The sequence below is a fragment of the Euphorbia lathyris genome, chromosome 9 (assembly GCF_963576675.1).
Source record: "Euphorbia lathyris chromosome 9, ddEupLath1.1, whole genome shotgun sequence".
Lineage (NCBI taxonomy): Eukaryota > Viridiplantae > Streptophyta > Magnoliopsida > Malpighiales > Euphorbiaceae > Euphorbia > Euphorbia lathyris.
In genome coordinates, this window is record NC_088918.1 from 44198775 (window position 1) to 44270863 (window position 72089).

The window sequence follows — 72089 nt, forward strand, 5'->3', positions numbered from 1 at the left end:
GTTTTTGAGTTTCGGCAGTGTTTGGAGAGGAAATATCTTAGACAGAGTTTAGCGACGAATTGAACGGGTTTGTGGTTTTCAATTAATAGCCAAGGTAAGTAACTATCAACTATATTTTGAGTTTTATGTATACAGATATATATATATATAATCAAATAAGTTTCAGAATTTGATATTTCAGGGTATTTCGTAAAATTGGGGTTTTTCATGATTTTGCTTTTTTATTGTGAAATTACGGTTCAAATGAAGCTATTGATTATGCTTCTATATGAATTTCAGATTTTACTTGATTATGTTGATTCAAGGCTTAATTTGGTTGATTTATTTTGGTTTCAATCTATATTGAACAAAATGAATTTGATGATTTCTTACGAATTGTTTTTGGATTGAGAAATCTGTTGCGGTTATTGTTGTTATTATTTTGGATTGAAGTCCAAATATGATTTTTATGATACAAAAGGGCTCATTGAAGCCAAATGATTTATGGTTATGAAATAGTTTGCATTTGATTGTGAAAGGAAATTTGAGCACATTATTATTTTATGATTTTATATCCATCGAGAGTTATCCGGATCGGTGGTTTTATATTTGAAGACCATGTTCAGTGAAGGACATGGCCTGTGTACACAGTTTGAAGACCTATTGGGTATGGCAGCGAAGTGTTGGGTAAGACCATATGGGATAGGCAATGTTAAGAGACGTCTCGACTATATATGTGGTTATGGATTGATACTTAAGGGGAGAAACTCGAGGATGGATACAATGTTTTAAGTTCATTTGGATTACATTTTCGGTTATGATTGATTTTGATATAATATTTTACGTTTGATTGAATACGAGTTGGTTTGATAAAACACTTATTTGATTACAATATTTTATAAGGTTTTGAACTCAAGAATGGATACAAGATTATATATTTTTGGTTTTTGGTTTACTACTTTGATAATATTATGAACTTAAGTTTTGAGTATATTTTATAAGGTTTTGATTAAATCTCTTTATAAATGTATATATGTAGCTATATTAAGTAAAGTTGGTTTTTATAGCTGATAGTTTCTTACTAAGATTTTTGTCTCACGTTTTTAAATGTTTTAATGTTTTTAGGTGAGAAAGTGTACAGGATATAGAGAAGGTTATCGACCGTTTAGGTGGGGTTTGGACGTTGGCTGCTTATTGTTAGAATTATGGTTAGAACTTTGGTATTTCAATTATAATATAATATGATATTATGATATTGAGATAAATTGGAGACTCCTAAGTGTTGATTATGATCTTTCTATTTCACGCCCGATGCCGATTGAGGTCGTCTAGGGTCGGGTGTGACACCCTACATATCCTCTTGAGGTCCCTAGTTCGTGATTCCCTTATAAGGCCGAAACTAGCTCTAAGGCTCAGCAATTTGGGCTTAATCTTCTATAGGGTCGTCAATCCTATAGGCACTGACTAGGCAGATTCAGCTCGCAATATGTGCCAACTTAATTTTGGGATTATCGAATGAGTTAAACCAATCAGACAAAGCGTAAGACAAAGATTAAAGCAATAAAACAATTGAATAAACAAAACTATAATATATATCAAAGATGAAAGTATTGTCACGAAGATACAATAAGCCTAGGATTCATAACATGGATCAGAGGCTAGACAGAATATAAAAGAAGAAAAATCCTTTTCAGGGAACCTGTCTACCAATGCAGGCGTCTTCCTAGGACTTAAGGATGGAGCTTGAGCAATCCTCGGTGAGCGGAGCTTCGGAGGTGTCTTCAATGGAGGTTTGAAGGATATGGAGGAGGTGGAGAGGATTTCTCAAGGTGAAAAGCTAAGAAAATTACAAAGATAAAAGATGTTTAATTTACATTGGAAAAATCCTATTTATAGATGCGGTTCGGGCCCTTTTCTTGACCTATTTCGTGTCCTTATGCAGGTAGGAAGTCGTGGAGCCGGTCGTGGAGTCGTGCGAGCAGAATTGGTCTTTTTGACCAATTCCCGCAGGTCTGCTCGCCAAGCAGGGCGAGCTGCTCGGCGAGCAGGCGCGCTGCTCGCCCGAGCAGGCCTTTGAGGGCCTGCTCGGCGAGAAGGCACAGCCTGCTCGACGAGCTGGCCTAAATAGGCCAGTTCGTCGTACAGTCTTGCCCGGCACGCCTCTGCGCGGTCGCTGAATGCCAAAAGTGTGTTTTTCGCCCGAACTTATCCATGCGCATGCACAAAAACTCCAGATAGCATTAGTCCAAAGGCTAAATTGACCCGCCAATCGCTTATTTTGAGCAAACGCTTCGTTTGGTGCGACTTTTGACGGATCAATTAGCTTCAAAAGATAACGGAATTATAATATGCATGCCATTTTGGCCGTATTTGCCTAAATTGATCATAAAACGAGCCTAAACAACGAAAAGTAAATAAAACATTTCCAATTTCTAACTAACTCACACAAAAGCATTTAAATGCGAGAATTGCTCGCTTATTAACTAAATAACGCTAAAAACCGTCCTAAAACCGTACCCAAAGATAGGGGTTTTTGACCCCTATCAGTAGGTCAGGAAGACCTATATGTATATGAATACTATGATGCTAGCTTCTAGTTTGACCCCTTGAATGGAGATCGTAGATTGGATGCATGTTCTTATTGAACGGATGTGTTATCAGTTGGAAGAGCTCAAAGCAGAGTACCATTGCAAATTCTACGATAGAGGCTGAGTATCTTGCTACATCAGATGTAGCAAAGGAAGCAGTTTGGTAAAAGAAGTTTGTCACTAAGTTAGGAGTTGTTCCATCTATCCTAGATCCAATTGACATCTTCTGTGACCACACGGGGGCTATCGCACATGCCAAAGAGCCTCGATCACACTAGAGAACCAAACATGTACTCAAGAAGTTCCATCTCTTTTGAGAGATTATTGATAGAAGAGATGTGAAGCTTATTTGGGTTGCTTGAGAGGACAACATCGTAGATCCATTGACCAACCAGTTACCTCAAGTTCATCACGACGGCTATATTAGATCTATGAGGATTAGAACTATGCCTAGTCCCTAGATGTTGTAAAATTGATTATTATTAATAAAAGGCAATGATATATTAAGTTCATTTTATCTTGTGCAAAATTTACTTAATAGAGTATCTTAATATAATGATCTACATATGTATGGAGGGTCGAGGACCCGGACAAGTGAAACTTATAGTGCATTAGATACTATATTAAAACATCTTTAGTCTGTTGTTATCGTGGGAACACTGATGAACTAAACACTAGCATGTGCCTTGGTAGTGATGGTATTTCACCAATCACAGATATGAGATGTCAGACCAATTGCATATGGGCTTATAAAATAGTAAGCACCGGATCGATCCGCTTATGAGAACACCATATAGTCGTCTCATGTAACCTTATAATGGTCTTAGACCCAAAGTCACTATGGGACCTAGAAGGGAAACAATGTACTTTTATTATCGCTTAATAGGTTTGTAACTGGGTGCCAAGTATGAGTTAGTAAGGTATGTTTTGAATCATGCTGAGGAACCATGTGTGTAGTGAGGGGATTGATACTCTCCAATGTGAGAGAGGATATCATCGGCCACTTGATTGGTGAAGCTGAAAAGTCTACAATTGTACCCAAATGAGGCAGTATGGTTAATGCACATTTGAAGCTCTTATCAGTTTACTATAGAATCAAGAAATGATTTATTAAAGGGTGACATGACCGTGACTCATTCTAAACATCAATATCCGTTAGCAAAGGAACACATAAGGTTTTCTATTAGGTTCTAGTTACATTAGTATGTGATATTCATTTGGTTTGGTAAGCATAGTATTTTGTTAGAGTTCACTTATGATTTGTGAGGAGAAGGATGAATTCAACCCACTACCAGGTCTGAATGAACCTACAGGATTATACACATAAAAAGTTTGACCAAATCAAGTTAGAGTAAGCTCAGAATAAGTATATGGTTATATAAATTCTGGAGGTATTGATAGTAATGAGGTATGTGCTAAATGGTGATTTAATTGGATTAATGTCATGCTCGGAAGAAAACCCAAATCAGTGGGATTCGATTAAATCAAAGATTATACTTTATTGAATAAAATACAGATGTATTTTTTTTTGGTAGGAAATGAAAGGAAAAGCAAAAACAAAAAACAAAAAACTAGCCTGGGATTAGCCTAAGGAGACTAACCCCCACCCTATCTTCAAAAAGAAGAGAAGAAAGATAAGCAGAAGGGGAAGCAAGGATCGAGACGCCCAACATCCCATCATGACCAGCAGCTGTCAGACGATTAGTTTATAATAATTATATATTTGTATAACAATTATATATATATATATAGGAGAGAGCTCTTGTGAGAACCCTTTCTTAGGTGAGAACCACTCAAAACTACGTAGTTTTGAGTGTAAAAATTAATTAAAAAACGCTGATGTTGCTGCTGGGGTTCAAACCTTGGCCTCCTCACTTACACTCAACACTCCTTACTACTAAGCCATTTGCTTTTCTTGTGTATTATGTTGTGCACTGCTTAATATACCAATGCCCTTGTAGCTTCTATTGTTTAATATTTGATGCATGCACTTATTAATATTGATTAAATTTGCATAATAATAAATTATTAATAGAAAAAAAAAATTTGCATAATAATGAATTATTAATAGAAAGAAAATGTCCATAATAATGAATTATTAATAGAAAAAAATCCAAAAACATGAGCCAATTTATTATTTATTTAATTCCTTTATATTTTTGTAATTTATGTTATATAAGAAAATATATTTTTTAAAACATACGTTAGAACATATATTTTAACTTTTAAAACACGAACTATGAAGTTTAGAACGTACGACATATTTTTTAGAACATTATACTTAATTTTTAGAACACAAACTATATATTTTTTAAAACATACGTTATAACATATATTTTAACTTTTAAAACACGAACTATGAAGTTAGAACGTACGACATATTTTTTAGAACATACGTTATGTTTTTTAGAACACGTGTTATGTTTTTTCGAACATGAGTTATAAATTATATTATAGAACAAGTGAAAAAACGATCCAGATATCTACTGTTTTTTTTAGAAAATTATACTTAATTTTTGGGACACAAACTATAAACTTTAGAACATATGTTATGTTTTTTAGAACATACGTTATGTTATTTAGAATGTGAGTTTTTTTTAACAAAAAAAATGGCCCATATATTTACTATTTTTTCAAAACATTATCTTAATTTTTAGAACACAAATTATAAAGTTTAGAACATATGTAACAATATTTAGAACATCGTCCTTAACAATTTAAAACATAAATTACAAAAATATAGAGGAATTAAATAAATAAGAAATTAGAGCATGTTCTTGGTTTTTTTCTATTAATAATTAATTATTATGCACATTTGTTTTTTTCTATTAATAATTATTATGTGAATTTAATCAATATTAATAAGTGCATGCATCAAATATTAAACAATAGAAGCTACAAGGGCATTGGTATATTAATCAGCGCGCGGCAGAATATACAAGAGAAACAAATAGCTCAGTGGTAAGCAGTGTGGAGTGTAAGTGAGGAGGTTAGGGTTCGAACCTCAGCAGCAACATTAGTGTTTTTTAATTAATTTTTACACTCAAAACTACGTAGTTTCTCACCTAAGGGAGGGTTCTCACTTGATCTCTCCCATACATATATATATATATATATATATATATATATTAACTATATGGATATATTTCTTAAAAAAAACTATATTAATATATAACATATTAATTGGATTAATATTTAATAAAAAATCTATATAATATATAATATATATATATATATATATAATTTTGGGAAAAGTATAAAAATAAACCTTGTAGTTACACCTGTTTTCGAACAACGTCCATATGGTTTAAAAGTTTGTAAAATGGTACCTTGAGGTTCATTCCGTTAGCAAACACATACCAAATTGACTATCGATGTTAAAAGTCAAAGGGAAAAGAGTCAATTTGATCCTTGTATTTATTTATTTTATAAATTAACACCTATTATTATTTAATTATCACAAACAAACCCTAAAATTAAAAATAAAAATCAAATACACTTTTTCTCTATCTCTCTCTAATTTTTTTTACTTTTCTTCTTTTTTCTAAAAATACAAAATCAACTTTGATTTATATCATAGGTAACATAATCACCCACTATATGAATTTTGAACGGAATCAGCGCCTCCACAAGTGGTTGCGCCAAATCATTAGCTTTAGTAGAAGTGAATAGGTCGAAATCTTCCTCAAGTTTTTTCTGGGATTGTTCAATTTGATTCTTCTCTGAATCATTGTTTGTAATTAACATGTCAATTGATTCATCAAATTATGTATTGAATTTGAGTTGGATTCTAGATTTTTATGTAAAAATATTTAAAAATTTAAATATGGTGCTCAACGTCCTGTTTCTCCACCATTGCATTGCATCCAACTAGAACAACAACACCTTTGATTTCCCTCCTCCGCCGCCTCCTCATCCTCTGTCTCTGCTGGATAATCCCTTCGGACGCTTCCAAACAAGCATAAATTCGTCTTCTTCCCCCACCTTAATGTCTCTATGGAGAATCTTCAGTTGCCTTTCTTCTTCCCCTCATCCGAAACTCCCGCCCCGGCACCAGCTCCAGCTCCAGCTCCGGCTCAACCGTTCAACTTTGGCGGCATGAATTGGATTGGCGGATCAGACGATGGCGGTGGAAGGATGACGACAGAGCTGGACTGTATGTGGACCTAATGATGAGTAATTACTGTATTATATGTGTCGGTGTTTTAAATTTAGGTAATATTAATCTCAAGTAATGTAATGTTTTCATTTCAATGTTCAATTTGATGAATTTAAAAATGTTCAATTGATTTTAGAGGGAGAAAAATTAACAAAGATGAGAGAGAAGAGAGAGAAAGAAAAAAAAATTAGAGAGATGGAGAAGAAAGTGTATTTGATTTTTATTTTTAATTTTGGGGTTTGTTTGTAATAATTAGATAATAAAAGGTGTTAATTTATAAAATAAATAAATATAAGAACCAAATTAACTCTTTTCCCTTTTATTTTTAACACTGTTAGTCAATTTGGTATGTGTTTGCTAAGGAATGAATTTCAAAGTACCATTTTGTAAATTTTTAAACCACAAGGCTGCAATCGAAAACATGTGTAACCACAAGGTTTATTTTTGTACTTTTCCATATAATTTTTATATATTTTAATCTGATTATGTTAAGGTTTAATTAGATTTAATTAAATTAAATATCTAAGTAATCTGTTTCAAATTAGGAAGAAACATAATGAATTTAGGGGGCGTTTGGTTCAAACTTCGGAATTGAAATTGGAATCGAAATCGGAATGTTACGGAACCAGATTCAGAATGGCTATTTATTTATTTTGTTTGGTTTAATGTGGAATCAGAATCTTATCACTTTTAAGAGTGTTTGGTTCAAATTCCGAAATTGAAATCATAATTTTCACAAAATCAAAAATTTAATAGATCAATAAAATATAAAAACCATTACCCATAAACTAACCTACAAAATTAATTATAAAAATATTTATAAATTAAATTAAAATATAAATAAATATAATATAATAACCAATGTATAAAAATATATTACTAATTTTTCAAAAAAAATATATTACTGATATTAACTTACATTAAAACATAGGAATATAAAATTCAAAAAATAAAAACAAAGTAAACGTGGAAATATTATAATAAAATTAGTTATATTATTTGCTATATATAAAAAATAGGTTAAAAAACATAAAAACTCCATCAATAAACATGGTGGATAACATGATGGAGCGTAGAAAATGAATAAGAGGGCAAAATATGCAGGAATCAAATTTTTTTTTTTTTTTTTTTTTTTTTATGAAAACGCTCATATCTTTAATAGATGAACAAGCAAGTACAACAATAAAGACCATAAAGAATAAAACCTTACAAAAACCATAAAGACATTAAAACGACTATAAAGAGCAAAAATAACCATAAAAGGTATTAAAAACATAAAAGAACAGAAGAGGAAATCCAATTTAGAAGAAGAAGCTATTTGTATGGAAAACAAGAAAAAGAACAGACTTAATGCTTACGAATTTGAACGATTAAGAAGAAAATCAAGAAGAAGAACACTCAAAGTTGATTTCAGATGTATTAGAGTTTAAAGGAAAGGAAAATAAAGGAAAAGAAGAATGCAAATCCAAATTGACTAACAAAATCTTCACGAGGGTCTAACGACAGGGACTAAACAGTTCATCGAGAAAAAGGTTAGGGACTTAAAAATATAGGGACTGTTGAAAATATAGGGACTAAACAGTGTGTTTTGTCAAAATATAGGGCCTAGTAAATTAATTACCCAAAATGAAATGACGTTAGGTTGCTGCTGCTGAGGAATTGCCAGTAGAGCGCGGCCCGGCGACGATATCGACGGCGGGTCTATCCAAGAAGGAAAAGAACAGCGGTTGATTCTTGGCATTGCGGTTGTTATTGCCTCTTTTGATGGCCTGGCCTTTTCTATAATCTTCATATTCATTCCCCCCAAACCCTAATCAGGATTAGCAATGAAATGTTTTTTTTAGTAAGAATCAGCTGTATGTGCTTTGTGATATTCTGGGCAGAATTAGTGCCTTTTAGTTTAATCCAAAGTTGTATCAAGTTTGCATATTTGATGGTTGTTCTGCTCAATTTTTTTTTTTTGCACAGTATTAGATATAAGTTTTATATTTTATAATTAGATGTTCTTACTGAAGCTTTTGGTCAAGTATAATTTGGTCATGAATCTCGTTGCTATGATATTGAGCACACAGATGAAGAGGATTGATGTAGGTGAAAACGGTGCTGTCTGTTATTTATTTTCCCCGAAACAAATCTTTCATGTGATGAAATTCTCACCTTAGCTCTGTTTTGGGCTTGTGAATTTACACTGGAGTGTGTTTGCTTTCCTTTTATTTAACTTCAGTTTTACATGTATCTAGTTTTTTAGTTGTCATTTTTTTTGGCTTCCATTTTGTGCATTCTCATTCTTCTTGACATAATCTGTTTTTCTATAGAAGAAAATAGCATTAATGATTATGGCAGGTAATGGAAGGAAATCTGAATAACTTCCGAGTAGGGAACATACCAACTGTGATATGCAAGCCTGACTTTATCACAGAGAATGAAGAAAAGTATCTCCTGGAGAAGGTGGTTACTCATCTTTCAAGAAAAATAAACATTTTGTCTTTTTTGTCATTAAACTGGGTAGTTCTTTGTTACAGATTTATGAAGCACCTTTATCAAAGTGGAAGTCTTTGAAGAATAGGCGACTTCAGAATTGGGGTATGCAGTGGTCTATCTGATAGCTACACAACATACCTGTACAATATATATAGAGGGAAAGGGCAGATCCTTCCCTTCTTCACTTCATGTCTTTGTTAACTTTTTCTTTTTGTTCCTTCAACTGGCATTTGATCATCTGCAGGTGGTGTGGTCCATGAAAAAGGTCTTCTACCACAAGATTGTAAGTAGGAATTCAGGTCCATCTGCTTATAGCTCTCCCGTGAAAATGTTCTGTTCTTTCAGATGTGTTCATTCAATGTTTTGTTCTTATTACCAAAAAAAATGTTTTGTTCAGATTTTGTTTGCTTTGGTTCAAGAGAATGCTTCAATGTGTTAAATTTGCACGCAAAGTTCATTTAATCCAAATATGTGCGTGGTCCAAAGTTGAAGTTGTTGCATAACTTTTGGCTTGTCTGGAATTGTAGAATGTAGATTGACATATTAGAAGTTAATAAATCATTAGATGATCTAATATGGTGGTTTGGTTTCATTTTGAAGTTTTCTATTTTAAGTTTAGTTTTTACTTCTATTGGTCTTTGAGGTGCAAAATGTCACTGGCTCAGCAACCCCCGACCATGTGCTACTTATGTGGATCATGTTCAAGTTGAATGCATGCAAAGTTAATATAGGGTCTCGTAGATGAATATTTCCTGGTTTGTAAGCATAGGCACAATCAAGGTAAAATAGAGACACAGTAATTAATGAATGTTTAGCTATTATCATATTGATGTAGTAAATAATAAAAACATATGGCAACAGAAGAAAGTCATTGTGCATCCTGTCTCTGTAGGAAAGGAAACCTACAAGGAATATGGATAGAGACTATATAATTATAGTAATTAGAGATCTTGTTGAATAATCTTAATTACTAGTTATAAAACCTTCATAAAGAAATGAAGGAGCAAGTTGAACTGTGGCAATGGGAGACATTAGAAACTTTCCATCCATCACAGTTACACACGCTTAAAAAAATGAAATCTTTAAGTTGCTCTTGAAGTACAAAAGATTGCAACCCCCTGGCATATGGCTGCTACCTATGAAGCACCAACACTTCCAGGAGGTCGGAGTATCCGTGTCGGACACTCCGGACACAGGGAGACGGTGAGACACGCACCTGGACATGGAAAAAAAGTGTCCCCTGTTTGTTTGTTTTTTTTTTTTAAATGGGGACACTTCGGGGACACTTTTTACAAAAAGAAAACAGATCTAAACCTACTACTATCAGTTTTGTGATAACCCAACCAAACCCAAATAAAACAAAATAAAAGTTAAAAGACATAAAATTAAAAATTAGAAAAACAGAAACTTAAACTAACTTTCTTCTTGTTTTCTTTTTTCTGTAATCAGTTTGTTGCTCTCTTCTTTAATCAATTATTTTCTTTCCTCTCTTCTTTTCTCTTTCAATTCCAGAGTTATTTTCTCTTTCAATTTCAGTGGGTTTCGTTCTCCTCTTTTCTGAGTTGTTTTTGTTTTAATTTCAGTTAGTGTGACTCAGTGGGTTTCTGAGTTGTTATTATGGATGTTTTTTTGTGGTTTGTAATGACTTATGAATGATATTTATCATAACTTTTGAATGTTATTTATGATTTTTATATATTTTTGTATGTAATATATATGATCAATTTATTATATATAAAATTGCCGTGTCCTGCCGCACCCATGTCTCATATTTTTTTTTTAAAATGCTGTATGCTGCACGCACCCGCACCCGTGTCAGTGCTTCATAGGCTGCTACCCTATGCACATCTAAAATATTAGAGTTTGTTTAAATATTTTGATATTACTGTTTCCAGTGATGACGGATATTTAAAACATTTTGATATTTTTCTCTTCCTGCTAGGCACTTTCGTTGACCATTAATTGGCTTTAAGATCATGAATATTTCTACTAATCAGGTTTTAGTTTTATTACTCTTGTCGGGTAGCAGTTAGATTTTTGCATCTAAATCCCTTGGTGAGTCATTGCATTATGGAGATTGCTAGATGTGGGGTTTAAATTGTAGAAGGTATGAAAATTGTCATCTTCATATTAATTCCTTAGATGATTGCTATTACAGTGCCTCCTTGGTTAACAAAGATTACCCAAAGAATATATGAAGAATCAGGACTCTTCCCTGCAGCAATGAACCACGTCCTCATCAATGAGTACCTTCCTCACCAGGGAATAATGGTTTGTAGTTGTACTGAAATCTTGTGCATTTTGGATTGAAGTTTCTCCTGTGTTGTGAAAGCCTTGGCTGGTTCTGTTTTATTCTTATGTCCTTGCTTGTTACAGCCGCACCAGGATGGCCCTGCTTATTTTCCTGTAGTGTCTATTCTCTCTCTTGGATCACCTGTTGTTATGGATTTTATTCCCCATTCAAGGTTAAGGACCAGCATGGATGCATTGAGAAATAGTGTTGAGAGTGAAGGATCTGGCGCTGCGGGTATAGAAGTAAATATTGAGACGGATGAATGGATGGATAACCACCATCCTTTTTCTGTCCTGCTGAATTCCCGTAGTCTACTTATATTCAAGGATAATGCTTATTCAGGTGGGTGTTTTGTATTGTTTGTATATGTATTGATTTCACTAAAAAACGAGATAATTTTTCTGTGGTTTCCAGATTACTTGCATGGTATAAAAGACAGTGAAGTGCATAAATACGATGAGGTAATAATAATGATTTTGGTGGATAACTTAGTTTAATAGTCTTCCTCACAAGGCATTCATACGTTTGTCTATATTTCAGGCAGTTGGTGATGAAGGAGCTAATGATGATTTTGATCAACCATTAGCATCAGAAAAAGCTGTTGAAATAGAGGGAGATAGCGAGTACAAAATCATTCATCGGTCAAATAATAGAGTTTCGTTGACATGTCGATTGGTGCAGAAGGTTCACAAGAATTTGTTCAAGTTTTAGTGTTTTCAGTTTGTTTTTGCGGGTATTGTGTTCTTGCTGGAATTGTGCTTGTTTTCTAGCTTTAGGCACGGTCCTTTATTTTAAGAAATTGTCCTAACCTGATGGCTAGTGCCAGTGACCGAAAGAAATTAGTGCATTAGAGAGGAAGTAAGGTTTAATACATAATCTCACACTTCAACTTCACTTATTAAATTTTGTGGTTCAGCACCGTACTAAAATATATTTTTGGGCTGGCTGGGTGGTTAAGGCCTCCCTAAGCCATAGTGTCGGTCCACCCTTGTGTAACAAACTGCTCATGGCATTAAATTTTGAGCAGTGCAACATGTTCCCATTCATTAAAGGAATTCCAAATCATTCCGGAGGAGCTCTTAGGCTTATTGAACATGAACATGTTAGCTATCAAATGGAAGAAATCCTCTGGGTTCTGCCACATCTTCAACGTAGAAAGAATGGTTGATCATCACTAAATGGGTTGGCTCATCTAACATTCAGGGTAGCTATGACATCATTATCATCATATGTAGCAGAAGAGGATTTTTGCTAAATGCAGCATCAGATTCATGCGACCTTCTAATGGAAACGGCCCCATACCCATCGTTAATTACAGTTGCAGAAGAGACCAAGAAGATGAATCCGTTCCTACTTATTGCCAGTCATTGTTCTTGTCCATGACATTCATGAACACAATTCAAAGAGTTGATACTTGAATTGAATTGATATTTCTTATTGGTCGTAAGCATTATTACATGGCTTTATATGGCTACAAAAACCGTTTAGGATTAACGGGCTATGCACCCCATATTAGCATGATCATGAATTGTTTAATAAGGGAATAATAGAATCCTATCTAAATAATTCTTTCCTTCCTTTTCTCCTCCTCTTCTACTTATCCAATGCCTGATATTTGAAAACTTAAGAGGGATCTCATGTAAGGTGGTTCAAGATTGAGGTATCCTCCAATAAGAGAAGGTTGGAGTTAGAGTTCGACGAACTCACTCTCATGTCTAAGTTAGAGGTGAGATACCTTAACTGCGTAGCTTCATTTTTTATTTATAAGGTTTTCGGGGTATTTCTGGAGAATACTGGTTTTTATACCCTAGTCGAGGCTTTGTACACGTGTGGGGATGGTATGAGGAGTATGTCATCTAGCGAGACCACCTTGATTTGGTTGAGTTAATTGTAAGCTGTGCAAATTGGGATGATGGCTTTTGGAGATCAGTGTGCCTAATCCATTGGTCCACGTATTCGAGTGTTTATCATCCAATCGTTGTTTTTAGCCTGAACGTGTGATTGGTCCATATGGCGCATTCAGTTATTTGGTATGACTACACATCCCCTTTCGGTTTGTTAAAGTTCTTTAGGGCTTTAGTTATGCGCCCTTCCTTTTATGTCGAAGATTCATTATCATGCCTTTGTTATATTATTTTTTTAGGCCAGATTTTATGGCCGTGTGTTGTAGGGGATGCCTCGATTGTTGAGAGATCCACTTCCTTTAGCACATCAATTTCATTACCTTGAAATGGTGTGTTGGGGTTAGAAAAAAAGTGTGAGAAGGTGAAAAGTGAGGGTGGCAATGGGGCGGGGATCCGAGGGATGGGGAATCACTATCTAAGTTGGGTAGTTATAATGGTTTGCTAGAGCACATCTATGATTTGTGAGACGAAATTCAATTTTGATAAAACTGCCAATATTAGATAAACCTACATGATCGTACGTTTTGAAAAAAAGACTATTTATAACTAGGCTAATCAGGAGAGCTTAAGATACGTATAATGATTATATATATTTCACCATGTGAGAATGAGTGTATATGGACCCAGGTGAGTAAGGATTTCAATAGGATTTAAATCAAGATTCAATCTGAACCCAATCGATATATAAATATGGACATAACTGCCTGAATATAGAATTATGTTTTAATGGTTAAAATATGGGTTCAATTTCATATATATATTAATTTGGATATTATTTAATATGTATATAATTATATTAATGAAATTAGGATTTGATTACACCTTTAATTTTAGGAGAACATTGAAATTAAATTAGAATTGAGTTTCTATTCAGCTAAAATTGAATAATCCACTCTAATTTAGTTATAGGCGTGCCGGGCCGAAATAGATTTCAGGTCTTTTGAAGACTTCAATAGAGAAGCCTAATGTATTTCTCTAACCTCTAAGGGATGGGTAATGAACCTGGATCTAATCAATAAGTAAATCAACAGATTTAGACTTACCTCTTGTAGCGCAGATCAGTTGAATAGCAGCGGAAGTAATTGACCTTGGCTCCGTATCACCGACCTATGAGGTTACCACACCAAAGGAGTAATCACCATTGATTCACGAACTAAGAACGAAACTCAAAGACAAAGGGAGAGAGAGGGGGTGCGTAGGAGGGAGAGAGAGAGTCTCTATTATATGTTTCTTGTCTTAGGGTTTTAGGCTCCCTGGCTATCTATTTATAGCTAGGTTAAACCCTAACCTGAACCCTAATCCTATTTGGATTAGGTTACGGGCGGTCCATAAATGGATCAGTAAATGGGCCAAGGGTCGTTTACTCCATTTATCCCTATATCTCCCACTCGCACGTAACGAAAACATATTCCATCACTTTGTCTTGTTCATACTCGCAAATAGTTCGTGCGACCGACATACAATCGATAACTCAAACGTTGTATACTCGTTGGAGATATATAACCTCTCGAATTATGTGTGTAATTAAGAAATGGTATGCTTTATCCTAGACTTTATTTCACATCCACTGTAATTGTCATTATCTCAACAGTTCATCTATATTCACAAGCGTGCAAATATGCACAACTATCCGGATTTGCGAAATATAGAACTACTAGATGTGAACTTGATAAAGTATTTCCCTCTTACTACTTTCTTTCCATAATAATCCATTTTACTTACCCAGTTGACCCATATCCGAGCTGAATTAGTACCTAGCTCTTGAGGGCATCCTTCCAAAGTAGCCAAAATGAATTACACTTCTTGAACTAGTTAAGGGTATCAAGGATAATGTTTCGAGAAAAAACTTGTTTTTCACGTAGAGAGTCTCACACTAGGGAAGAGTGAGATTGTCCTTTTTCCATCTCTTGGTCACAAAGCACACATGGTATGAAAAACATGTGTTATAGTGTTCTAATCATTCCATCTGAAGAAATCGCATGTCAATGCTCAAAACAACACCATACGAAGATTTCAGTTTCGATGTGCCATACCATTTAACCTTAGTCTATCTCATTATAGGACTACCTTCGACTATCTAAGACAGAAGATTTCATTCAAGAAACTCTGATTGAAATCTGAGATTATAAATAATCTTTTATATACATACATTATCCACTCATATGTATAGTTCTATCATGCATACTAATGAACCTAGATTCATTGTTACTGCAAGACGGCGTCAATTATTGAGCAAGTTCTCATTTACTCAAAAATTCACCTCATCCTTATCTTTGTCACCACAATTAACAAAATAAGGGTAAGCACTCGTGTGAGTGAGCTGCTACTCTGTCTGACATGCTCAATTTCAAACATTAACATACAATATTTACATATACATGTATTATAGGTGATTCAAAAAGACACTTTATATATTGAATTTAAAACACATATCACAAAAGTTACATGTAATAGAAATATGTTTAGATCCTAAGTAATCCCTGGGACCTAATATGTTTCACAAAAACATATCTCTTGACAGGTTTCGTTAGAGTGTTAACAACCATGCCATGAGTCGAAACATATTTCATACAAACTTTTTTGTGTGCAACTAATTCTCTAACAAAATGATACTTGATTTCAATATGCTTTGCTTTACTATGAAATCTTTGATCCTTAGAAAAAGCAATAACAGATTGACTATCACTACTGATTATTACTGGAGAGCTTGTTGTAACAACGTTTATGTGATCCCTGAATCTATTCAACCAAACGGCCTCCTGGGCCGTGGATAAGTAAGACATATACTCAGCTTCCATGGTGGATAATGCTACACATGTCTGTTTCTTGCTACTCTAGGAAATTGCCCCATTTTCGAGTAAAAATACGTAGCTGGAACTGGATTTTCTTTCATCCAAATCTCTTGCCCAGTCTTTCTGTGTATCCTTTGAGTGGAAGATTCTTCCCTTGGTAACACATAGAATAGTCCGCTTTTCCTTTGAGATGTTGGGGTTTAGTGTCCTATAGTCAATTGTTCTAGGATATAAACCAGCTGTAAATGAATTGTTCTTTTATGTCATTTGTTTTAACAAGATATGGTTTTTCAAACTGTATAAAGGCAATTACTTTTAAGAACTAAATAAGTCTAATAAAAGGAAATCCCCGAGTTTATTTAAAGTGATTATAAAGTGTTCATACAAGTATGAAGTGAGACAAAACATTATAATAAACTAATAAACTTAAAACCACCCCAAGTCTAGTAATATGTTTTGAATATGGATTGACATAATACTGTGGAGACTTGCATGTAACAATGTTTCTATCGAAACGGAGAGCTGATCTCACAAGCTTCAGATATGTAGATATCTGGACAGTTATATGGATCCAGTGAAGGAGTTCATTAGGATTGGGGGACCCGCCTTGAGATAACAGGATGGATGGATTTATCCTATGTCACCTGTTCATCACATTGGTATTAATAGGTATAAGTAATCCTCAGACTCAAACGAATGTTAATTAGTGATTCTGGATAATCGAATGTGATACTTTGACTCTGTTCAAACACGATCAATAACAGAGATGACTCTAGGGTGTGTGCAGGCAGGCGTTGGGTATCACAAGAAGTAATTGCAGAATAGTTAACATTGGATTGAGCATTTGTCACTCTTGATAAATGGGAGATATGTCCAAGGATCGCTTGTGGAAGACTTGACTCTAAATCCTTGCAAGGTGATAACTTAAGACTTGAAATAGAGATTTCACTTAACCTATCTATTCAGAGTTAACTCGGTCTGTACAAGTAAAACGAACGTCTCGCTATATGTGACTTGACATAATCCGTAGTCATAAGATTCAGTTCAAGGATGTAGTTGATAAAGGATCAAATTATACTGTAACTAATAAAGGTCAACGACGGAATCAACTTATCTTCTTATAGCTCTGGGGGAATGTTTACGGTTCTGCTAATCACAGTCCACGCACTCATTCCGTTATACAAGGATTAAATGTAATTTTGGGAAATTAATTTAATGGTTGTATACGGCTAGTAGTAATAAGAACCTAATGAGTCACAAATAATACTTGGAACCAAAAAGAGGAATGGATAGTAATTAATGAATGGAAACCCAACTTAGTCCACTAAGGCCCATATAGAGAGGGGGGTGAAATTTCATGTGTCTAGACACATGTGGAAATTAATTTAATTTTGACAATTGTAATTAGATTATGACTGTGGATTAAATTAATTATAGGATAATTAAGTTAGAAGGTTTAATGTGATTAAATTGCTTCTAATTATTATCCTATCAAATTAGTTAATATTATCTTTATATTTAGATATAATTATATATAATAATAATAATAAAGTATTATTTAGAATATAACTCTTAATAAGTAACCTAATTCTATCTAACTAGGGTTTAGATACAAGAGGTGATTTATAATTGCAAATTTCGGCCAACCCCAATCATCCCGTAGAGTGAGAATTTCGACCCCTACCGTAGAGGACGAAATCACACCGTTTGCTTCCATTCGATTGATTATATCTCTTCCTCTTTCTCTTTGATCTTGTGTTGATTTGTTAGAGACAATCTACTTTGATTGTTTTCCTGGTCGAGATTCTAACTTGTTTGATCTTGTGTTTTTCTTTGTGCTCGTGAACTCGGAACTAGAGCTGATGGCACTTCGTTAGCAACGGTAGATAGTTCATCATAAAAGGTATTTCCTTCTATCATTCCTTGTATGAAATAACGATTAACATGTCTTGGTTTAAGGAAATAGGTTAAATTTTTTATATTTCCGCTGCCATACGATTGCCTATTTTCCTTCAGTGGTATCAGAGTCTGCGTTAAATCCGTTATTTCATATATGAAGATAAAAAGGTTTTTCAATCAGATTGAATAAATATATATTGTTAGGTTAATTAATAAATTGTTTTGATTAATTAATCTAAAGATAAGTAAGTTTTGATTACCTGATGATTAAAACTGATATGCAAAAGTTTCTGATTAACTTGGTTGATAATCATTATAACAGAAATTTTTTGAAAGTTTCTCATATTCTGAAAATTGTTTTAAAATCGTTTTGAAATATATATATATATATATATATATATATATATATATATATATATATATATATATATACTTATTTAAAAAAAAATAAGCAGCTCGGGTTGCTGCCGCGAGGCAGCAATTCAGACGCAGCGGGTGGCTACTGCTGCAAAGGCAGTAGCGCACCTACTCTGTGTTGCTACTGATGCTGCTGCCGTTAGGCAGCAGCGGGTAATGGGTCGGGCCGTTTACATTAATTTTTGAAAAATAGTTTCAAAATTAATATTTTAAATATAGATATATTTATATGTTTTTAGAAATAAAAGTTTATGTTTTGATTATCAAATAAATTTAGTTTTTTTAGAATCTGGAAAATTTTTTATTTTTCTGTAATTTAATTTTAATTTATCAAATTTTATGGGTATTTTTAAATAGTTTTTACATATTAAAAACAATTACAAAAACATAATTAATTCAATATCAATTATTTTGTACACCCAAAAATAAATTAAAAATTACAAAAAAGTCCCAAATAATATTTCTAGCAAGCTTGTAAAATTAGACGCCGAACGGAGTTCGAAAGAGGTCACACACACCGCGCGTGTGCGCGGTGTAACCTGGCGGCGCGTGTGGGCCACGCGCCACCCTCCCGGCCTCGAGACTTTAGATGGTGGGGTTTTTTAGGGTCTCTGAGTTCGATGGTGTGGTCGGTTTCAGGTTTGGCGACTGGAAATGGGCGTTATAGAGCAAACAAACCCTAACTTAATAACTTAAAAAAAGATCACAAAAAATATATAAAAATAAATAAATGCTAAACGGGAACCTGCAAGGATCCCTATGGAGGTATTATTAGGGACGGATACGAGGATACCTATTCATGTCTCCATCCATGTGGAACAAAAGAATCCCTATTTGCAACCCTAGCTAGCTGTTGGGGAATTGATGAATGTTGATATTTGTTATAGTTTTGTAATTTTGAAGAGATAATGTAGTAAGGGAAAATTCCACAGGAATTCATCTTTTAAAAACTATTTACAACTATGTCAAGTCATAATTTTGGATTATATCAAACTAGTAAAATCAGTATTTTTAAAATATTTTAAGGATTAGAATTTATAAATTAGAAGTCTAGAATATAATTTCTAAAGTTTATGATTTATGAGTTGAAGTCTAGAATTTTTAAATCATGATATAAAATCATAATATATAAAGAATAAGAACATATTAAGAATTAAATTTGGTGATATGATTTAATTGTAATTTTATACTTAATTATGATATTCATGTAGTAATGTAGTTGGGCTTACACATGAAAATGTAAGACAAGGCCTGCCAAGTTAATGATAAAAGGCCCAAATTAAGAGAAAGCAATTGCTCTGCTCTGCTCTGCCTGCGCCTCTCGCTCTCGATCTTATCCATCTGCTCAATCTCAATCTCAATCTCTCCCAACAATGGCGATGACAATTACTTGTGGAAACGATACTAGATGGAGCATGTCATCTCTAATCTCAGCGCTTCCTTCTCCTTCTTCGTCAGTCAATGCCACAGTCCGATTCCCACCAATTCGTTCCCCTTCCTTCACCCTGTCGCGCAGCCGTAAATCGCTTCTCCTTAGCTCTTTCACCGGCCTTTCTCCTCTTAATCCTCTTCTAACTATTGGCATCTCCGGTAATTCCACTAATTTCTCCCTTTTACTTGTTCAATTTGCTTGTTAGGTTCATATCTTGTGTGTTGTTGCAGATTATGAAGATGGATTCCCCTCTATTGATAACGGTTCTCGATTTTTCTGTATGAGGCATGGAAGACGAGTTCCGAAGCTGAATCGGCCACCTGACCAGCGGCGGGCACTTCTGAGAGCCCTAACTACTCAGCTCCTTAAGCATGGACGAATAAAAACTACTAGGGCTAGGGCTAGTGCAATGAGGAAGTATGTGGACAAGATGATTACTTTGGCTAAGGATGGATCTCTCCACAAAAGAAGACAGGCTTTAGGATTTATCTATGAAAAACAGATTGTTCATGCCTTGTTTGCAGAAGTCCCAGACAGGTATGGGGAGAGAAATGGTGGATATACCAGAATTATTAGAACCCTTCCAAGGAGAGGAGACAATGCACCAATGGCCTACATCGAACTTGTTTAGGTATCATCTATCTGTAATTTCACCTGCATTTCAGAATGTTTCCCATTTTTGAACTGCTAGATATTCTACTCTCATTTGCTTTATACTAATGCTTTTTCATATGATCAAACCATACTAATTGTGAACTTGATAGCCCTACCCTGCTAAGTAGAGCAACATTTGGGGTTTTTATTTTGACATATGCAGCAGGATGATAGAAAGTTTTTGACCAAATATTCTAATTCAGGCACTTGCTATTAGTAATAAATATTATGATTGGGAGGAACTCTCTCTCAATTCCTCTAAATGGTCATCTTCCAGGTAGAATGAATGGATTAGAGAAACTAGTATAATACTCCCTCACCTCTAACCTTTACAATTCCTACTCTCCTCAATGCTTTTTACTTAGTCGTGTCTATTGATTTACTTTAGATCATCTACCACAACCTCTCAATTCATCTCCAACATTCTCTTAGTGGCTCCTCAAATCACCAAGAGTCTCCCTCCACCTCTTAGTGTCTCCTAACTTCATTTTTTTATCAATAATTTATTATTGATGCGTCGCTCTCCTCATACTGTTGGTAATGTAACAATAAAGAATAATTTTAATAATAAAATAATAAATAAGGAGTGAATATAAAAAGCATTGTTGGAGATGATATATCTTAACCACTCTTAAATCACTCAGAGACAATTATTTATATTATTAAATCACTAAAAGACAATTATTTATATTATTTTTAGAGAGCTCAGGATGTTTTTAAGATCCATAAAGGAAACAACAACATGGGTTTCTTAATCTTTGGGAAAAAACATTAAAACAAATACAAATACAAATCATAACATCAAGAATTTAATTTGCTTCTCCCTTAATTTTGGAATACTATTACATCAAGGGCGTTTTATAGATAATTTTAGTACTTTCATGTTTTTAAAATACCCTATTTTTATTTTGTTACTTACCTAGACTATCTTATCTTCATCCTACAATTGCTATGCAAAAACCACTTGCAATCACATCAACATAATTTTACTGTAACTTTTAAATACATTTCATCCCTCTAATTGCTTTATAATTTACCTCATTTTCAATTTCTGGGATTCAATTAATATTTTAACATAAAATATATGTGTTAATAAGTTAAATATATATCGTAATTTATTGTCCGACATATTAAATTTTATTTGATTAATTAATTAATTAAAATTAAAATTAATAAATTTTATAATGAAAAATTAAAACAACACAACATTTCATTTATGAAAATAAATTGCATAGAAAATTACAATGCAACTAAAATTAAAAATTCTTGTTGTTATATTAGTATCCATTGTTTTATTATGTTATTTTTGTCTCAAATGTATTAAAAAAAATAAAGCTTGTATTAAGAATTAGCAAAAAGAGGATTACAAAGAAAAGAGGAAGGGGTATAAAACCATTCACCCTATTAGAGACACCAGAGATAGTTATAACCAAAATATAAGCTGAACCGTTTGCCGATCTCTTAACAAAACGAATAGAACTATTAACAAGTTCCTTAAGCATGTAAATACAATAATTGACTATGACATGAAATGGCAATAAAGCCTCTGACGTGTGAGCCATGGACTGAACAACAATATGAGAATCTGATTCTGTCTAGATATTGTTCCAATCTTTATCCTTAATCTAACTTTGTCCTTCTCTGATAGATAATGCTTTGCCAGAGCAACATTAATCGTTCCTTCAATTAAACCATTGGTAGCAGTTATAAATTCACCCAAAGGGCCCCTAAGAACACACTTGAACCCAGTTGTACTAGTCCTTTCAAAAATAGCAGCATCAACGTTGAGTTTTAAGCAATCGGGAGCTGATGGAGACTAATGAAGGTCCGACGACTCAGCAGGAGGAAAATGAGGCTTACAAGCAATTTGAACAACATTCCAATTAGCAAGAAAATAAACATAATTACGAAGTAAGAAGCTCTAGAATTTTTTTGGTTCCATATAATCTCATTTCTATTAACCCAAACAATCCAACACATCATAGTAGCACAAGAAATCATAGAACGGGGCTTGGAGGAGATAAAGACCTAAAAATCGATACAATTAGAGAATTGGGAACTAATGTCACTTATGGGAGAGGGGTGCCAAATCCCCCGAGATGTATTGCAACAAACAAGAGCATGGAAGGTATCCTCAATATTATTCGAGCAAATTGGACAAACATCCGAGACCTGAACCCGATGGTACTTCAAATTAGCCATTGACAGGAGGCAGCCGGCTAGAGACCTCCATAACAGATTCTTGACCTTCAGAGGAACATGAATATTCCAAATTGAGTTCCAAACTGATTGCAATTGATCGTTGTTAGCATCAATTTGAGACATAAGGCTCTTATAACCACTCTTAACAGTGTAAGCACCATTTCTATCTCCAGACCAGTACCAAGAGTCATCCTATAGTCTTCGGTTGAGAGGAATTTTTCAGATAAACATTTGATCCCTTGGCGTAAAAATTCCATAAATTAGATCCATATCCCAAAAAGCCTATCAACTTCGACTAAATCTGCAACATTTTCCATCTCCAAATCATCCAACCTAGTACTTTCCACACACGGATTGTGATTATCAGGGAGCCACAGTTCACTCAAAACGTTGATATTTTTCCATTCCCTACCATATGAAGAGAACCCGGGACTAACAAAGGCAGGATAACAAGTAAGCTTTGCCAAATATAACTAGGATTATCACCAATTTCAGCCTCAAAGAAAGTGCTATCTGGATAATAACAAGCCTTATACACACGAGCAACTAAAGAATATGGATTAGAAATTAATCTCAAGTCTTGTTTAGCTAAAAAAGCAATATTAAAATGATGGAGTTTTCTAAATCCCATTCATCTAAACTTTTCAGGGATACAAAGTCTATCCCATGATTGTCAATGAAGTCCATCCTTTCCATTCCCAGCGGAACCCCAGTAGAAAGATTTCATCATTTTCCCTATATCAAAACACATCATCTCAGGTAAAATAAATAAGCTCATGCGTAAGAAGGCAAGGCCTGAATAATCGATTTGAGCATTACTTTTTTGCCAGCTCGAGATAAGTACTTAGTTTTCCAACTTCACAAACGAGACCGAACCATCCCTTCAATGTAACCAAAACAATCGGTTTTATTCCTCCCAATTCTCGAAGGTAGGCCTAGATAATTATCATGTAAAGCAATCGTGGTAACGCCTAAAGTATGTTGGTCCCTTATAACGTGACAATATTAGTTCCAAGGGGGGGGGGGGGGGTTAGGAACTATTTAAAAATTTTCACGTATGGCTGACTGTTAATTTTGAACTTAGACTTTCTTGAAGTCTTTTAGCACGGTGAGACTGAGTAAGTTTTAGATACAAGCTTAGTCAACAGGTGACTAAGTCTGAATCTATCCTTGAGTCAGGAGATAACACTTGAGTCTATTCCTGAACTCAGCTTCTCAGTTCACTCAACTCAGCTTATGTTCTTTTTAGCGTTTAACTAGGCAGTGTTATAGCAAGCAATAATTTAAGGAGATAAGAGTTAGAAAGATATTACTCAGTAGACGTATCCTGGTTCGGCCTCTCCGCCTACGTCTAGTCCCCGGAATTCCTTCCGAGCTTTTTAGAATCCTCTACTGAGCTCTTTAAAGGTAGAGCACAAACCTTTTACAATAGAAAGCTGAGTATACAAGAGTACCTTCCTCTATTCCTCTACTCACTCCTATTTCTACCGCTGAGTACTATGACCGAGTACTCAGCTTCTCCTTTCTATACTTCTAGAAATGATAAGTGTTTGTTTGTCCTAAACAACAATTGCTAAGACACTTTAGATGATTTATATCACTCTAGACTTTTACACAGAATTGGAATTGGTGTAAGATTTGCTTTGCTTTTCTTACAGAACTTCGAATATCAATTTGGTCAGCGTTTCGACTTGATTGAAGATCTGCATGGAATGAAGCGTTTGAGTGGCCTATTTATAGTGACACTTGATGCACCGGTAATTTCGAATTTCGAAATAACCGTTGGAGGGAAACGACTTCCTGTCGCTTTCACTCAGTACGTGCTCAGCATCCTCGGCCAATCAAATTCTTGTATCTTCTATCTTTGGCAGTGCTCAGCAGCTTTTCGTCAGGCAAGACATAATGTCTCCACATTTATGGTAAAGTCTTCCAGACAGCTTTCTTAGTCTTCTGAACTTTACCCAAAGTAGAAATACTTTGTCTTCAAGTTTATTCAGGTCAGCCGCTGACCTGACTTTCTTGTCGCTCAACTCAACAGCTTCGTCTTGAAGCTTTTGGTCGAAGGCTTCTAGATCCTTCTCATTGCTGGGCTTCCGTTTTACTCAGTACGAGCTGCGTTTTGATCTGCTTGGGCCGTAAGGCTTTGATTCGTTGACTTGACTTTCTCTTGTGGGCCTTTGGGCCATTTAACTTAATGTCTTATAAATTAAATAACTCAACATTGAACAAACACATTAGTTTGAATAAATCAAAGCATTTAAATTTAATGTATTAGAATATTTTTATCATGGAGATTTAATTTAAATAATTTTGTCAAATCAAAATCATGTGGAAAGCTGTTTCAACAAACTCCCCCATTTTGATGTTGGCAAAAATATTTAATAAGAAACTCAGTGTTGAGCTCCCCCCATGATAGTTGACCTTCATTTCTTAAGATACTTCCCCGTAAGGGTTGAACCTCTGACTTAGTTTTACTTTAAACATTTTAAGGTTTAATCAAGTAAGTCTAAGGTCAGTATTCAGAGTAAGGTCAGTACTTGGAACATTTTCACTTTACTCAGTTTCGATATTACGTTAAGCGGAAGATTAAGTTCAGATATCAGAGTAGGCTGAGTGAATTAGTTGGGGCTGAGTAGTTTTACTCAGTGACCATGTCACACCCGATCCTAAATGACCTCAATCGGCATCGGGCGTGAAATAGAAAGATAATAATCAATACTTAGGAGTCTCCAATTTATCCACATATCATTATATTACAATGGCAATACCAAAGTTCTAACCATAATTCTAACAATAAGCAGCCAACTTCCAAACCTCGCCTAATCGGGCGGTAACCTTCTCTATATCCTTTACTTTCTTATCTAAAAACATTAAAACATTTAAAAACGTGAGACAAAAATCTCAGTAAGAAACTATCAGCTATTAAAACCAACTTTATTTAACATAGCTACATATATACCTTTATAAAGGGATTTAATCAAAACCTTATAAAATATACTCAAAACGTAAGTTCATAATATAGTCAAAGTAGTAAACCAAAACCATAAAAATATATAATCTTGTATCCCTTCTTAAGTTCAAAACCTTATAAAATATTGTAATCAAATAAATGTTTTATCAAACCAACTCGTATTTAATCAAACGTAAAACCTTATATCAAAATCAATCATAACCGAAAACATAATCCAAATGAACTTAAAAACATTGTATCCATCCTCGAGTTTCTCCCCTTAAGTATCAATTCATAACCACATATATAGTCGAGACGTCTCTTAACATTGCCTATCCCATATGGTCTTACCCAACACTTCTTTGCCATACCCAATAGGTCTTCAGACTGTGTACACAGGCCATGTCCCTCACTGAACATGGTCTTCAAATATAAAACCACCGATCCGGATAACTCTCGATGGATATAAAATCATAAAATCATAACGTATCAAATTTCCTTTCACAATCAAATTCCAAACTATTTCATAACCATAAATCATTTGGCTTCAATTAGCCCTTTTGTATCATAAAAATCATATTTGGACTTCAATCCAAAATAATAACAATAATAACCGCAACAGATTTCTCAATCCAAAAACAATTCGTAAGAAATCATCAAATTCATTTTGTTCAATATAGATATATATTGAAACCAAAAACATATATGTATATATGTAAATCAACCAAATTAAGCCTTAAATCAACATAATCAAGTAAAATCTGAAATTTACATAGAAGCATAATCAATAGCTTCATTTGAACCGTAATTTTACAATAAAAAGCAAAATCGTGAAAAATCCCAATTTACAAAATTCCTGCATAACCCGAAAATATCAATTTCTGAAAATTTTTTGATTATATATATATATATATATATATATATCTATATACATAAAACTCAAAATATAGTTAATAGTTACTTACCTTGGTCACTAATTGAACAAAATACACCCGATCGATTCGCCGCTAAATTCTGTCTAAGACGTTTCCCTCCAAACACTGCCGAAACTCAAAAACTCTTCGGTTAGGATTTAGATCTATGTATAAAGATGCTATGTTTTTAATTTCGAGTGATTCGGACGGTCGAATCTCCGAAATCAAAGAAACGGTGAAGAAACGGTTCGGAATCGATAATTTGCAGAAGAAGCAGAAAGAAAAAGAAAAGAAAAAGGAAGATGGCGATGACACTGGAACAATTTGGAATATGTATCAAATTTGGCAAATATCACATTTGATCCTCCATCTTTCTATAATCTTTTAAAAATTATTTTAAATTTTTAATTTACACATAACACCATCAAATTAACTCCAAACTTTTCCTATAACACCAAATAAAAATCACATACCCAATAATTATAATATATACTAATGTCTAGGTATAAATTCTAGAAATTTAGACCCGGACGTGACAATTCTCCCCACCTTAAGAAATTTCGTCCTCGAAATTCACGTTCTCTAATCTAAATTCTCTTCCTCAAATAATCTCCAAGATCACAAAATTATTTCACATTATCAAGATTCCTCATAATCACCATAAGACCACAAATTCTAATGTTTTCTCCATTAACTTCATCATTTATCCATATCCACATTTTTGTAACAACCATTTAAATATAACTCTTAGTAACTCTAAACTTTAACCTATTTAATTCCATCGCCATAATCCACAATAAAACTTCAAATATCATTCATATCTTCCTAACAGACACCAAATCTCACTTTAATAAATTTAAATCACAATTAATTCCATCAATTGCATATATATCAAATATATTTAACCTATCTCCAAGTTCTATAGACTTCAAAAATATCACTTTTGAACCTCTAATATGTACGATATTATATTTTTCTTAAATTTCAAATAATTCGAATAATGATTTGCATCAGCATATAATCTTCATCATAATAATAATACTTATATCTATAATTTTTCACTCCAATCATAATGAATATGAACTCCAAGTCATCATCATCAATCAAATATAAACCTTATATCGATAACATATTTCCTCTATGAATATCACATTGACTTATTTATTTTTGTAAAACCTCTATAATCAAATCCTTACAATAAGAAAAATCAATATAGATCATTCTTAGACTCATCATCCTACATCCCATTAATAACTCCAAATAAGTTTAAGTTTCTCATTAAACTATATGGATAACAAATACGATTTACTTAAATCGCAATGTGAAAGTTTCAAAACTCATCATATCATTTCAAAGTCTCCTACCCTTACTTCACTTCTGAGATACGTATATTTTTCAGCCAACTATTAAACTCTCAAAAATCAAACAAAAACCAAATTCTGGTTTAAAGCTAAAATGGCAAACATATGTCATTTCCAGCATAACTTTTTCATACGGAGTCCGATTAAGGCGATTCAAAAACCTCTGGAATCGTAAGATAATAATAAAGAACTTTCATTTAGGACTCCATGACAGATTCGGCCTATATCTGATCGAAAAATGCATCACAAGATTCATATAGAATCTGATTCTCCCGCCGCACCTATATAGACAATTCTCTATATCTCTAGCTCAAAGTTATGACTTACTCATAACCCATATCATCAAATATCAAATAATTTACTATTTTTCATACATCCAATATTTTACTAACCATCAAATCCTCGAAAAATTTCAAATTATTTCTTAGCTTGCACCAAATATCCATATTCCTCAATTACTATCGATTATTTCTTAGCTATCACCAAATATTCATATTCCTCCATTAGGTATTACCAAATATCAATATTCCTCAATTACTATCAACCTTAGGTCCGAAGAATTTAACATAGAGCTCTGATACCAAACTGTCACACCCGATCCTAAATGACCTCAATCGGCATCGGGCGTGAAATAGAAAGATAATAATCAATACTTAGGAGTCTCCAATTTATCCACATATCATTATATTACAATGGCAATACCAAAGTTCTAACCATAATTCTAACAATAAGCAGCCAACTTCCAAACCTCGCCTAATCGGGCGGTAACCTTCTCTATATCCTTTACTTTCTCACCTAAAAACATTAAAACATTTAAAAACGTGAGATAAAAATCTCAGTAAGAAACTATCAGCTATTAAAACTAACTTTATTTAACATAGCTACATATATACCTTTATAAAGGGATTTAATCAAAACCTTATAAAATATACTCAAAACGTAAGTTCATAATATAGTCAAAGTAGGAAACCAAAACCATAAAAATATATAATCTTGTATCCCTTCTTAAGTTCAAAACCTTATAAAATATTGTAATCAAATAAATGTTTTATCAAACCAACTCGTATTTAATCAAACGTAAAACCTTATATCAAAATCAATCATAACCGAAAACATAATCCAAATGAACTTAAAACATTGTATCCATCCTCGAGTTTCTCCCCTTAAGTATCAATTCATAACCACATATATAGTCGAGACGTCTCTTAACATTGCCTATCCCATATGGTCTTACCCAACACTTCTTTGCCATACCCAATAGGTCTTCAGACTGTGTACACAGGCCATGTCCCTCACTGAATATGGTCTTCAAATATAAAACCACCGATCCGGATAACTCTCGATGGATATAAAATCATAAAATCATAACGTATCAAATTTCCTTTCACAATCAAATTCCAAACTATTTCATAACCATAAATCATTTGGCTTCAATTAGCCCTTTTGTATCATAAAAATCATATTTGGACTTCAATCCAAAATAATAACAATAATAACCGCAACAGATTTCTCAATCCAAAAACAATTCGTAAGAAATCATCAAATTCATTTTGTTCAATATAGATATATATTGAAACCAAAAACATATATGTATATATGTAAATCAACCAAATTAAGCCTTAAATCAACATAATCAAGTAAAATCTGAAATTTACATAGAAGCATAATCAATAGCTTCATTTGAACCGTAATTTTACAATAAAAAGCAAAATCGTGAAAAATCCCAATTTACAAAATTCTTGCATAACCCTAAAATATCAATTTCTGAAAATTCTTTGATTATATATATATATATCTATATACATAAAACTCAAAATATAGTTAATAGTTACTTACCTTGGTCACTAATTGAATAAAATACACCCGATCGATTCGCCGCTAAATTCTGTCTAAGACGTTTCCCTCCAAACACTGCCGAAACTCAAAAACTCTTCGGTTAGGATTTAGATCTATGTATAAAGATGCTATGTTTTTAATTTCGAGTGATTCGGACGGTCGAATCTCCGAAATCAAAGAAACGGTGAAGAAACGGTTCGGAATCGATAATCTGCAGAAGAAGCAGAAAGAAAAAGAAAAGAAAAAGGAAGATGGCGATGACACTGGAACAATTTGGAATATATATACAAATTTGGCAAATATCACATTTGATCCTCCATCTTTCTATAATCTTTTAAAAATTATTCTAAATTTTTAATTTACACATAACACCATCAAATTAACTCCAAACTTTTCCTATAACACCAAATAAAAATCACATACCCAATAATTATAATATATACTAATGTCTAGGTATAAATTCTAGAAATTTAGACCCGAACGTGACAGACCAAGTACTTGATTTAATTTTTATGTTCACAAGCTTCAGTTACTGTGTTCAATGAGTTTGAATAAGACGATATGTGAGAAAGGTCATGAATCTAGATCAACACAGCAGATAAGCATAAATCGATAAACAGATAACACAGTTGTTTTAGAAGAAGATACGATAATATATTAACTCAACAAAGCAAGAAACATGTCAGCAGCAAATACTAAGTTGACACAAGTTAAAACATCTATCGTCTAATGTTGACAGAAACTTGGTTCGATTTGGGCTTGGTTTGCTGACTAGACTTCGTTGTATCTTGTTGCTGAGGTTGAGTGCTGGGAGGGACAGCAGAAGTGGAACCAGGACGTTTCTTCTTTTGAGATCCTTCTGCCGGGTGTTTGTTTTTCTCCCCCATTTTGCCAGCATCAATTGGCTGAGGGACAGCAGCATAAAACTTCCCTTGATCAACAGCACGAGTTAGTAAGACTGAATATTGTTGGAGTTGACCCGTACTATGCTTAAGTCCCTCAAAAACTTGGATACCACCAGCCATGTTGGACGCCGGAATCTCCATATGAGAGCTGATGACGCTGAGTATAAACTCAAGTGACTTGCCCATCCAAGTAATGGAATCCGTCATTTTGGCGTAGGACTGATGGTACATCCTGAGCAGTGCAGCATCATAATGGTGGCGCTGATGAGATTGATGTGTGACGTGCTCATAAGTAGTCTTGGCGAATTTGAAGATTTCAGAGGACTTCGCCTGATCGGTTTGCATCTCTTCACGGGATAAGCTGAGCATGCGAATGGCTTCAGCGATTTGCTCTATAGTGCATTAAGAGGAAGAGGAAACCAAGTCTCTAGTGGCAGTCAGCTCTGTGAAGACTTGAGCTACTTGGGCTGACTGAGCTACACCGGAGTTTGCGGCAGATAAGGCATTCAGCTTTCCTTCAATGGTATCCATGTGGTGCACCATGTGCAAATGAAGGTTAGCCATCTTTGTAGCAAACTCATGCTTTGGCTGCTGAGCAACCATATTGGTTAGCACACACAAAAGCTCCTTAAGACTTTTGAGTTCAGTCAGAAGTTGCGTTATGGTGCTTAGTTGAGTGGGCTCAGCAGAATGACACTCAGCATCAGAGGCATGAGTGCGTTGTATGTCTGCAATCAGTTCTTGAGCAGCTTGTAGGATTCTTTTCCCATAATGGAAAGTAGTCAGGAAGCTCAAGGGGTCAGCTGATGGATTCTCAGGAACTGAATTCTGGTTGGCGGTAGGTGTTTGGATATTGGATTGCTCACCAGGAATGGAGGTGCCCTCTTGATTAAGTGAAGGTTGAGCAATGGGAGTGGCAGACTCAGTGCGGAGGCCAGCAGCAGGTGCTGACTGGTTTGCTAACTGTTCAGTAGGAGGATTGAGTTGTTCAGCAGCATTATCCACCTGCTCAGTGTCATTCTGGAGCTGAGTTTGGACTTGTGGAGGAGTCAGCTCGAGATTGTCCTGAGCAGGAGTTTTCTCACATACTTGTTCATTTATTGGAACAGCAGGTTCTTCGATCACTTGCTCAGTTGAGGCATGAGCAGCGGTGTCGGCAGACTTCTGACCTTGAGGAGTGTAAGCTTCGGCATGTTCCTGACTGCGAGAAACAGAGGCTTGTTTTTCCTTGACTGGCGTGGGCTTTGCAATTGGTTTGGAGAAGAAGTTGAACTCCAATGCAGTCAAGTCGACAATGGGATCACGCAGAGGAGAGTCATCCAGAACATCAAACACGGGAGGTTTGCGTGACTTCCTCTTGAACCGCTTGTCACTGCCTTCTTTGGATAGTCTTGGAGAAGGGGTGTGGTCAGCAGAGATGGTGTTTGTTGACTCAAGATGGACGTCCTCATCCTCAACAGTTGTGGTGTCAACAGTTGGGGACTAAGTTTCAGGTTCAGTAGCCGGTTCTTTGGCAGTTGATTTGCTCGGTGCAGTCTTCTTAGTCTTCTCAGCAGAGACAGACTTATTTTGCTGACAACTAGGAGTTTGTGCACTCTTATCAGGTTCCTGAGCTCACAGGAAGAATGAGTCGTTTGGAACAGCAAAATCCAGAGGAGTTGCATTCAATGGTGTAACTGCAGAAGCCTTCTTCCTCTTTAGGGGTGGCTCAATGTCCTCCGGTTCATCCTCAATCACGTGGACAGCGGCAGGTCGTTTTTCGGCAGCCTTAGCAGGCTCAACTTTCTTCTTAGCTGACTCAGCTGGAGAAGTTTGGCCAGCACCACTTTAATTCTCTTGGCAGTCTGGATTGCCGGCTCAGTTTTCTGTGTAGTTGACGTGTCTGTTTTTCTCTTTTTCCCTTTACTGGGCAGCTCAATTTCCTCTTCATCTTCTATCACAGTTTCCTTTCCTTTCTTTGATTTGGATTTGAAAGGAAGGCTGTGTGCAAGTCCAGCTAGGATTTCAACGGTGATTTCCGTTCCTACTACGCTTTCTTCACCTTTGAAGCTGATCTTATGATCCTTGAGGATCTCGGTGATGAGTGATCCCATTCGAAGAGCTCCAGTGCTTCGTTGAAATGCTCCGATCAGAAACACAGGCATATTCAGAGGTTTGTAGTTCAGCATGTGCCAGAGGCTGCACTGCTCGAAGTTGGATGCGGAGGATGTGGTGTTGACCTTTGGGAACAAGTAGTTGGTCAGGAGATAGTGGGCGTGTCTTTGATGCTGACTAAGTGAGGTGCACAATAATTCACCGATGTGACCTTCTGGCTTACAGAACTCAGCTGTGTACTTAACTCGTTTATAGTCATTGGTTTTCCTTAATTCAGCTCCTTCCGTCTTTAGGTCTAAGAGAATGGACATGTATGAAGGGTCGATGATGATTTGTTTTTTGTTTACATATGTGACCATGAAATCAACATCGTCTTTTGCAACCAATAGGTTTGTGTAGAACTCGGTCACTAGCCTTGGGTAAGTCAGTCCGCTGAGAGAAAAGAGTTTGGTCCATCTGTTCTTGGATATCCAGTCATTGTAGGGTTTCTCAGCTTCGACGAAGCTCTTGGAGAACCATCGTGAAGGGATGACATCGAGGTTCTCAACATCAGAAAACAAGGTTAGGAAGGTTCTTTCTTTAGGCTTCTTACCCTTGTCCTTCTTCTTCTTTGAAGGAGTTGAGTGTTCGGTGTTGGGGTCAATGCCAAGGATGCTGACTTCATCCATGGGTTTGTCGTACCGACCATGACCCGTTTGAGCCTCTTATTCTGAGGTTTTGTCATACTCCTGCTCAGGTGGAGAGCCAGGATTGATATCTGATCGGTTGTCTTCGTACTGATCATCGGAGAGATTCTGGGAATCGGACATGGTGTTCTTGAAGACTTCTTTGGAAATGCTTAGAGATTTGGGATTTGAGAGAGAGAGTTCGAGTGCGAAAATCAAGCGTAGAAAGTAAATAGTGAGAAATCTTTTACTATTTATAGCCGGTAAGCGTTGATTTGATAGGTCGGGGAGAACGGTGGGAATTTGAACCATCGATAGTCAGTTATTACTGACATTAATTGCGAGAAACGGCGCGTGTTTTTACTAATGATGACGCTTACATCATCCTAGAGGCTACTTAACTACGCGTGCAAACCCTAATTTTACAAGTTGCTTTACTCAGCAACGTAGTTACTCAGCAGTTCAAGTGCTAAGTGTTTAAGTCAGTTTTGTTACTCTGCATGGTAAAGGCACTCAGCATGCATAGCAACTCAGCATGTAACAAATCATTCAGCATGAATTATACTTAGAATTTATTGAAGAGGATTAAACATACCGATAGCTTCTCTAAGTATGTTGAATTGCTCATGAGCCCGCGGCTTGGTGAAGATATCGGTAAGTTGCTCATCCGTTTGGACATAGGTCAGCTTGATCTCACCTTTGAGTACATGGTCTCTGATGAAGTGATGCCTTATGCTGACATGCTTCATCCTGCTGTGCTGCATTGGGTTCTTTGATAGGCCAATGTCACTTTTGTTGTCACATTTGACTTCAATCATTGTGGTATGAACACCATAATCTTCTAGCTGTTGCTTGATCCAAAGGACTTGAGCAACACAGCTTCCAGCAGCAATGTACTCAACTTCAGTGGTTGACAAGGCTACTGACGACTGCTTCTTGCTGAACCAAGACACAAGACAACTTCCAAGGAAATGACATCCTCCTGAAGTGCTTTTTCGCTCCAGCTTATCTTGTCCATAGTCAGCGTCAGTGTATCCGAGAAGTGTAAAGTCATGAGTGTTGGGATACCATAAACCTGCATTCACTGAGCCTTGCAAATATCTAAGGATTCTTTTTACAGCTATGTAGTGAGATTCCTTAGGGTTAGATTGATATCTAGCGCAATAACATACTGAGAACTGAATGTCCGGTCTACTAGCTGTTAAGTAAAGTAAAGAGCCAATCATACCTCGATATAATTTGCTATCTACTGACTTACCACTTTCATCAGCACAGAGGACAGTGTCAGTGCCCATTGGGGTAGATATTGGCTTACAATTTTCGAGTTCATATTTCTTTAATATCTCCTTAGAATACTTCGTTTGATTGATGAAGATGCCATTCTTTCCTTGTTTGATTTGAAGTCCAATGAAGAAGTTGAGTTCTCCCATCATTGACATTTCAAACTCAGTCTGCATCTACTTACTAAACTCCTTGCACATAGACTTATTAGTAGCACCAAAAATGATGTCATCAACATATATTTGAGATAGCAGGGTGTCTTTACCCTTTCTTTTAATGAATAAGGTTGTATCAGCTTTGCCTCTGACATAATTTCTATGTCAGCAGGAAACTGGTCAGCCTCTCATACCAAGCACGTGGTGCTTGCTTGAGACCGTACAGAGCATTTTTGAGTTTATAAACATGGTTTGGGAATTTAGGATCCTCAAACCCTGGAGGCTGATTAACATAGACTTCCTCATTTATAACTCCATTAAGAAATGCACTCTTGACATCCATTTGAAACAATTTAAAATTCATGAAACTGGCATATGCGCACAATATTCTAATCGCTTCAAGCCTTGCCACTGGGGCGAAGGTCTCAGTGTAGTCAATACCTTCCTGCTGACTGTAGCCTTGAGCTACAAGTCTTGCTTTGTTTCTGACTACATTCCCTTGTTCATCCATCTTGTTGCGGAAGACCCATCTCGTTCCTATGGTCTTCTGGCTTCTTGGATTTGGCACCAAGTCCCAAACTTCATTTCTTTTAAACTGATCAAGCTCTTCTTGCATTGCTCCCATCCAGAACTCGTCGTTCTCAGCTTCTGAAAAATTCTTTGGTTCCAGAATTGAGACGAATGCTACATTGCTGAGGTATCTCCTGAGTTGATTCCTTGTCATCAGGGTATTCTCAGCAGCATCGAGAATGGCGCTTTCAGAGTGTCCTCTTGGGATTCTGATTTCTTTCGGTAGTGTGATGTCTTGAGCTGGTTGTGTTTCAACAATCTCTGCAGGTATGGATTGGTCAGTGAAAATAATTTGAGTGTCGTTTTTACCTTTGGTCAGCCCTTGAAGTGGTAACTCAGCGGCTCCACTTTGGTCAGCATCTGTTGAGTATGGATCACCCTCAGTTGGTTGACTGACCTTCCCTGCAGGGTTAGTTTCATCGAACTCAATGTGTACTGATTCTTCTAAGACCTGAGTTCGTTTATTGAAAACTCTATATGCTTTGCTATTTGTTGAGTAGCCTAAAAAGATAGCTTCATCATCTTTTGAATCAAACTTAGCAAGGTTTTCTTTAGTATTTAAAATAAAACACTTACACCCAAAGGCACGAAAGTATCCAATGTTGGGTTTTCGTCATTTCCAAAGTTCATAGAGAGTTTTCTTCAATATGGGTCTAACTAGAGCCCTATTGAGTATATAACAGGATGTGTTGACAGCTTCACCCCAAAAGTACTTCGGAAGCCTATTCTCACTCAGCATTGTCCTGGCAATTTCAACCAAGGTTCTGTTCTTCCGTTCAACTACCCCATTCTGTTGAGGAGTTCTAGGAGCAGAGAAGTTATGGTCAATGCCGCTGGCTTCACAGAACTCAACAAACTGTTGGTTTTTGAATTCTCCACCATTATCACTTCGGATGTGAGCTAGTTTTAGGTCTTTATCATTTTCAAGTTTTCTAACTAATGTTGAAAATGTCTCAAAGGTTTCATCCTTGCTACTCAGCAAGATGATCCAAGTGTACCGAGAAAAGTCATCTATAATGACTAAGGAAAATCTCCTACCACCCAAGCTCAGCGGCTGGACTGGTCCGAAGAGATCCAAGTGTAGCAACTCTAGTGGACGCTTAGTTGAGACGATGTTTTTACTGTGAAAAGATTTTTTGGTTTGTTTTCCTTGCTGACAAGCATTGCACAATTGATCCTTTTCGAACTTAAGTTCGGGCAGTCCCTCAACTAATTGCTTTCTTGCTAATTTGGCCAGGAGGTCCATGCTTACATGACCAAGTCTCCTGTGCCATAGCCAGGAATTTTCTTCCTTTGATACTAAGCATATATTTTTTGAAAATTTCTTTTCCAAATTCAGCATAAAGACATTGTCAACGCGAGGGGCGATTAAAATCAATTCATTCGTTTTCCCCTCGAGTATTTTACATCAAGTGGCATCGAATATAACCTTTATACCGCTATCACACAGCTGAGCTACGCTCAGTAGGTTATATTCAAGTCCTCTAACTAGGGAGACTGACTCAATAGTAGGATTACCACCAACGGTTCCTGACCCTACTATCTTACCCTTTTTGTTGTCTCCAAAACTTACGCTTCCTCCTCGTTTAAGCTCAAGTGTGATGAACTGAGTTTCATCACCCGTCATGTGCCTCGAGCATGCGCTGTCAATGTACCACAACTTTGACTTCTCTGCACACCTCAGGCCGACCTGCAATATAACTAGTTATCTTTAGGTACCCAAGTCTTTTTGGGTCCTCGTTTGTTAGGCACAGCAGGTGATACATCATATTTCATTTTATGACGGCACACGTTGGTGGTGTGGCCAGTCTTACCACAGAAGTCACAATGGACCTTCCTTTGTGGTCGCCTTATTGGCGGGTCAACACCATTGTGCTGAGCATGCCAACACACCTTGGTAGTGTGGCCTTTCTTCCCACAAAAGTCATATTGGACATTTCGTTGGGGAGTCCATTTCCGCTGACTAATACCTGAGTACTCAGCGTAATGATGGACATTTTCTTATTCGGAACCTTTAGCTGGTTCTGAATAGATGTGATGTCTTTCCTCAGCTTCTTAGAGTCTGATTTGACCTCAGTGACATAACTATGCATGATTTTAAGATTTTCATCTTGCCTAGTATTGTCCTGGAGAAGATGACGAAGGTCACTGAGTTTGACCTCCTCAATCTCATCACATCGCCTGCTGAGTGCTCGCACTTTCTTGTTACATTTTTTGACAAGTGTGTAGAGATCACTCAGGGCGTTAATCATTTCGTTTCTGAGCAAAGGTAGAGTTGTTACCTCAGTTGGTTGTTCCTCATTGTCAGTTGCACATAATGAGTCAGCTTGCTCAGAAAGACAGAGGTCAGCAGCCTCATCTGCCATGAAGCAGATGTTTGCTGACTCAGTGGCTTCAGCTCCTGATGAAGATGATTCATCGCTATCGCTCCAAGTGGCCACCATTGCTTTTCTCCCACTTTTCTTGTCATTCTTCAGAGTAGAACAGCTTGACTTGATATGGCCAGTTTGATGACATTCAAAGCATGTGATAGGCTTTGAGCTTTCCTTCTTGTATTTGCTGTCGCTTGACTCAGCTTTGTATTTATCATATTTATTGAATGGCTTTCTGCTGTACTTGTCATTCTTGCGGAACAGCTTCTTCATCTTTCTTGTGAACATGGCCATTTCTTCATCATCAGATGAGTCACCATCAGTGGAGTCAGCTTTCATGACAAGAGACTTTTGCTTCTTGTCCTCAGCTTTTTCTTTCACCTCAAAGTTTTTCATCGATATCTCATGGGTCAGCAGAGATCCGATGAGCTCATCATACTTGTAGGTGGTTAGGTCTTGGGCTTCCTCAACGACTGTCTTCTTCGCTTGCCAGCTTTGGGGAAGACTCCTCAGTATCTTCTTCACTTGCTCTTCCTCAGTGAAGTTCTTGCCAAGCCTCTTGAGTTCATTAATAATGTTGGTGAACCTTGAGTTCATATCAGAAATTCCTTCACCTTCATTCATCTCGAACAACTCGTACAGCCTCATGTGTTGGTTCACCTTGGACTCCTTGACCTTATTGGTTCCTTCATAGGTGACCTCCAGCTTCTTCCATATCTCCTGTGCTGACTCGCAACCTGAGATTTTATTGTACTCTGCAGCATCTAACGCACAGTGAAGCATGTTTATAGCATGGGCATGATTTTGCAGTTTCTTGAGGTCATCCTCTGACCACTTAGCCTCAGCTTTGACAGACGTTTGTCCGTCAATAGTTTCAACAGGAACAAACGGACCTTGGACTATGGAAAGCCATGCACTCATGTTTGTTGCCTGAATGAAGTTTTTCATTCTGTTCTTCCAAAAGGTATAGTTAGACTCGAAGAACAGAGGAGGCCTAGTAATGGACAGTCCCTCAGGGAGAATCTGAGTTGTCTGATTTCCTGGGAGAAAACGAGTGCTGTTCTCAGCCATTGTGGGGATCAGCTCAAGATAGTTATATCTTGTTCAGCGAGCTGTTAAGCTCTGATACCACTTGTTGGTCCCTTATAACGTGACTATAAGCTGACTGTTAATTTTGAACTTAGACTTTCTTGAAGTCTTTTAGCACGGTGAGACTGAGATACAAGCTTAGTCAACATGTGACTAAGTCTGAATCTATCCTTGAGTCAGGAGATAGCACTTGAGTCTATTCCTGAACTCAACTTCTCAGTTCACTCAACTCAGCTTATGTTCTTTTTAGCGTTTAACTAGGCAGTGTTATAGCAAGCAATAATTTAAGGAGATAAGAGTTAGAAAGATATTACTCAGTAGACGTATCCTGGTTCGGCCTCTCCGCCTACGTCCAGTCCCCCGGAATTCCTTCCGAGCTTTTTAGAATCCTCTACTGAGCTTTTTAAAGGTAGAGCACAAACCTTTTACAATAGAAAGCTGAGTATACAAGAGTACCTTCCTCTATTCCTCTACTCACTCCTATTTCTACCGCTGAGTACTATGACCGAGTACTCAGCTTCTCCTTTCTATACTTCTAGAAATGATAAGTGTTTGTTTGTCCTAAACAACAATTGCTAAGACACTTTAGATGATTTAGATCACTCTAGACTTTTACACAGAATTGGAATTGGTGTAAGATTTGCTTTGCTTTTCTTACAGAACTTCGAATATCAATTTGGTCAGCGTTTCGACTTGATTGAAGATCTGCATGGAATGAAGCGTTTGAGTGGCCTATTTATAGTGACACTTGATGCACCGGTAATTTCGAATTTCGAAATAACCGTTGGAGGAAAACGGCTCCTTGTCTCTTTCACTCAGTACGTGCTTAGCGTCCTCGGCCAATCAAATTCTTGTATCTTCTGTCTTCGGCAGTGCTCAGCAGCTTTTCGTCAGGCAAGACATAATGTCTCCATATTTATGGTAAAGTCTTCCAGACAGCTTTCTGCGTCTTCTGAACTTTACCCAAAGTAGAAATACTTTGTCTTCAAGTTTATTCAGGTCAGCCGCTGACCTGACTTTCTTGTCGCTCAACTCAACAGCTTCGTCTTGAAGCTTTTGGTCGAAGGCTTCTAGATCCTTCTCATTGCTGGGCTTGCGTTTTACTCAGTACGAGCTGCGTTTTGATCTGCTTGGGCCGTAAGGCTTTGATTCGTTGACTTGACTTTCTCTTGTGGGCCTTTGGGCCATTTAACTTAATGTCTTATAAATTAAATAACTCAACATTGAACAAACACATTAGTTTGAATAAATCAAAACATTTAAATTTAATGTGTTAGAATATTTTTATCATGGAGTTTTAATTTAAATAATTTTGTCAAATCAAAATCATGTGGAAAGGTGTTTCAACAAAGTATAGCTAACCAAATTGCGGACATTCGTTGGACAATGATTACTGAATGAGACAGAGGATTTGTCAAAATTGATCTTTTGACCTGATGCCCTTTCATACACCGATAAGCACTGCTTAATAGCAGAAGCCTCAGAGTGAGAAGCTCTAAAGAAGAAGTAACTATCATCTGCAAAGAATAAATGTGAAACTGAAAGAGCATTCCTCGCAACACTACAACCATGAATGATACCACTTTCTTCCAAATTGGAGAGAGCTAATGAGAGGCCTTCAGCACAAATAATAAACAGATAAGGCGAAATTGGATCTCTCTGGCGTAGACCACACACTGAGGAATAATAGGGCCAACAAAATGAGAACCACTAATCACATTGTACCTGGCTTTACACACACATTGCATAATCAGATTAACCCACCTATCATAAAAACCCAATTTAAGGATCATTTGCTTAAGAAAATCTCATTCAATTCTATCATAAGCTTTCGACATATCAAGTTTTAAAGCAGCAATACTATTTTTCTCTTGGACTTTTGGTGCAAATAGTGATTTACCTCAAATGCCAACATGACATTGTCGGAAATCAACCTGCTTGGGATGAAACCACTTTGAGATGGAGAAATAATTAGATGCAAGATGTTCAATCTTTTTGCTAAAACCTTCGAGACAATTTTATAAATCACACTACACAATGAAATTGGGCGCATATAAAAAACAGATTCAGGTTTTGATTTTTTAGGAATGAGAACTAAATTGGTTTCATGGATATTCTCAGGCAAACAACCTGAATTCAACCACTCCAAGCAAGAAGCAGAAACATATGATCCTACCACATCCCAATATTTCTAGTAGAAACCAGGATTAAAATCGCCAGGTTCAGGGCTCTTGTCAGGGTGCATAGAGAAAACAATTTTAATCTCAGCAGTAAAAACATAGGCAAGATAATTCTTGATTTTAGAAGTCAATTTAGGATTCACGTTTTCAAGAAATTCATCAGCATCACATCCAATAAAAGTAAATAAATCTTGAAAATATTTTGAATAGTAGTACCAAAACCTGTAGACCAATCACACCGACCTCTTGAATTGTTTTTAAGCTGCTCGATGTTATTTTTTCTCTTCCTGTTAGTTGCTTATGTATGGAAGAAACGAGTTAGAGTCACCTTCTTGGAGCCATAACTTCTTAGTCGTTTGACTCTAGTACATCTCTTGTTGCAACAGAAGCGAATCTAGGCGACTTTTATTAGTGTATGCCCTATTCCCAAGTTGTTGTAATCTGCTTATTATTAATATAATGACATTAATCTTTCGTTTATATTTTAGCTTGTTTAATGTATTAATTGGAAGAATATCCGAGTATAGTGATCTGCACATGTTTGGAGGGTTGAGGACCCAGACAAGTGAAACCATGTGGCAACAAGATACTATACTAAACAAGTGAAACCCAGACCTGAGGGGGAAACTGTTTCCCCTACAGTTATGTTGGGACTAACTGAGAAGAATCAATATAGACGCCAGCAAGAGAAAGAGCCAAAGAATGAAACTCAATTAGCACGAGCCGTGAGAAACAGAACAAGCTGGCCAAAACGATGGGAGAAGAAGTGTTTCTTCAGAACGACAGCTTACTCCACGAATTGAGAATAAATGTGGGATAAGAACGTGGGTGGTTCAGGGACGTGGTGTGAATCCACAAACGGAACCAGAGCCCGTTGCGCAGGGAGAGCCAATGAAGAGAATGTGGGGTAGTGGAGAGAGAACGTGGGAGCAGCAGTTATTAGCACCACGAAGCAGCAATTAAGGGAGAAAATAAAGAGAAAAAGGGATCCAACTCAACCAATTCAAGACAATGAAATCAAATCAAATCAAATCCTAATGGAATTCAAACAATTCTCACATTACGGACTCTAGCTATTCTACAGCCATAGTTTGTTCATTTGAATTTTACTTTCAATTTGTAAGCTCTAACTCTAGTCTTTCATTTCAATCAATATAAACATCTCAATTCAATTAAAGTTCACGTTTCTCTCTTTAGATTCTTTCTCTTGCAACATCTTAGTGTAGTCATAACCAGTCTTCTAGGTTCCACTACGAACTTTAAGCATTTTATGTCCTTTAACCTTTTTACACTTTTGTTTGATTAGAAGTTAGATCTTAGTTATCAGCTCTTTTTGTAGTTTTTCAACAAAGCTACTGGCACGCTCGCAATTCGATCCAATCCACACCAAAAAGGCACGAAACACATGGTCATTAAGGTCCATGTGATCAAAACTGCTCCTATTTATACACAAATTAAGCTCGGGGTATAATCGTAATTACATAGATCTTTGGGATAATACACATTTGTTGTTGAATTTACAGGCCACACTCCGCGTGGGGGTGATCACGCTTCGCGTAAAATATGTTTTCTTCATTCGTTGCAGAGTTCACACTCTCGAAGACTGAATCCCCAAACGTTGACCCAGTCCACGCTCCGTGTGGATGAGCTCTTGAAGTTTAGCAATGTTTTCTCAAGGTTCCAAGCTCCGCGTGGAAAAATATCACGCTCTGCGTGGACTTGTGTTGACTTGGGGCAAGGATAAGGTTGTGATTCAGTGGGCACCGTGTGAAGACTTGTTAAGCTCCGCGTGGAAGTTAGAATTTTGGCCATTTTTCATCGTCCTTTGTGTCTCGTGTGTTTATCCCGAACCTGCAATGTATAACTACGAACACTAAGATTACTTGATTCTTTATTTCTCTAAAATATTATTAAAAGGGAACGAAAAATTATCGAAAGTACATAATTTATTATTATTTTATTATTTAATCAAAACACACTTATTTTTGTAAATAAACTTAATTATTAGCTCAAAATAATAAGGACAAAACGTATCAATCAATTACCTTTAAGTAAAACTCAATGTTATCAGAATCGGACTGGACATCAAACCGGATTTATGACTGGGTCACGGGTCACTTGGTCAGATCGGATGGCTCGGAATGGTCGGACCGGATGATGTAATAAAAAAATATATATTAGTTATATATAATTAATTTAAAATTATAAATATAAACTTACAACAAATGTTCTTTCAGAAAAACTTACAATAAATATAATTAATGAAACTATGATAATAAATTAAAAATACAAATAATTAATAAATGGTTTTTTTTTTCGAAAATGAAAGGAAAAGAAAAAAGAAAAAAAAAGAGCAAAGATACAACTCAGATGAGAGGTGTATAAAAAAAATTGAATATAATAATCATTAAAAGGAGCCGCAGTGTTATTAATACAAAGTCCCACAAGGGGATATGTTTAGTAATTATAAATAGGAGTGGATCAAAGGTCAATAAGTGATCCATCCTATAGGCCTAGTGGAATGAAATTTATTTCATTCGATATATCTGTTTTTCTAACAGATCAGTTTTTGTGTTTTCTTTTTTTATTTGAAGAAAATGAATTATAATAGATAAGTTTAATTTTTTTTTTTTTAATATGAAAGAACCGAAGTTGCACCGGTTTCCGGTTTGACAACCAATTTTAGGTCTAACTCCGGTTCTTACCGGTTATTTGTACATAAAAAAACCGGTGTAACTCGGACCGGAAATCTAACCGGTTCCCGGTTCTACGCCGATCCGGTCCGAGTTATATAACATTGGTAAAATTTCATATCCACCTCGAAATGAATTTCTCCTTCGAGGGACCGAAGGAGGAAGGGCACAGTCCAATAAAACCTCTTTTGTGAAGGACATGTCTAGCTCCACCAAAAAATCACGAAAACCTTAGTTTTTGTTTGGACAATTTTTTTTAAATACCAATTTTATAAAAAAGTGAAAACACAATAGTATTTTTTGGATTTTACTCTACATTTTACAAGCTTTTATATATATATATATATATATATATATATATATATATATATATATATTAGTTCTTTCTTTAATAATGCATGTTGTTGATTAAAAATGAAAGGAAATGAAGTTTGGATAATTGTAGCAATTGGGTATGTGATAGGATAGGATAGGATAGGATAGGAGCATAGTTTTTGGGGTTGTGCGGCTACCGTGTAAATATTGTTTAAGTAGATAATGAGTATAAGGAGCAAAGTGCATGTTTTAATCAAAGTAATTAGGTTGAGGAACCTTAAACTAAACCAACCATAAACCCTAAGGATTTGATTTGATTGGATGAACGCCACTGCAGTATTTTAGAGGATTTTCCATTTTTAATACAATATAAAATTTTAATTTATTTTTTCTAAACTAAGAAGAATGAAATAAAGATAAAATAAACATTCCGGATAATTTGCATACAACGGAGAAGTCTGTATTATAAATTTCTTTTTTCTTTTAAATGTAATCATGTAACACGAATTCTTTCTAATCCATAGAACTGATTGACGTAATCCGCTAGTGAAACATGCAAAAATAAAGAAATATAGTTAGGGGCGGAGCCTGGACTGAAACCTCGAGGGGGTTCTATTGTACGTAGAATTTTTTTTCGTACGACGACTTAAGAATTTGATTCCTATTACAAATTTATTTTTATACAAAAGTTGTTTTGAATTTTTTTTCGATATATTCATTGTTCACTAGTAATTGATTGAACTAAAAATTTAAAAATATCTAAACATCAACAATCCAATTCAATCAAAATCCCTAAATATCACTAATTTAACTCAATTCACCAATTTAATTTAATCAAAATCCCTAAACTAAAATCCCTAAATATCACCAATTCAATCCAATTTAATCCACCAATTCAATTTAATCAAGATCCTTAAAACCCTATCACATTATCAATTCAATTTAATCAAAACACCAAATATCATAATTTAAATTAAAGTAAATAGAAATATCTAAATTACACTCTAAATTAGAAATAATTAAACCCTAAATTAGAAATCTCTAAATTAAATCATAAATTAGAATTCTCTAAATTAATTACAATTACTAAGTAAACAATATAGTAATAATCCATAATTTAGCAATTCCTAATTTAGAAATCATATATCTAAATCTAGAAATAAAATAAAGAATGAAAAATACAAAACTTACTTGGAGAAAGTTGAGAGTTGAATTGAGTGAAAATAGAAAATAATTGATTAATTGAAATTTCAAATAAAGTATGGAGTGATTTGAGAAATTTTTCCAGAATCAACCCATTACCTTGCTTTCTCTTTATGCGAAAGATTAAAAAAAAAATGAAGAAGAGCCTCTTAGATGCAGGGATGGAAATGGCAAATTCGCCCTTTCCATCCCTTATTTTTTTTAAATGAGAATGGACAAAACGACGTCGTTTTGCCCATTCTCATTTAAAAAAAAATAAGGGATGGAAATGGCAAAATCCCTGGGGTCACAGCAAAGGAAGAAGAAGAGTTCTTCTTTCCTCTGCCGCCATGGCTGGAGGGGCTCCAGCCATGGTAGTCCCTGGCGGAGCTAGGGTTAAAACCCCCTCCCAGGGGTTTTTCGACGGGGTCGGGAGACCCTCCCCTATCCCCCTGGCTCTGCCCCTGAATATAGTTTATATAATTTATAAATTTAGGTGTTGTTTGATAAAATTGAAAATTAAGTATTGAAAAAATAAGTACTGAATTTTAAGTGCTGAAAATATTGAATGATTTAATTTATATAAAAATATTAGTTGATAATGTTTAACTTAAAATGTTAAGTTAAATATTTTGATTTATCAAAATAAGTGGTTTTTAACTTAATTAACTAATTTAAGTGGTGGAGAAACAACCGTTATCAAACGCAGTTAAATTAAATAAGTGTTTAACATTTTAATTTAAACAATTAAGTGATTTATCAAATAAGGCCTTACTGATTCTGTTAAAAAGTATTATCGCGACTATTTAATTTATTGGCGATGATTGAAAAAGAAATAGCGTGTATCATTGTTGTTGATTTCTGATTCTGTTTTAGCAGGTTAAGTTCTAATTTTCTACATATAATAACTATTAATTTCAGATATGGAATAATAGTTGTTTACAAGAATAAAAACCAAATTTAACCCTAACATTTCGAATGTGGTGCAGATTTAGGGTCTGTTAGGTTCAACGGTTAGCTAATAGCTGTTGCGGTTGCTATTAGCTGTTGTTGTTAGTTGTTTGTTATTGGCTGTTTAATTACTAGTGTTTGGTAAAATTATATTAAATTGTCTCTGTTCGGATTTAAAATGTCTAAAATGGACATGTTTTAAATTAATCAACGATGAAATTATAAAAAGGAAAATGTGAAAAAATGCCCATAACGTTTATAACTTGGAATAATTTTACTCTTAACGTCTAAAATGGTGCACATGTGAAGTGTAGATGACAATATTCATGACCAAAAAGACAGTTTGATGAATTATTTCTCAAATTGACCCAACTTGTCAATGCTATGGGTAAAATTGCTTTTGGCTGCCAATATTAGGGGTATAATTGCACAATTTTAGACGTTAAGGGTAAAATTGCTCATAGCTATAAATGTTAGGGGTATTTTTTCACCTTATCCTATTATAAAATAAATATTGAAATCGGAGAAACTGAGAGCGAATTGATGTTTATTGATAATGAATTGAAGAAGAGAATACAGAAATGGTGGTTATATAGGAAGGGATGTACAGGCTAACAACCTGTAACAGAAAACAATCCCGCCTAGAAAACCCCATCAGTAATGTCTAAAATACCCTTATACACACATGTGTATTTACAATATTAACCCTCATACTGACAACGTGTATATTGCTTATTATTTCAATACCCCCTCCTCAAGTTGAAATACACTTGTAGTATTGCAACTTGAAGTTTAAGAACTAACTTCATCTTGTACCTCAAATGAGTAAAGCTGCATTCTGTGTAATGCTGAAGACATTTGATTTCCTGACAGTGGTTTGGTAAGCAAATCTGCCAACTGCTCAGTGGTATAAGTGTATGTATGAACCCTGATTCCATGTGTTGTCTTACAATATGACAATCGATCTCCACATGTTTCATCTGCTCATGAAAGACTGGATTGGCTGCAATGTGTATGGCAGCTTGGTTGTCACAATATAAGGGGATAGGCAGTGCAGCTTGATATTGAAATTCTCCCAGCAAATAAGATAGCCATTTTATCTCACATGAGGCTGTAGACATAGCCCTGTACTCAGCCTCTGCAGAACTCTTGCTACAAGTGCCCTGCTTCTTAGATTTCCAGGATATCAAACAGTTTCCCACAAAAACACAGTATCCTGTTACTGACTTTCTTGTTATCTTACATCTTCCCCAATCTGAATCACAATATGCTTCTATTTGTGTCAAATCTCCACTACTACCATGATACAATCCAGTATGAATTGATCCTTTGAGATATCTGACAACATACATTGCTGCATCCATGTGTAAGACTGTAGGATTATTCATGTACTGTGACAATTGCTGTGTAGCATAAGCAATGTCAGGCCTTGTAAAGCCTAAATACAATAATCTTCCAACCATTCTTATAAATCTCTCAGGATCTGGACAAGGTGAAGATTCATCTTCCAACTTCAAACCACTTTGAAAAGGACTGCTCACATTGCAGGCTTCATTTAAGCCAGCATCTTTGATTAAATCCTTGATGTATTTTGACTGTGAGATCATGAGACCATGTTTTGACCTAGCCAATTCAATGCCAAGGAAATATTTTGCCTCTCCCATATCCTTTATAGTAAAGGATTCATCTAAAGCTCTTTTAGTATCTGCAATCAACTTCATTGAGGTTCCTGTAATAAGGAGATCATCTACATATACTATCAATGCCAAGAAATACTTTTCAGTCTTCTTAGTAAAAAGGCAGTAATCATGGATTGATTTCACAAACCCTAGTTGAATAAGCTTTTCTGTAAAAGCTTTATTCCATTGCCTTCCTGCTTGCTTCAGACCATAGAGAGATTTCTCTAATTTGCAGACCATTCCTTGACTGTCATATCCTTCAGGAGCTTCCATGTATAACTCTTCCTCAATGCTTCCATGTAAGTAAGCATTGTTGATATCAATTTGTTGAATAGGCCATTGATTTATAGTGGCCACAGCAAGAAACATTCTAACTGTGGTAACTTTTGTCATTGGAGAATAGCTATCATGGTAATCAATGCCATACCTTTGATTGTACCCTTTTGCCACCAATATCTGGATGATATTATTGTTTTTCCCTCTGGTAATGCTACCAATTTCCAGGTATGGTTTTTCTCTAAGGCTGCTATTTCCTCTGCCATAGCTTGTTCCCACTTAGGGTTGCCTTGTGCTTCTTTGTAATTTTTGGGCTCATGTTCCTTCTGGATTTCAACTAGATAAGCTGAATGAGTACTGCTGAGTAATAAAGAGCTGCTCCCTTCATGTGAGACACTATTTACTACAAAATCTTTCATCCATGTGGGCTGAGTATGATGTCTGGTTGACCTTCTCTCCTGCATTTCTATGGCCTGTGATGGTATTGCTTCAGTAGCTAAAGGTGCACCACCTGCAGAGATGACTGCTTGATCAACCTCATTAGTAGTTGTTGCAGATGTAGGTATAGGCAAACACTGTTGAGGAGAAGAATCTGCAGTGGAATGTATCTCAAATGGAGAACATTCATTTATAACAATCTCTGATGTAGTAGGTGCTTCATTTAACATATCATCTGCAATATCAATTGTCACCTCATTTCTGTCATTAGGATGAGTATTATGCAAAACAACATTGTCAAGTTTATAAGGAAAACATGTTTCATCAAATTTGACATCCCTGGATGTGCAAAATTTGCCAGTAGTTGGATTATACATTTTCCATCCTTTCTGCCCTGCTGAAAATCCCATATATACACAGGTAATTGACCTGTCATCAAACTTCCCCTTATTTGGATTCACATTCAGCACATAGCCTTTGCAACCAAACACCTTGAAATCTGCATAATTAGGTTTATGACCATACAACATCTCAAAAGGTGTCCTCCACTGCAATATTCTTGTGGGAGAGACATTTAATAATGTTGTTGCATGCAATAGAGCCTCCCCCCAAAACCTGACATGTACTGAACCTTCTTTCAACAGAGCCCTAGCCACTATGGTCAAACTCCTGTGTTTTCTTTCAACAGTTCCATTCTGCTGAGGGGTATATACACAAGATTTTTGATGCAAAATGCCATATCTCTGTAAAACTAATTGTGTTGCTTGTGCTATAAACTCAGTTCCATTGTTTGTTCTTATGCTTTTCACACTCTTTTGGAACTGTGTTTTGACCAAGGTGAGGAAACTTTCAATTAAAACACTGACTTGATCTTTATGTTTAAACAACATAGTCCATATTATCTTGCTATAATAATCCACAATAGTCAACATATATCTATCCCCATTAGTGGAAGCTTGTTTATATGGACCCCAAACATCAAGATGTAAAAGATCAAAAGTATTTATTGATTGTGTGGTGCTGCTACAAAAAGGTTTCCTGGTTTGCTTAGATCTTATGCAAACATCACAATTACTAAAACATTGAGAATCTATGTTCTGAAATACATGAGATAGTTTCTCTCCAGACATATGCCCTAGTCTTCTATGCCACAAATGTGATTCTGTGCTGGCTTCTCTCACAGCAAATACACTGGCATCTTTATTTTCCCTATTACAAGCTGAAGTACAAAACTTATTTATTAAACTGGAACTAAAAGATTCTTTATCCAGAAAATACAGGCATGCCTTCATTCTGCCCACTGTAAGGATACTCTTACATTTCTGGTCCTGTAAAATGCAGTGTTTAGCCCAAAAATGTATAGTTACTTCATTATCAGTCAATAATCTGCCTACTGATAGCAAGTTATGCTTGAAGTTGGGCACATATAATACATTTTGCAATCTACATCCTTGCTGCAAAATTATTTCTCCTTTGTAATTTACCAAATGTACATCACCAGTTGGCAAATAAACTCTTCTACGATAATCTAACTTAACAATCTGACTCATAATTTCCCAATTAGAACTCATATGAGTTGTTACCCCTGAGTCTATTATCCAATCTAACCTTTGTTTATGTTCAGGAAAAGAATTACCTGCACATGCTCCAGCAAACCCAGCAAATGCAGAAAATTCAGCCTGATGTTCAGCTTGTTTTCCCTTTAGTGCTCTCTGCACTTCTCTCTGCATTGTTTCCAACCTCTGCAACAAATCTTGCATTGAATCACATGCATTATTGCACTCATTTTCACACAAAGGATTATCAATTTCATAAGAGTGATCTTGTATGAGATTAGCCTGGTGTTTGGATGTGCCAGGGCCAGTGATCCTCTTTCCTTTAAACCACTCAGGGTATCCCTTGAGTCTGAAACAATCAGCTCTCTCATGGCCTTCCTTCTTGCAATAAGTACAGATCTTGTCTGACTTGCTCTTAGCAGTATATCCTGATTTGTTCCCTGTATTACCACCACCAGTAAAATTCTGCTTTCTTCCTGCAGACATGTGTGCAAAATCCACTGCATTGTTGTGATTAGCACTCCTCTGTTTCTCAATACGAGTAAGCATATAGAATGCTTTGTTGACTGATGGTAGAGGCTCAGTGATCAGAATTTGATCTCTCACATGATGAAATTCTGGATTCAATCCAGACAAGAATTGCATTAACTGCTCATCATCAATTTGAGTTTGTGCAATCTTCCTAGATCCTCCACAATTACAGTTTTCAAGAGGCTTGAGAATTGCATATTCATCCCATAGCATTTTCATTTTGTTGAAAAAATCAACTAAACTCATACCTCCCTGTGTAAGACTACAGATCTCCTTGCGCAGCTGAAATATTAGAGGGCCATTGCTCTCACCGTACCTTTGCTCTATCTCCTCCCACAGTCCACGAGCAGTTTTTGCATTAATGAACACTGGAACTAACTCCTTTGCCACAGAATTGATGATCCAGGAGAAGACTAGGTCATCATTTTCTCTCCACTTCAGATGTGCTTCTGAATTCTGATCTGTTGGTTCTACATCAGTTTTGATAACGCTTGTCTTGCGTTTAGCACTTATAGCAAGTAACATTGCTCTCTTCCACAGATTATAATTTTTGCCATCAAAAATTATATGCGCAATCAACAAATTAGGGTTTTCTGCAGTAGAAATTATAGAGGAACCTGAAGAACTTGATGTAGTCATCCTTGGTGTGTGATTTTCTTGAGGAATTTGCTCCGGTTGATGATTAACCTGCTCTGGTTGTTGAATTTCGTCACGATCGGAGTCGGAGCAATTTCCAGATGCACTTGATTCTTCCTCGAGACTCGAATTCACTACCTCACAATACGATCTGTATTGTTTCTTCTTTTCGTGCATTCTCCGGTGATCTCCGGTGAGTGCGATCTCAGTTTCCGATCGTCAATCTAGCCGAGCTCTGATACCATATTGAAATCGGAGAAACTGAGAGAGAATTGATGTTTATTGATAATGAATTGAAGAAGAAGAGAATACAGAAATGGTGGTTATATAGGAAGGGATGTACAGGCTAACAACCTGTAACAGAAAACAATCCCGCCTAGAAAACCCCATCAGTAATGTCTAAAATACCCTTATACACACATGTGTATTTACAATATTAACCCTCATACTGACATCGTGTATATTGCTTATTATTTCAATAATAAAAATGTGTTACACAAATTAATAAAAATAATCTATATAAAAAATAAAAAATTTATAGAACGCAACAAAATATTGTTCTTCCGATAATTATGTTGTCGAAATATAAATAATGTTAAAAAATAAACATATTTTATGGAAATAAGAATGATAATTTTGTCAATAATATATAACTAAAAACAGCTGTTTATGAAAAGCTCCAAATATGAGCTCTTTGTGAAACACTCCAGAATGCTGCAGTTTCTAGAGAAAATGTTAAACGCTGCGGTTATATAAACCTAACCAAACGCTATATTTCCTGCGGTTCGGAGTGAAATGCTAAACACTCTTCCGAAAAGCGGAAACAAACACCCCCTTAGTCCTAATTTATATAATTGTGCAAATGTAACCTTAAAATTTCTAAGCAAGATCAATTTTAGTAATGTGCTGTCGAAAATTTGAAAAGACTAGTTTGACTGTTATTTAACTGTCACATCGGATCTTCCAAACAAGTTTATCAACGAATTGAAGCAGTTCCGTACATTTTTTTTGTTGGTTTTTGTAACTATATTAATCACATAGTAAATATTTTAAATAGTTTGATAAAAAAAATTTGTGATTAACTTATATGTGACAGATCTAGTTTTTAGCATTTTAACAGAATTTTTGTAATTTTGTTAGTAATATATTAAATATCTTGGACGTAATTGATATTTGAAGTTCTAAAGTGACAGTTAAATAACATCAAACAAATTTTTTTTTTTTTTAAATTTGATAACTTAGAGATAAATCTGATCTTATTTGGAACGTTGGGGTTAAATTTATACCATTTCATTATTTGGAAATGTTAGGATTAAATTTACACCATTTCATTAAATCTGCACTTCTCTTAAAACGTTATAGTTAAATTTCATCTTTATTCCTTATTTAATAAATATCAATAATTATTATAGTTAAAATAAGTATCAAATTGAAGATTGTTATAAATAAAAAGCTCCCCTAAATTAGGAACCTCTTTAAATTGGAGGTTTTAGGTGACGCTTATGCCGAACCGGTTCTGTAGAAAGGAAAATGTTGGAATTTATTCGGATTATGAGCCGAATAAATAATACTTCCGAAATTGAATCGGGTCAAACCTATAGAAAAGATGGATGATTAGTATGGAGTTTTTATAAAATAAACCAATGCTATAAATAGATAGGCATATAACTTTAATCAAGAAAGTTAATCGCACAAAGAGATAAGACATAATCTTTGTGTCTTTTTCCTCCTAATGCATCATCCTTTCTCTCCGTCTCTAATATCTGTTTTAGTTTGTGGATACACCGTTTTCACTTCGTGACTAATATCTACGTAGGTGATTCGTGATCGATGGTACGAAAATGTGGTTGATTTTTTTCTTCCGATGTTTATTTTTCCAAAGAGTTATGCTTTACAAGAAGTAAAGCTTAAACTCGTATATGTATTACGATTATTTAGATAATCCCTTAAAAAAGTTTGCAACGATGGATAATAAAATTACAAATTTTGTTATTTAACTTGCAAACCTTTCCCTTTTTAACTCTCCAAACCCCTCTTCCAATCCAACCAACGAATAAGTGAAAGGTTTGATTTTAATTTGATTGTGATAAGTTTCAAAATATGCCAATGACCAAAAACAGGCAAGATATATTTATTTATTTTTAATATAGAGAAATATTACATAAAAGATACTAGTATTTGGTTTTTTTTTGGTTTTTTTTTTTTTTTTTTTTTTGTAAAACTGCTAAAATTAACACAACATGAAATTAGTCAAATAAAACTTTATATAAGTATAGACTATACGTAATACATGATCCATGAAGCTAAAAAATAAACTACAAAAAAAAAAGTCAATTAAAGGTACCACTAACATAAACAACAAATAGAACATATACTGCTCGTAACTCCAAATTCACAGAGAAACAACTGTAGTCTGACTTCATCATTTAAATTATTCCGAATTTTCGGATCTGAGTCATTCTTTTGTAACTCCGTAGATCTAGTGTTCTATAGATAAGATTTACCATTTCCGCTCTTGTTAAATCAAAAAATATTACAAATGAAAAGATGATGAACAACAAATATAGTTCAAACGGATTAAGAGATCCAACAAAATATATGAAACCAACGAAAAAACTATAAAAACAAAAACGGTGTGTGGAAGAAGAAGGAAGACAAACCTCATTCTTCCTCTTTAATTAGACAACAACAAACAAGATCTATGAAATATCTCTGATTCTCTAATGCTTGAAACAAAAGAAAATTGAAGAGAATGAAACAAGTTGTTCTTTAGGTGGTTATGGAATTTGAAAACAAACAAAAAAAAATTATGATTTTTTAAGCAGGTTTGCGAGTCATATAAAAGTTATTATTACAGTAAGGGCTCATTTGGTTCATAGAATAGGGATGAAATAGAATAGCTATTCCTTAGAGCATCATTAGTGGAAGTTACAACTTTTGATGCCACATATACAAAAACACACACACAATTAACAATCCAATATAATTATCTCTTACTTTCATTTTTTTATAGGCCCAACGTATCATAAAACACTATACTTTTACTCAATTAATATATAATTAATAATTTACCCAACCTAACAATTTATTTAATACTTATAAATACCATACACAAATATTTACACACATAACATTTAATTCAATACTTAATATTATGATGTAAAAAAAACGAGTAATTAATTAGTGAAAAATTATTAATTAAAAAAACACGCTTGTAATAATTAATACGGATAGAAAATAGTACATCGTTACAAAAGGAACGAGTAATTAATTAAAAAAAACACGCTTATAATAATTAATAGGGATAGAAAATAGTACATCACACAACATATTAAGATGAGCAATTATTTAGATCAGTGACTCCGAAACATTGCCATATATGCTCCACTAAATCGTGCTTCAGATTGATATGGCTCACTCTACTATGTAGCTGTAAATCCCATGCGAGAAAAGTCGCAAAATCTGGTGCAAGTCCTTCTCGCATGTCTTCAATACCAGATGGTTCAAATACTTCTGGAGGATATATTCTAGAGTACAGATGTCGCTCATCTTCGACAATCATATTATGCAGTATGATACAAGCCTCCATAATATCATGGAGTTTACTTTGATGCCAAAGTCTAGCTGGTCCACGAACTATTGAGAATTGGGCTTGAAGTACCCCGAATGCCCGTTCAACATCCTTCCGTGCACTGTCGTGTTTTTGCTTGAAGGTCAGCTTCTTAGGTTCAACCGCATGTGGAAAGCTTTTCAAAAAAAGCAGCCCAGTCAAGATATATACCATCTGTTAGGTAGTATCCCATATTGTACGTCTTATTGTTCACAGTGTAGTGCTCATCTGGAGCGACTCCTTGTAGTTTGTCTCGAAACAATGTCGATCTGTTAAATACATTAAGGTCGTTGTTCGACCTAGCAACACCAAAGTAAGCATGCCATATCCATAAATCTTGTGAAGTGACAACTTCAAGCATGATTGTAGGAATCTCATGATCTCCTCTTGTGTACTGTCCTTTCCAGCCAACTGGATAATTCTTCCAAGCCCGGTGCATGCAATCAAGACTTCCAATCGTGGAATGGGCCTAATCAGACACCTTTGAGAGTTTTGTGTTTCAGAAAATTGAGTGTTTGGAACCTGAGAATAATATTGGCTAAATTGATCTTGATGATTTTCCATTACAAAGTATGAATAATAGAGGATTGAGATGAATTGTTTGCTGGTCAAATGAAATTAAAATTACATTTTAAAGAAATATAAAAAATGTTACCGTTTGAAAACTCGGATCAAAAAAAGTAATTTTTCAATTAATATATTACCGTTTGAAAATATTACCGTTGAGAATAATAAACAAACTGAGTATAGAATTAATAAAGAATGTCACTGTTTTCATCCACTGCAATTAAATAAAAAAATAGCATAAAAAAACAATCCAAACCCACTACACCCACTACCTGCAGAACTTTTGGATAAATTGTTGTTCTTGGCACGCCTAATCTGGAGAGTAAGTTACACACGTCAGATTGGGCCTTTTACCAAGCAGCGTTCACCTCACAATTTGGCTAACTACAATTTATATGTTATTTCTCTTTCTTTTCTCTGTACACTCCTAATATTGGTTACAAACTATTTTCAGGCACATCCACTTTAATGATTGTATACATCTTTTGTCCTAAAAACATAACAAAGTTGTGCCCACTCTAGATGCTCTTAGGCATTCCTATTCCAACATTTGGTTCAACTTTTTTATCCGAAATAACTATTTCGTGGAATGTGTATTCCATAAACTAAGAAATAGAGATTCCTTGATTTAACCTAGAAATAGACTATTCCTAATCAATATCATCATTTATTTTCAAAATTACTCTCTAGTCAATTTCTTAAATCCTAATTTTTTTTACAAATCCATAATTTATATCCTAAAAAAAGGTGAAAAAATGGAGAAAATGTTATAAATACAAAAAATGTGAAAACACAAAAATGTGAATAACACAAACGTTAAAAATAAAAAACGCGAAAAACACAAAAACAAAAAAATGCAAAAACACGAAAACGCAAAAACGTGAATAACACGACAAATACAAAACATGAAAAAACGCAAAAACATGACAACATAAAAACGCGATAAACATGAAAAACAAGAAAACGCGAGCAAACGCGAAAAATATGAAAACCCAAAAAATGCAAAAATATGAAAAACATAAAAACGTGAAAAACACGACAACACAAAAATGTGACAAACGCAAAAAAGAAAAGGTGAGAAAACGCAAAAAAACACGAAAACATGAAAAAATCGAAAAAAAATACAAAAACACGAAAAACCAAAAAAATGAAAAACACAAAAACGTGAAAAAACACGAAAAACACGATAAACATGAAAATGCGAAAAATGCAAAAAAAAAAACGGAAAAGGTGAGAACGAAAAAAAACACAAAAACATGAAAAACATGAAAAAACGTGAATAACACGAAAACATTTAACATCAGTGTTTGATAAAGAAAAGTTTGAAATAGCTTATTGGATCCAAAAATCTAATTTTGAAAAGGTTGGTTGTATGAGCTTTTTCAATTAGCTTATTGCTTCATTTCTTTTGAAATACATTTTTACCCATAATTACTACCTTTTAACCTTATCTCCTTATTTGTTATTGTACACTGATGCTCATAAAGTATATAGCATTTAATAGGACAAGTGTATCCTATCGCAACAAGTAATATTGTGCTAAGCACGAGATCGAACCACAAAGACTATTTGTTATAACTAGTAAATCTACCTAGAGTGATCTAATTGTTTAGAGGGTTGGATAAATGTTTGAGTTTTTGTTTAACTAATTAAATGAATTAAAGCAATAAAGATAACAAAATAAAGGGAACAATTGACAGGGTAGAAGGTGAATTAATGGATGGCACAACCTAGGCTGAGGAATCCTTTGATTGAATCATATGTATGGGTTTAGGGAGTTCAGATTTATGTTTTACCAATGATTGAAGGTAATTGTCCTTAGTGAAAGACTAATGTGATCAGTATTGTCCTTCCTATTCACATGCATTCGGGTGACGGCTTGATTAGGCATATACCCTAGGTCATGCAAAGCATTAGGTTTATTGACAACTAAGGCTAAAGCCGTAGCCCAGCCACAGAGCCTCATTCCTAGTGGTCTCTAGCGAAGTCAGGTTTACACAGATTCGGTATAGACGATTCCATGGTCAGGTTCTCATCTATCTATAATCCTATTTAATGTCATGGTCACAGGCATTAAGCACATTATATACATAAACAGGCTAGTTGATCATTATCAATGTTCATTCTAGCATAAATCCTGTTCCTAACAATTTCTAGGCATTAAGCATGCATAAACTGATCAATCAAAGGTCCTAGATCCCTAATCATACATATTCATACAATCAATTTCATCCCCATCCCAAATTGGATGGGGATCAGTTCATAGACAAATTAATTATAATAGGAGGAAATCATGAATAACGGAAAACATCCACAATAAATTATAAAAGCAAAAGATAAAAGAGAGAGAGATAGAAATCTAAAACCCGCTTTGTTTGATTCGATTATAAAAATAGAAGATGAGGAGCTTCTCCCATCAATCGTTCTTGAAAGAAAAGACAAAACAGAAAATAAACTTAATTTAGAAAGCTGGAAATCTAATCTAAAAATATAAATTACATTGTGGAGGCGAGAAAGCCCTAGTGACTCTCCGATTTTATTCAATGGCTAATCCCCCAGAATAATGAAGATTAGCTCCCTATTTATAGAGTTAGAGAGAAACCCTAATGTCTACGGGGGCGAAATAGGCATTTACAAAGTGTTTAAATGGGCTTCTGGGCCCTGATCCGCGGATTTCAGTAAGGGGGAAGGCGCTGGTGCGCCTTCCCCCGCCTCGTCAAGACAAGGAGTGTCTCGACGAGACAGGTATTGTCTCGACGAGACAGGTCCTAAAAGGGGCGATTTTGCTCCGGCTTTTATCCATTTAGGTCCATGAGCTTTCGAAAAGTGCTCTAATGGTCCCTGATGAATCCCAAAAGTGCTCTGACGGTCCCTGAATAATCCGAAAATGCTCCAATAGGCTTGGGTCTGGTTCGGAAATGCACGAAAGCTCCCTGAAAATCCATGAAAACACCAAAAATGCCATAAATAAAGGAAATTACTAATTTAACTAAAAAGTAATAAAACGATACTGAAATTAAATAGAAACAAATGGAAAACAAACTAAAATGATCCTAAAAACCTATACAAATGGGAGCTATCATACACAAACAACCATTAGCAATCAACTAAGTTTTGCTAAATAAGTTTACACAATTAGCTAATCAAATCCTAAACTAAACGTTTTAGGATATTCAAATGAAGTGTCGTGGCCTAGAGCCCAAGGCTGTAAAGGGACCCAAAAAATTTATTAGTCTGGGCCGTGTATGTAATTAGTAAAAAACAATTTATAACAACTTGTATAAGTGTCTTAGTGGTAAGACTTACCATCTCCATCCTGAAGCTTCTGTGTTAAAATTATTTAGGTTTTAAATGGTCTAAATAATGAATATTTTAAACACAAAGGAGGTCCAATTGATTTTTTGAATATAAATAAATTGAAGGTTAATTTAAGAATTACACTCATATTTAACCTTTGTGGTATCCAAAATTTTATCATATCATTTGGTAACATTTTCCCGTTGAAGTACTTTATAAGTGACATTTAACCCACTTTGTATGGAAAATTAATTGATTTGTTAATTATGTTTTTTACCACATGACACAATTTTTGACATGCAATATATACACGCGACAATGGATTAAATTTTTACCATATAGATTTAATATGTAGATAAATAAACAATTAATTTTTTCTTATTTATCACGTATTAAGTCTATATACAAAACTGCAATAAAAAATTATTGGCAAAAAATTTAACAAATAGGTTAGTTTTTTTTTTATCCAACATGAGTTAAATGTCTCGTATGAAAATACTCCAATGGGCAAATGTTATCAAATAATATCTTATTAGCCAAACGATAAAATTTTGGATACTACATGGGTCAAATAGGAGTTTAATCCATAATTTAAAGAAATTGTGAAACATTTTTATTTTATTTTGGATAAACAATTGTATTTAGTGAACGTAATAAAACATATAGTATAATTACTAATAAAATACTTTTCTATTTATCATGTATTGAAAGTGAACTCGTAAAAGGCGATTTTCAGAAGATATTTATATTGATGACGATAGCAATAATAGAATAGTGATTCGAATGAAAAAAAAATTGTTATTTCAAAAACGATTTTTGAAATTTTTTGTTATGTACAATTTTTTTATAGGAGCTTTTATTCCTTAATTTATCTAGGGTCCATGAATTATCTGGACCGGTCATGTCTATTACATTACATATTTGATTACATTACAATTCTGATTATATTACATTGCATTACAACGTACCAAACGGATCAGTAATTAATAATTCAATATGTCAACTTTTAATTTTAGAAAAACATGGATTTTGGAACTTTATCTCTCTGGAATGATTAAAATTGGGTTATGCTATTCGTCGCCTCTATTTTCCTTACCGTCGCCTCCTGTTTGATATTTTTGCCCTTTTCATTTTTCATTCAAAAAATGAAATTCTCTCAACTCCGAAGAACAAAACGAAGAAAAATCATGCCTCCAAAACAATAAAAAATACTTGAACATCTAAGTTTCGTATTAACCAATAATCTGAAATTTAACGAATTTAACTTGAAACGAACTTTTTTTTTTCGTTGAATTTACTCTAAACGGGCATGTGTGTAATTTAAGGCATAAATGAATGAGAGAAGATTTGGAAGAGGTGGAAGTCACTTTCAATATGAGCAATTCAATGCACGCCTCTTACATATTCATATTCTGCATCCACCACCACCTCTCCACCAATCAATCGCAGTCGCATTCGCATATATATATATATATTTTTTTTTTTTTGAAAGGCGCATATATTATTATTCAATTCATGGTTACTAGTATATTTTATTTTCTAATGATTTCTACAATTAAAATGCATTATATTAAAATTATAATGCACTCCTTTTTTTTTTGGAAGAAATTATAATGCACTCCTATTTCAAAGAATATAATGAAAATAGAGAAACAGCAAGATATTAGACATCTATTATTTTTTTCAGAAAGCTCGGGATGTTAGCTTTCCGGAATGTCAAAAATGGAGCAAAACGGAGCTAAAACGAAGCCGGTAGAATTTTTCAATGAGAAGTAGTGCAGAAAAAACGGGTTTGAACTTGTCTTCACATTCCAAGACATATTCAACAGCATTACCTCCATATTTCCAACTCCCCACTCACCCATTTTCGATGTTTACTTGAGTTTAAGGTTATAAACTCAATCCTAAACTAAACGTTTTAGGATATTCAAATGAAGGACCATAACTTGTGTCTCTTTCTAAATTCATCCCAAATTTCAAACACCACATCATTTTATTAAAGAGTTTTCATGTCTCGCATTCAAAATATGTTAAGAAAGGTGAAATAATATGTTATAATAAATACCCAGATATTTTATAACCAAAAAAAAAAAAACAATTTCAAAACTTTATGACATTTTTCGAAGCATAATATATATATATATATATATAGTAAAACCTCTATATAAGAATATTCTATATAGATGTTGAGGGCTAATTTAATTTTTGTATTTTTAGCATAGGTTATAATTTTACTCTATAGTTTTTTTTAAATGCATTTGGCAACAAAATAAAAATGTAATAAAAAATAGAAAATAATATCAAAGGATGATTATAAAAAAGAAAAGAAAAAGAAATAATAAAAATCAGGGGCAAATTTGCACCATTTTTTCAGTAACCCGTCCATCAACTTCGATGATGAAAACAAACCCGAAACAGCAAGATATCAGACAACTATTATTTTTTTCAGAAAGCTCGGGATGTTAGCTTTCCAGAATGTCAAAAACGGAGCAAAACGGAGCTAAAACGAAGCCGGTAGAATTTTTCAAAGAGAAGTAGTGCAGAAAAAACGGGTTTGAACTTGTCTTCACATCCCAGGACATATTCAACGGCATTACCTCCATATTTCCAACTCCCCACTCACCCATTTTCTTTCTTTAACTCATGGAAAGGTAGTGGGATCATGTTTGAGAAAAATAAGGGCCACTAACATGGGATTGGTTGCTCAAAAATCCTATAAATTCCAATCCCCACTCAAAAATCAATCAAACCCACTCAAAAATCAATCAAATACAACAATCCAATTTGTCTATCAAATTCCTTGCCAAAATCGGCCATTATCAATCCTTAGGTTCTTAAAAATCATTTTAGCATCTAATTAGTCTAAACAAAGTCTCAATTTTCAGAATTAGTTCTTCAAATCTCCAGTTATTCAGAAAAGCTTCCGATTTTCACAAACTTCAAATCCGAAATTCTCTTAGTTTAATCAATCAATTCCCAAATCGTTTTTTGCAATCTCTTAGTTAAGCCAGTAAGATCATTACCCAATCCTTGATTCAAGCTCTCTTACTTTAAATCAAATTTCACCATTGTTATATCCTTCAAAGCTTCAAGCATTTTTCGTGAAACCGAGATCACCGAAACCCCATTTTCGAGTCATTCTTAGTTTACACACATATTCTAAATCATGTTTAGAAACTTTTTATTGATCTCCATCAATTAAAAAGACCCAGAAACAAGCTTTTGAGTTTTTCATCATTGAAGAATTCATCAAACAACTTTTCTGGTGAGTCATTTTCCAAATTTTATTTAGAGTTTGTTAGTTGATCATTTTAGTCCAAATTAATTTTAATCTCCTTATTGATATCAAGTCTCGAATTCTCAATTTTTATTTCGTAAAAAACGACCTCCTACAGCCTTCAAAATTGCCCTTAAAGTGCCCTCCACGAAATAGAATCAAGCTTTTGGTTTTTTCAACAATCAAACAATTATTCTGTCAGACTCATTTTCAATAATTTATTCCGACTCCGTTACTCATTATTTTTCTGAAATTCCAGTTCTAGACCCTTCCTTTGCGCACTAACTTTAAATACTGGCCTTCGTTTCGCTCAAATCCGACCTCTACAGCCCCCGAAATTTAGCCCGAAAGTCCCACGAAAGCATCAGTTTTGTCCCATTTTATTGCTGTTTTGGTGGTAAATTGCTGGTTCAGTCCCTGAACTCTCTGAATTGCTCCAAATTTCATCCAGAATTACCCGAACAACGCAACAGCCCCCGAGCCGATTTTCCGGAGTTCTTAATTTCACGCATTCTAACGACATCAAATAGATCGGTTTAATTTTATTTCATCCCGTACATATTTGTTTTTTATGATTTATTTATATTTCTGGCTTTAAAGTTATTATTTCTTTTTAAGTTGTAATTTTCATGCTTTATTATTGTTTGTAATACAAAAAACATTGAAAAATATTTACAAAATCAATAAAAATATAAAAGAAAATTAAAAAATTATATTTTTGTGTCGCTTTATTACTTTATTTTTGGTACTTATATTTAAAAATTATTTTTCCGACCGACCTGTCAAGTAACGTCGGGGCCCAAGACCGTTGTTTTTATTTTCAGTCCTTGTAACGGTCGTCAATCGCTTTTTCATTTAGAATTCAAGTAATTTAGGCGCATTTTATTTATTTACTTCATTCAATTACCATTTTACCCTTTGAGAACTAGCTTCTCTGGCACGCCCACATTATTTTTAGCATTTTTAATCCCCGCAAACGCGTATCAAGGTTGAAAATTGGGATATTTTGAAAATATCGCCAACAATTTTTGGCACGCCCAGTGGGACCTAAAAACATTTTTTTATTAGTACTAAAACTACGGTTTCTTAAGCTTTGCCAAAAAATTTTAAAACTTTTTTTTTGATAACAAATTTTATTTGTGTTGCACTCATTTTTTCGCCCCACTTCACTATCACCAAAATTTGTTAGCTAAAGCCAACAATTTTTGGCACGCCCAGTGGGACCCCAAACATTTTTTTTTCTAGTACCGAAAATTTTTCACCAAATTTTTTCCTATTTTTAGGCTTAAATTTTTTTTTTCCATCACTAAATTATTTAACTAAAAGTTAATTATTTTAGTAGTGTATTTATGTGGTATTTTATTGCCGTGATATTCTACTTTAGTGTTTTATTTCCAAACTTTCCTAAATATTATTTGTTGTTTACAATGCCACCCAAGAAAAATACAAGTCGAGAATTACACGTTCCGGAGTCTGATGAAAATCAGAAGAGGAATGAAGATACAAACGTGGACACGAATGCACCCGAGGGTTATGTTGCCGAGACCGTGAGCCACTTGGAAGACGTTCATCGGACGTCAATGCCACAACCGGACTTCAACGCATTTTTTGCGAGACAAGAGGCCCATATGCGCAACATGGAAAGGCTTGTAGCCGAGATGTCGCAAAATGTTAAAGCTCAAACTGAGATGATGCAAGCTTGGAGACAACCCAATTTGGAAAACAGGATTAATAATCTCACCGATGAGATGAATAGAATCCCAGATAGGTGTGCTAAAATTTATGCTAAAAATTTGAATTCTCACAATGTTTCAGATAACACGAGGGAAGGCACTCCCCAAGGCGATCGATATAGGCCACCGCCTAATCGTGAGGAAAACATGAGATTCAATGAGCGAGGAGATCGAATAACCTCAGAACAATTTTCAATACCCCTAAATGCACCTCATTTCAGGTCAAACAGCGGACCTAATACTCACTCGGAGCACTATGGTGACAACAATGCCCCTGGTTCGGGGGGCACATGGAGAAATCAAGACCATGATCATACCCGCGAATTCTTGTGCAGTCAGAGAGGCATCTTTAGTAGGTGTCATGTTGGTGAGATTTGTTAGAACATCTGAGTAAGGGTGTTCACTTTTTCTTGAATAGCATCAACAGATGCATCAACAACCTTTTTATTGGCTTGTTCAGAGTTACCAGGGGTATGGTCTTTGGATGGAGAAGTTTGTGGTGAGGGAGTTGGAGTAGGGTCTGAGATAGTTAGAGCATCAAGATTTTGAACATTTGGTATGTGTTCAACAGTTTGATTTTCAGAAGCTCGCTCAATGCTATCGCAAGTGGTTGGAGCAAAGTCTGTTTCAACATTTTTATCGCCCAAGTTGGGTTCAGAGATGTCTTTGTTGGCATGATCTTCTGAGCCAAAATTAGAGGCTTGGTTTTGAAGGGCAGTTTCGAAAGGGAGATGCTCAGAACCAGTTTCAGATGTATCCTTTGGAGGAGATTTGAGTGAAGGTTCTTTGTTAAGAGTCTATTTCGGAGATTTTTCCATCTCCGTTTCACTGGACTTGGAGAGTGTGAAATGGACATTCTTAGACTTCTTTTTGTCTCTACGAGACTTAGGTGGAGTGGAGGTTTGTTCAGCAGATGCTGGCTCATCGGAGATTGGAGTGCTGGAGGCTAGCTCAATGGAAGGTGGAGGAGGATGAGGCTTGACTGGAGACTTGCCTTTTTGGACTCAACACCAGCAAGGAGGATTTTATGTTGTTTGTTGTGCTCAAGGCCATTGCTGATTTTGGCGTTAATTACTAACCCAGAGGTGTGTTCTTTTGCGATTAGTGGAGGAAGGGTGAGTTCATAGTGTTGCAGGATTTTCGTTATGAGAGAACCAAAATTATGTTGGGCACTGCATCTCTTCATGCCAGAGATCAGGAGGATAGGCAGATTCAGAGGCTTGTTGTTTAATATGTGCCACATAATGCACAGTTCCAGCTTGGATATGGAGTTCATAGAACCTTTATTCGAAAGGATATAATATAACAATCAGGTAGTGAGCTTGTCTCAGAATCTGGGTCATGAGGTGTGTTGCTGCCCGTTTTCATAGTAAAATCGAGTCATAATTTGGTCCATTTTGTTGTCTTTAATATCATTTTAGTGTTAATTTGCGTTAAAATTCATTTTAATTCACAATTTCACACACCATCGTGTAATTTTAATATTATTCACGAGTTTTTAATTAATTTTTACACCCTCACACACCCTCGCGAGATTGAAAATTTACCCAAGTGAGTTACAGGGCAAGAACGAGGGAACATTACGTGAAAAGACAACAAAATGGTGGTTTTTGGACAGTCAGGGCCTAATGCAACATATTCACACACAAAAAGCGTTGCAAATGGCTGAGGAGAAGATGCTGAATTATACTCAGAGGCAGGTTGATAGGGGTCAAAAACCCCTATCTTTGGGTACGGTTTTAGGACGATTTTTAGCGTTATTTAGTTAATAAGCGAGCAATTCTCGCATTTAAATGCTTTTGCGTGAGTTAGTTAGAAATTGGAAATGTTTTATTTACTTTTCGTTGTTTCGTTTTATGATCAATTTAGGCAAATACGGCCAAAATGGCATGCATATTATAATTCTGTTACCTTTTAAAGTTAATTGATCCGTCAAAAGTCGCACCAAACGAAGCGTTTGCTCAAAATAGCGATTGGCGGGTCAATTTAGCCTTTGGACTAATGCTATCTGGAGTTTTTATGCATGCGCAGGGATAAGTTCGGGCGAAAAACACACTTTTGGCATTCAGCGACCGCGCAGAGGCGTGCCGGGCAAGACTGCTCGACGAACTGGCCTATTTAGGCCAGCTCGCCGAGCAGGCCCTCATAGGCTTGCTCGGGCGAGCAGACCTGCGGGAATTGGTCAAAAAGACCAATTCCGCCCCCACGACTCCACGACCGGCCCCACGACTTCCTACCTGCATAAGGACACGAAATAGGTCAAGAAAAGGGCCCGAGCCGTGCCTATAAATAGGATTTTTCCAATGTAAATTAGACATCTTTCATTAATTGTAAATTACTTTAGCTTTCCCCTTGAATTTCCTCTCCATCTCCTCCATCTTCATCGACCTCCATTGAAGCTCCTTCAAAGCTGTTCTTCAAGGAATATTCAAGGTCCGTCCTTAAGACCTAGGAAGCCGATTGCAGAGTAGACAGGTTCCTTGAAAGGGATTTTCGTATCTCCTTTTACCTTTCTTTGTTTGTACTCTTTGATACAATCTATGAATCCTAGGCTAATTGTATCCTGTGACATTATTCTTCATCTTTAATAATATTTTATCTCTTATTTTGTTCTATGCTTATCTATTTAATCTTTGTCTTACGCTTTATTCAATTGGTTTAACTCATTCAAAAGCCCCAAAATCTAGTAGGCACATATTGTGAGCTGAATCTGACCTAGTCAGAGCCTAGGAGATTGACGACCTCTTAGTTGATTAAGCCTAAATTGCTGAGCCTTAGACCTAGTTTTGGCCTTACAAGGGAATCACACACTAGGAACTTCAGGAGGGTAAGTAGGGTTAATCGCCTTGAATACAAGTGACTTAGATTAGGTTTTTAATCAATAGACCTAATAACCTAACTTCATTATTATCGTTCATACCATGTTCCTTCGGGTAATTGCATTAGTGAAAGATCACCTAGGAGTAGTATAATTAAATTAGGAGTAGTTTAACTTAATTAGGCATAGAATAACTTAGTTAGAACTAGTATAACTTAGCTAGGAGTAGCATAATTCAACCTAGGAGTAGATTAACTTAAACAAACAAACTCAAAACCCACAAAGCCTAGATAACACCTGAGACCAAGTAATTCGATACTTGTAGTAAATAAGTCATGTGGATTCGATACCTGGACTTTCCAGATTTATTACTTGATAACGACGGGGTACACTTATCCCTTAGTGAGTCTTCTTTACGGAAGGCGCATCAAGTTTTTGGCGCCGTTGCCGGGGATTTATTTCTTCTGCAATATCGAACCTAAGGTTGATTTGTTAGTTTAGGCATTCCTTTGTGAATATCTTTGTTTATATCGTCTATACTTGTTGATATATAATTTCTTAATACTTTTCTATACTTGTATACTGTTACTTATCAACTTTTGTGCTAGAACTTCACTTTTTCTCAGCATTCTCTGATCAATGAATTGGCAAGAAAAAGTCGAATGGCAAGCTCAAAAGTTTACTATCCCATCAAGACAATACATTCATGCCCTGGAGAATGAGGCTCCCAGTCCCTCCATGGCCGACTTAAATGAGAAAATGGATATCTTAATGCCGAAACTGAGCCTCAGCACCAATGAAAGTGTAAGTTTTGTGGGTAATCACCAAAGGTATAATTCTAACCCCAATTCTTACAGCTTTTATGGTAGTGATTGGAGGAGACCTCAACACTCAAATCTGTCCTACGGGAACCCTAACATGTTGAGGCCTCCAAATAGGTTTGTTAATGAGCACAGGGAAAACGAATTGGGAATGTTCCCTTACGAACAAGCAAGCCAAGTTCCTCCACAACCCTCTAGCTCACGAGATGAGGTGCTGTCCCTTTTGAAAGGAATATCAGCCCGACTTACAATCAACGAGGAGGTTTGCAAGGACTTGAGCAACCAATTGGCTCAAATAAACCATGAGATGCAAGAGCAATCCCGAGATGCTCCCCCAGGCATAAAGGAAAACATAGAAATCCCACAAAGGGAATCAGCTCAAGCCATCTCCTTGAGGAATGACAAAAAGGTAGAACCAAGTCCACTATCACATGCATCACTCGAGGTAAGTGAGGAACCGGAAGCGGTAAGCAACCCCGGTTCAAATCTGAAATCCTAAATCATGTGATAGAGATAAAAGATCAAATCAAAACTTGTGTATCTCAACTACCTTTTCCTCAAAAATTAGAAAAGTTTAGGTTTGCTTCATGCTCAGAAGTTTTCATTCTCTTCGACCTACCAAGACAATCCAAAAGGGAGCAAACCAAATTTTTTCATAATATGTTTAAATTCAACCTCCTGCTTTCATTAAACTTATTAGAGGCCCTTAATCCGTTTTGTAGGTACGGGTTATTTCTCAAGGAGTTCGAGTTCCTAACGCGAGTAGAAGCTTACACCTAGGAAGGAACTCCATGTCGAGCTAACCGACTATAAAGTAGCGCTTCTAGGGAGGCAACCCAAGTTTGGATTAAACTTTTTCTAGGTTTGTTTTTCTTTTTAATTCAATTATAAATTTCTGTTTTTAACTTTGGTTAGTAAGTTGTCTTCTCCACCCTAACTTCTTTCACATGTGTTTTATTGTTTTATATGCAATGTTGGAACTTATTGCATGATTTAAGTGAGAAGAGGAGGGGTAGACAAACTTACAAAAATTTGTATAATTTTAAAATTTTTGTTGCGTCGTGTCTAGTTTAGTTTAAATGTTTTCGGGTTTTATTTATGTTTTTGCATGTTTAGGACCTAAAACCGTGAACCTCCTTCGAATCTAAACTTCGTTATTTGTCCTTGAGGGCTGAGAACCGAATCTAAGATTGCATGACAACTAGTTTAGGTGTAGGACACAATCCTTGTATCTGTAAAAGCATGAGCTAAAGTTTGCATTTAGACCCTACTTTTGAAGAAATGCTAAAATCATTACTTAGGTAGATAACTTAAGAATTGAAGGCATGTGATATTAAACTCGAGTTTGGGGAGAACTAGTAAGCACAAATTTGAAACCCAAGAACTGTGAGTTGAATTTGAGCCCAAGAGCGAACATCAAAAAGCTCTTTTTCTTGACATTTTTGTGTGAATGCTTTGACTTGTGGAAAGATTACATATTTTGCACCAAATACTGAGTTGAACCTACATGCGATGATTTGAGATGTTAAACGATGAATCAGCCTCATTAGAATTAACCTTTTCTTTACCTTATTTTCTCTTTTTCATCTACTCTAGGAAGCCCCTTTGAGCCTGTATTTTGTATCTTGTATATTTTCTTTCGTTCGAACCCAATTTTTGTAAACCATCACTTGGTTTGTTACTTAACCCAGTTTTTGCAAAGCTCGAATTGAGCCTTTGTTTTCTTCTAGCGCTTTATCCTTGTTTATGGCATCATAGTAGCAAGCCAAAAGGCTAAGAAGTGATTAAGCAATGCTATCAAAAAAAAAAAAGAGAAAAACAGAAAAAGAAAAGAAAAGAGACGAACAAAAGAAGGAGAACTCTATCTCCTAGTTCTTAAAATCAAAACGTCTCAAAGAAAATATAACGAATAAAAAGCTCAGTCACTTCATACTCGCTAAAGCCATTTTAACTTTGTTTTTCTAGCGCTAGAACTATTAACCCTTGTTGTACCTTTAACCCTCTAACCATATTACAACCCCAATTTGAGGCTGTTTTTGATATCATCGGAGTCATATAGCATAGTAGAGGAACTCGGATGAACGTGCAAAATCAACGTAATCCTAAGCAAGAACATAAGCCGAGAGTAAACACTTTAGCCACCAAAATTGTGTGAAATGAGTGAACTACCTATGGTGAGGTGTTTTACTTAGCGATCCCCTCAAGCTCGTTTAATTGAACATGTGTCCTTTTTCTTAAAACATATGACCTATGATAATTGAAATGCGGCTTTTGGATATCGTGTCTCTACTTTGTATTTCCGAATGCATGTAATTACAGATGCTCGAAATTGTGTCAAGCACCTAGTCAAACCGAGAGGTTTTCTAGCTTGCTTGTGATTGCGGGTTTAGTTTTTTAGTTTACTTGGGGACAAGTAAAGTTTTAAGTGCGAGGAGGTTTGATAGGGGTCAAAAACCCCTATCTTTGGGTACGGTTTTAGGACGGTTTTTAGCGTTATTTAGTTAATAAGCGAGCAATTCTCGCATTTAAATGCTTTTGCGTGAGTTAGTTAGAAATTGGAAATGTTTTATTTAGTTTTCGCTGTTTAGGCTCGTTTTATGATCAATTTAGGCAAATACGGCCAAAATGGCATGCATATTATAATTCCGTTACCTTTTGAAGCTAATTGATCCGTCAAAAGTCGCACCAAAACGAAGCGTTTTCTCAAAATAAGCGATTGGCGGGTCAATTTAGCCTTTGGACTAATGCTATCTGGAGTTTTTGTGCATGCGCAGGGATAAGTTCGGGCGAAAAACACAATTTTGGCATTCAACGACCGCGCAGAGGCGTGCCGGGCAAGACTGCTCGACGAACTGGCCTATTTAGGCCAGCTCGCCGAGCAGGCCCTCAGGGGCCTGCTCGCGACGAGCAGTGCCTGCTCGCCCTGCTCGCCGAGCAGACCTGCGGGAATTGGTCAAAAAGACTAATTCCGCCCCCACGACTCCACGACCGGCCCCACGACTTCCTACCTACATAAGGACACGAAATAGGTCAAGAAAAGGGCCCGAGCCACGCCTATAAATAGGATTTTTCTAATGTAAATTAGACATCTTTCATTAATTGTAAATTACTTTAGCTTTCCCCTTGAATTTCCTCTCCATCTCCTCCATCTTCATCGACCTCCATTGAAGCTCCTTCAAAGCTATTCTTCGAGGAATATTCAAGGTCTGTCCTTAAGACCTAGGAAGCCGATTGCAGAGTAGACAGGTTCCTTGAAAGGGATTTTCGTATCTCCTTTTACCTTTCTTTATTTGTACTCTTTGATACAATCTATGAATCCTAGGCTAATTGTATCCTGTGACATTATTCTTCATCTTTAATAATATTTTAGCTCTTATTTTGTTCTATGCTTATTTGTTTAATCTTTATCTTACGCTTTATTCAATTGGTTTAACTCATTCAAAAGCCCCAAAATCTAGTAGGCACATAATGTGAGCTGAATCTGACCTAGTCAGAGCCTAGGAGATTGACGACCTCTTAGTTGATTAAGCCCAAATTGCTGAGCCTTAGACCTAGTTTCGGCCTTACAAGGGAATCACGCACTAGGAACTTCAGGAGGGTAAGTAGGGTTAATCGCCTTGAATACAAGTGACTTAGATTAGGTTTTTAATCAATAGACCTAATAACCTAACTTCATTATTATCGTTCATACCATGTTCCTTCGGGTAATTGCATTAGTGAAAGATCACCTAGGAGTAGTATAACTAAATTAGGAGTAGTTTAACTTAATTAGGCATAGAATAACTTAGTTAGAACTAGTATAACTTAGCTAGGAGTAGCATAATTCAACCTAGGAGTAGATTAACTTAAACAAACAAACAAACTCAAAACCCACAAAGCCTAGATAACACCTGAGACCAAGTAATTCGATACTTGTAGTAAATAAGTCCTGTGGATTCGATACCTGGACTTTCCAGATTTATTACTTGATAACGACGGGGTACACTTATCCCTTAGTTAGTCTTCTTTACGGAAGGCGCATCACAGGTGATCTACTTACTTTTCGTTGTTTAGGCTCGTTTTCTGATTATTTTAGGCAAATATGACCAAATTAGCATGTACGTTAAATTCCCATTATCTTTTATAGCTAATTGATCTGCCAATAGTCGCACCAAACGGAGTGTTTACTCAAAATGAGCGATTGACGGGTCAATTTAGCCTCGGAACTAATGTTATTTGGAGTTTACGTGCGTGTGCAGGTTAAAACAGGAACGAGTTCGGGCGAAAATTGCATTTCGGGTAGAAAACTGCCCAAATTTGAATTAAAAATTGTCCATGGTCGCAGATCGGAGACGATGGTCCCCGATCGAGGACCTTGTACCCAATCATATACTGACGTGGCAGAGGCGATATTTTTATATTAAAAAATAAAACCAACTTGACAGTTCTTGATAAAGAATAAGCTTAAAAGAAAAAGACAGGATCTGGGTCTTAGCTTGTGTTCCCATGCAACTTGACGTGAAGCAGGGGCGGACCCAGGACCCAATAGTCGGGGGGG

General features: G+C 35.4%; 2 protein-coding genes across 3 annotated transcripts; both read left to right on the forward strand.

Annotated features, from left to right (window-relative positions):
- The first annotated feature begins 8361 nt into the window (after positions 1-8361).
- On the forward strand, positions 8362-12394 carry LOC136207091 (alkylated DNA repair protein ALKBH6 homolog). Of its 2 annotated transcripts, none has more exons than XM_065998365.1 (8): positions 8362-8471; positions 9070-9174; positions 9249-9309; positions 9452-9490; positions 11366-11478; positions 11584-11842; positions 11915-11961; positions 12041-12394. In XM_065998365.1, exons 2-8 carry the CDS (start codon positions 9073-9075, stop codon positions 12209-12211), a joined length of 792 nt encoding a protein of 263 aa, XP_065854437.1. In that variant the 5' UTR covers positions 8362-8471; positions 9070-9072; the 3' UTR covers positions 12212-12394. The 2 variants fall into 2 exon arrangements, with proteins under 2 accessions (XP_065854437.1, XP_065854436.1); XM_065998364.1 differs by having other exon boundaries at positions 8368-8569.
- A 7410-nt stretch (positions 12395-19804) lies between these two features.
- LOC136207491 (large ribosomal subunit protein bL17c) lies at positions 19805-20676 on the forward strand. Its single transcript, XM_065998742.1, has 2 exons — positions 19805-20102; positions 20175-20676. Exons 1-2 carry the CDS (start codon positions 19886-19888, stop codon positions 20573-20575), a joined length of 618 nt encoding a protein of 205 aa, XP_065854814.1. The 5' UTR covers positions 19805-19885; the 3' UTR covers positions 20576-20676.
- The last annotated feature ends 51413 nt before the right edge of the window (positions 20677-72089 follow it).

Coding starts and splice junctions, on each gene's coding strand:
- LOC136207091 (XM_065998364.1), top strand. Junction 9,310..9,451: donor TAGGCGACTTCAGAATTGGG/GTATGCAGTGGT, acceptor GATCATCTGCAG/GTGGTGTGGTCCATGAAAAA. Junction 9,491..11,365: donor AGGTCTTCTACCACAAGATT/GTAAGTAGGAAT, acceptor TTGCTATTACAG/TGCCTCCTTGGTTAACAAAG.
- LOC136207491 (XM_065998742.1), top strand. CDS start 19,886: ATGGCGATGACAATTACTTGTGGAAACGATACTAGATGGAGCATGTCA. Junction 20,103..20,174: donor TCTAACTATTGGCATCTCCG/GTAATTCCACTA, acceptor GTGTTGTTGCAG/ATTATGAAGATGGATTCCCC.